Source organism: Eubalaena glacialis, chromosome 6, assembly GCF_028564815.1.
Source record: "Eubalaena glacialis isolate mEubGla1 chromosome 6, mEubGla1.1.hap2.+ XY, whole genome shotgun sequence".
NCBI lineage: Eukaryota > Metazoa > Chordata > Mammalia > Artiodactyla > Balaenidae > Eubalaena > Eubalaena glacialis.
The window spans coordinates 81,227,226-81,299,314 of record NC_083721.1 but is presented as its reverse complement, the minus strand read 5'-3'; the positions used below and the strand labels follow the sequence as shown (position 1 = coordinate 81,299,314).

The 72,089-nt window shown below is 43.1% G+C and overlaps 2 protein-coding genes and 1 non-coding gene across 3 annotated transcripts; 1 reads left to right on the top strand and 2 right to left on the bottom strand.

The window, feature by feature from the left end:
- Window positions 1-45,446: 45,446 nt before the first annotated feature.
- Window positions 45,447-46,642, bottom strand: SST (somatostatin). The gene is made up of 2 exons (XM_061193288.1): window positions 46,505-46,642; window positions 45,447-45,659 (listed from the first exon to the last, which is right to left on the bottom strand). The coding sequence occupies exons 1-2, from the start codon at window positions 46,640-46,642 to the stop codon at window positions 45,447-45,449; spliced, it is 351 nt and encodes a 116-aa protein (XP_061049271.1).
- Window positions 46,643-48,975: 2,333 nt separating this feature from the next.
- On the top strand, window positions 48,976-49,082 carry LOC133094200 (U6 spliceosomal RNA). The gene has a single exon (XR_009701413.1). It is a non-coding gene; the product is annotated as a U6 spliceosomal RNA (small nuclear RNA).
- A 12,637-nt stretch (window positions 49,083-61,719) lies between these two features.
- On the bottom strand, window positions 61,720-65,240 carry RTP2 (receptor transporter protein 2). The gene is made up of 2 exons (XM_061193287.1): window positions 65,077-65,240; window positions 61,720-62,227 (listed from the first exon to the last, which is right to left on the bottom strand). The coding sequence occupies exons 1-2, from the start codon at window positions 65,238-65,240 to the stop codon at window positions 61,720-61,722; spliced, it is 672 nt and encodes a 223-aa protein (XP_061049270.1).
- Window positions 65,241-72,089: the final 6,849 nt, after the last annotated feature.

The window sequence follows — 72,089 nt, the reverse complement described above, 5'->3', positions numbered from 1 at the left end:
CATTTTCTGTCCTCTTTTGAGACATTTAGTTCTTCTGCCTTGTTAAAAGTTGTTGGTCTATTCCTGACCTCAGACACCACTCCAACATACAGAATTAACTTTGCTCTCTTGGGTACCAAGGCAGCCCCTTCTACATGCTTCTCCTGGAACATTTACCTCATTTCCTCGTGGTTATTTGCTTAGGTCAGTCCCCCACTCCCCACTCCCATCACCATTCCTGAGTTCCATTAGAACAGAGAAGGTATTTTTTCCTCCTTTTATCCCCAATGCCTCATACAGTGTTAGTAATTGTGAACTGAATTCCGTGGGATCAGATTGAGATTTAGTCATCACAAAATGTGCCCGGCACATAGGAACTTGCTTATTACTTGTTAATTGAATGGAAATTCTGAACTAGTGGCTATTTCCAAGGAAGCAAATCTTCATTGTTTTTCAAGTTTACATTACAAACTTAGATAGTAATGGGCATCAAGGAAAACCATGTATGAGTGGGAAGAATGGTTCTGGGAAAAGGTTTGATTCATGATAATCATGTTTTACGAAAACCCATTAGCTTTGCAAATGACTAGTCTTTGAAGTTCATAAATTATAGACTGGGAAGTGGTCTTAGAGCAATGCATCTAGTTCAACTCATATCTGATAGCTGAACATCCAACCTACGTGTGAGCACCTGCAGAGATAAGAAGACACTAGTTCTTTTTTTTTTTTAACATCTTTATTGGAGTATAATTGCTGTACATTGTTGTGTTAGTTTCTGCTGTATAACAAAGTGAATCAGCTATATGTATACATATATCCCCATATCCCCTCTCTCCTGTGTCTCCCTCCCACCCTCCTTATCCCACCCCTCTAAGTGGTCACAAAGCACCGAGCTGATCTCCCTGTGCTATGGGGCTGCTTCCCACAAGCTATCTATTTTATATTTGGTAGTGAAAACACTAGTTCTTTAAGCAACAGATTCAACTTTTAGGCTGCTGTGCTAGAACGTGCCTCCTATATTAGTCAGTCATTATGAACAATGACGAGGAGGATTCTGTGGCCCAAAGGAACATGTTGTATATAAGGGCAAATAAACAAAAGGAAAGCAAGGTACAAAAGCCTACATAGGCATCATGAACATACCCATGAAAAATATGCATGGCAGGGGAAAAGGTGGAAGAAAATATATCAAAATTATAATTTATTCACTCCCTTACCAAACAGCATTAAGGCTCTACTCTGTGCTAGGCACTGTTCTAGGTCCTATGGGTATTATATGAACAAGATAGATAAGCCCTCATGGCTAAGTCATGGTGATGAAATTGAGCTGAATTTTGTTTATTTTCTCTATATTCCACATTATCTGGACTAGGCTTATATTGATCATTGAAATCCTATAAGGCTTAAGAAGTGAAAGCACATGAAAAGAATCTTTTATTTCTCTTATCTTGGAGTTCTTAGAAAAGGTATCATATTAATAGTTCTTCTCATGAAGAAGATGCTGAGCTTCTATTGAGGAAGAGATTATCAATTGTGCCAAGGTGAGTGTGACATGTCTGCAAGGAACTTACCAGCTAGGCAATACTTTCCACGAATCTAAAAGAATAGAACAACCACACAATTCTCAAGTTGGAGAGGACCTTCCAATTTATTTATTCAGATTACCTCGATTAAGAGCAGAGTTAGACCAAGAAATCACAGGCTAATGTTTTAATAAGACCTTATGGAGGGACACTTACAGTTGGGTTTCCAGCCAGCATCCCTAGGTGTTCATTCAACATCAGATTGAAGTCCTCTGAAAACAAACCACTTCAGATATTTGAAATTCAGAAATCATTGCAAGAGAAAAGTTTTGTTCATCCAAAGCTTCATGAATAGCCCATGGTGGGGAGTTCTACACTTCAAATGGCTATTCCTTCAGTGTTTGGTTGTCTTCTAAGGGAACTGGGCTGGAAGGTGCATGAGCACCTGCTCCAATCAATTATGTGAAATGGTCCCCATGCATTACCACAGATTTATGTCCTCCCGGCAATATGGCTGTGAGTGATAAGCAGCATCTCCTTCAGGAAATACCTAGAAGACAAAACTGCCAATCAAGCCAGGGTTATTTTACCTAGGATCACAGCACTGAGTTTGGGGAGGAAGTCTGATGATACAGACCAAAGCTGCCTCAGTTGAAACTCCCTGGAAGTCAGTAAAAATATTACCCAAATTCTAAATTCACCAATAATGGAGTTCAACCAAATATCCTTATTGGCCCATGCCAACAACTTCAAAACTGAATTTTTCTTGTGCTTGCTGGAGGGAATAACACCTCCCAAGGTAGCTAGCTGCTTTAGTAAGCTTTGCAACCTATGTTCTCACAGGAGCTGGATGCAAAACCAGTAGTGTCCTTTGGCAGAGAGAACTTTGATATAAACAACATAAGTTGTCTAGGGAGAGGCATGTTTTGCCCCAGTCTGATGAGATTAGTAACAGTATCTTCATTTCCACAGGCTTATTTACTGGCAACCAGAATCTGCCTCAGAATCTTGCTCTAAACATTACAAAATTCCTGCCCCTCCAGGTTCACTCCTCTTCTTTCTATTTCAGGACAAGATGTGGAGGTGGCTGCATGACGTCACAGGGCTTCTTAGCAAATATTTATCCTTGTCACACAGGGAGCCCCAAAACTCAAAGGCTCATTTGTTAAGATCTGTTTGAAGTGTCCTTTTTTCCAATAAGAAGTATTTTAGATTTGGGTTTTTTGAATTTTTTTTTTTTTTATCCTTTGGCAGTTTCCTGCCTCAATTTTTTTATTACAGAATGATCAATATAATAATTTACTCATACTTGCATAGGAAAAGTCTTCGCCTGCTTGTAAATTAAATAATTATTTTCTATTGAAGGCATTTCCTTTGAAACGAAAGTTCCCGAAATGGATGTTCCTGGGAGGGTTCTAACTCATAAAAGTTGAGAGTATTAATTGCTCTTTTGCTATTTCTAATAACAGTATCACTAAGACTGAATGAGTCATCCATTAAAGTAATGAGGAATGTTGACTTTAAAAAATGCACAACATGAGAGTTGCGAGTTAAGTTTTATTTGGGGCAGAATGAGGACTGCAGCCCGCAGACAGCGTTTCAGATAACTCTGAGAAACTGCTCCGGGGAGGCGAGGGGAGGAGCCAGGATACAGAGCAGTTTTGCAGCAAAGGACAGGTAGTCGGGACGTCAAAAGATTATTGTTAATTAAAGAACACGAGACATCTCAAGTTAAGGAATTTAGCACTTTTCTATATATGGGAAGATGCAAGAGTCTGGGCTCACTGAAATCATTCCTTTGATATGCACCTCAGCTCTCTGGGGCCGGTGTCTTGTGTTTTCACATCCTGAGTTTCCTCAGGGCTCACTGCAGGAAGTGGCTGCAGTCTGATGGCTGCTAGATGGCAGGTATTCTTTTCAGCCCTGAGTTTCCTCAGGGCTCACCGGCTCACGTTGGAGGGCTGCAATCCTTGATGACTGTGACATCCTTTGTTTATTGATATGGCAGGAAATATTCCATTTATAAATATTCCATTTATCAGGAACAATCGTAAATGGTGCCCACTCTGTGAGGAAGGTCTAGAGAGAAGCAAGTTGCAAAAAATCAAATCTATTTCACAGAAGCCAGGATGGATGCTCTTTTTGCTAAGATTCTCTTAGAAATTGATTTGCCCTGTGAAAACAGCAGAACACCTGACACCAGAAATAAATCTATTATTAAGCCAAATTGTTTTGTTGGCTGTTCTTGTACCAAGTTTTTAGCCTCTTGCTTGCTTTCCTAGATTCAAAGGTAAGAGAATCTCTTTCTTCCAACCCAGGAACCAGTGAATACTATGTAAGAGAGAAAATGTGCTGGTTCAATTCTCAGCCACGATGCAGGCTAGTTAGGACATGTAACCTAACCAGCCTCTGTGCCTCAATTTCCCCAGCTGTGAAATGGGATTCTCATTCCCAGCATCCTTATCCTATTGTGTTATTGTGAGGATCAAATAAAATAAAAAAATAAGAAAAAGTGACATGAACTAGAAGTGCTCTGCTCTCTTGTCACTGAAATTATATCTTGATTGCATCTCTTTGTTTTGTAGGAGAGGAAAAATATTCTTCCCTCTACCCTCCTAGGCTCTAAGACTGCGGTCCTCGAATCAAAGTGATAAATATTAGCAAGAGAAAAAAACCGTTTTGATTACATATGCACCAGAGAACACAAAGAAAAATGTGGCTCCAGGAGGTGGCTGGCTAGAAGATGGATGCTTATATACCATCTTAGTTTAAACAAAGGAAGAGGGGTTGGGGACTTCTGGAGGGAGGGAACAAGCTATGGGAAGGTGAGAGGAGAAACTGTAGTAAATAAAGGTTGTCTTATTATACAGATAAGAGTCTTTCAGCTGATAAGAATTGTCTCTCAGTGTAGCTAGGGAGACATCTTTACAAATGGAAATTTCCTTTATAAATGTAAATTTCATTTACAAAAGGAGAAATTTATACTCTTATTTTTAGGCGGGGCGGGGGGGGGGGAAGGGGGAGGTGAAGAGTTTTTTTCTGCATCTGCTGACTCTCAATTGCCTTCAGCTCAAAATAATTCATATGCCAAAGAGGCATATTTTGAGGCGGCGTATTCTGGTATCCTTCAGTATCATAATTTATCTGATACATGCCTGTCTCCCTACTGCACTGTGAGGCCAGGGCTTATCAGTTTCCATGCCAAATTAACAGGGCATTCCTGTGAGTCTCTTTAAAAGGCATAGGTCTACATGGCACCAAATGATGTACAAAGAGAAAATAATCAGTTAGTTTCACATCACGGAGAACAAACATACAAATATTTTATTGCATCATTTCACTTTTTGGACAGCATACAAATATTTGTCATATAGTCACTAACTAACCTGGGAGGGATTTGTCAACCTTCACTGTGGATCTACCTGAAAGCAATGAGGAAACAGTGCACACAACATGCACAGGCACACAGCCTGCCCCAGGGTATAATGTAAAAAAGCAGCACAGAAAGAGGTGTGTGTGGACGTGTGTGTCTGAGCATATTGAAAGTTAAACAAACCAAGGGAAAAATGAGGCAGAGAGATCGACACAGTAAGAACCAGGAGAGGTTTTTTGTTTTTGTTTTTGTTTTTGTTGTTAAATCAATCAGGAAAACAGAAAGAAGGAAAAAAGGTGAGTACCACAATAAGAAATCCACAGTAGGATTAGCACCCACAAAGCATCCCCTCATGTCCTATATAGTCTGACGTGGATGCCATGGTCCTGTGCGTTAGTCCCACAGCTTTCTGACTTGCCAAGGTGCAGAGAAGAAAGCCAGAGGAACATAAGCCACAGGTACAGAATGCATGTCTAGGAGATAAAAGCACACCGGCTTTCAGAAGCAGCACAGCATATCTCAGTATTGAAACATTTTCTCCTGCGGACCCTCGTAAAGCACATGCTGCTGGGAGCAATGTCCACACACTTCCAGTAAATAAAATGCTTTGACTGTACCATGCCAATGTCAGGAAAAATGATTCCATGAGTGGTGGAAAGCATGCTTTAAACCAGAAGCTCTGTACCCCTGGGGTCTGACTGACTCTCCAAAGCTCTTACCAGCTGTGAGTCCTTGGACATATTGCATGAGCTTTTTTTTTTTTTGAGTTTTCACATCTGAGAAAGAGGAATGATATTCTTGGGGGAAAACTTCAAAAACGAAGCACCTAGCAAATAGTAGGTTCTCAATATATGTAGGCTCACTTCTCCCTGTGTGAAGCCCAGAAAATCCCATGTAGCTCTGGTCCTAAATGAGAAGCTACAGTAGAGAATAACTTGCTCTGACCCAAACCCTGAGTGCAGAGTGGACAGATCATATATGAATCAAGCCCTTAATCCAAAATTAGATTTCCTGCACACATCCTTCAGACCCAACATCTCTTTAATGAGCCCATTACATTAAGAGTTAATTTATAACAAGTAGCTTAGTAGCCCAGCTCTCTGCTCTACCCTCTTTTCATCTGCTCAGCAAGACCACAGGCATTAACTACAAGAATGTATTCTGCATTTTGAAAGGAAAAAAAAAAAAAAAAAAACCCAAACCTGCCACCCCTGGATACTTATCCCTTCAAGGAAGCCCTAGACCTCAGCAACAACAAAGCGCTGGTGTGTGGGACCCCTTAGGGTTCATGAATTTCAGAAGCTTGTAAAAAATTATCTGTTTTGCTGGACCCTTGCTGGGATCAATCAGCCCCTCAGTGGTTGGTGCCAATTAAGAGCTAGTGTGATGCAAAGAGGATATTTTAAACACTGTTTGACATCAAGTACTTCTCCATTCTCTTCCCACCTCCCTCCCTCCCTCTCCTCTAACTCTCCCACCAACCACATTTTCAGTCGTTCCCTTCCTCCCCCATGACTCTGCTCTGAAAGTCATGGCAGGTAATGAAAGTAATGGCGCCTGTCTTCTTTCTGAAGAAAGACATTGCTTACCAAGTGATCTCCCATCCTCTCACATGATCTCCAACAGCCCTGATTAGGACGACAGGCAGAGTTTATCACCGCCTCTGCCTCCTGTCTCCCTTTGTCTTTCCCTGGGTCTGAATGGATTTCCCTGAATGGATTCCCTGAGTCTTAATCCATTCTCCACAAAGCGGCCAAAGTTACCTTCTGAACATCAAGTTGAGTCTGTCATTCTGCTTAAAATAAATCCCTGGCTCCTTCGCATCATCCAGAGGATAAAGCCCTCCAAGGGCTGATCCCCTTCCTCCTCATCAGCCTCACCTCTCACCACTCCTCCTGTCCCACTCATTCTGGCAATTCCCTGAGTACATTAAGCTACTTCTTCTTCCTGTTCTTCCCTGTCCCTAAACTGCCCACACCACCCTGACCATCCCAGTAGCTAACTCATGTACATCCTTTAAGATTCAGCTGTAGCATCTCCCCCTCCAAGAAGCCTCAGCCAGCTGCCTCAAGACGACTTCAGTGTCCCCGTGCTATATTCCCTGGTACTAATGCTTGCTTCTAGGATAGCATTTCTCAGACTGCGGAATACTAGCCAGTTAGCTTGTGTGTCCAAGCTCCCATCTCCAACTAAGCTGGGAGTTCCTTGAGAGCAAGGGTAGGCATTATGTATCTCTGCCTTCTTGTGTCTTGTGTAGTATCTCATACACAGTAAGCCGTGAGTTCTCAACCTGGCCACTTGTCACAGTCACCTGGGTGAGTTTGTTCCCAATGCAGATGCTCCAGCCTTACTTTAGACCTATTAAATCAGCGTGTCTATCAGGGGTGGAGCCTGTTTCTGTGTTTTGTTAAAGTGCCATTGATGATGTGCAGAACTTGTTAAAATAATGTAGTAAGGGTAGGTGTTAATATATTTAATGAGGAGTGCATGAATGAATATATGAATGTCTCCATTTTAGAAATGAGCCTGAAGAGTTGAAAATTTGGCCCAAATTGTACACAGAAGACTTTTGAGGAGATAGTAACACAAAGGGTTATAGGATAGAGCTTTTCCTGGCCTAGAGTTATTCATTTACATGTTGATCACCTCAGTTATTCTCTAAGCTTTAGTGGGCAGAGATAGGTCTTGTTTACTGTTGGAACCTGATAAAGTCTGAGCCAGTGTCTAACAGGTAATTTGTCCTCAATATCTGTTGAGGTAAAACAGTATGGTGTGAATCAAAGAGCACTGTATTTGGAGTTAGAAATCTTGAGTTCCAGGCCTGGCTATGACATTAACTATTACTTAGTCTAAGGCAGGAATTCCCTTAGGCCTTAGATTCCCCATCTATACAATCAAAGAGGTAGACCAGATGATCAAATGTTGCTTCCAGCTCTGACATTTTTAATCCAAAGAGTGCATAAGAGCTGGAGTCTGAATCTTGGCCTATTGCTGAATAAAAGGCCATTATTGTGATTAGGCAAGATGGTGGCTGAGGCCCAGAGGGAAAAGTGACTTGACTATACTTTATTTTTAATTCGTCATGAGTATGGCCAGAATGGAGTACTGCCTTTTGTTCTGTGAAAGACAAGTAATTATTCAGCCCTAAGCACCCACAGGGCTTGTCTGAGATGCTCATCTTGGCAATCAGACACCAGCAAAAATCTCCCTCTCTTGATCACAGGGAGCTCCAACACAAGGACTGAGTCCCTGGAGGAGCAGGGCAGGTTAGGAGATGTGGTGGGAAGGCATGTGCTCTCTGACACACACAGCATAGCCAGAACCTCACATGCCCGAAGAGTGACAGTACAAATCACAGATCAATTATTTCAACTGATTTTCACAACCTTACAAAAGAACACAAAAAAACAAAAACAAATGAACAAAAAAACAAGTATTACCAACTCTACCTTACAAGTTGGGAAATTAAGGGTCAGAGAGCTTGAAGGATTTCTGTATATAAACACACGGTGATTAAATGATAGCAACCTGAAGTTTTCTGGTCCCAAACGTAAAGTTCCTATGGCTATATCATGTTGCTTCTTTTTCTTACTTTCTTTGTTGGATCCTAACAAAAATCCTGACCAGGAAAAAGGTCAAGTATTTCCATTTCTATTTCATAGAGCAGGAAATTGAAGCTCAAAGAGACTTTTCAGTCTCACAGTAAATAGCAGTGATTTCCAGTGCACTTTTGACTACATCACTACTGCTTTTTTTAATTGTTTAATTGTATCTTGTTATGTAACCTTACTGCTACCCCGTCAGAGAGGCAGAGCAGGCTGGTATTACAATCCCCAATTATATAATAAGGAAAAACTGAGGTCCAGAGAAGTAATATTGGAGGAATTTATTCAAGAGGAATTTATGAGTTTGGGTTGGCATAAGAATGACCTTTCCAACTCCCTCCCCCATCACAGGACCAGAGGATCTCTCAGAGGTATGGTACAGGGGTCTATGAAAGGGAGAAGAATTGGCTCAGATATCCATTAAGCTTTTTCCTGGCCCCAGGCATCCATGATTTTACACCTTACCCCAAGCCCAACAGCCAGGATGTGGTCAGTCAGAAGGTGAACCTGTGTCCTCCAACTCCTACTTTCTCCTGTATCTCTTTCACCCATCCCACCAACTTCGATTGACCTGCTTCTTCAAAGATTTCAGAATCCAATTGTCCTAGGTGTAGGTATAGCTATCATTTGAATATTAGTCAGAGGGCCAAGATCTCTCTACAGGCTTCCTGGGTAACATTGATGAACTGGCCATTCAGTGAATCACAAGTACTGAACATGAGGTAGGCTTCTTGAGCAGCATAAATGATAGAAAAAGTCCCTAACATGAGCCATAGTCCTGACTTTTCCACCAAATCCCTGAGGGTTGTAGGCAAAGTCACTTTCCCTCTCATGGCAGTGAGCATCCTACCTTGTATAATGTAACTGTTGGGCCAGAGGTTCTTTCAAGCTCAGTAGCAAAAGGCTATAGGACAAGTTTATCTTTGCTACCAGCCACAGAAAAGCAGGAAGAAAAAGAGCTGAGAGTAATCAGCTCATCCTGGGGCTCAGCAGAGAATGCCAGGCTTAACAATATTGGCTGACATTCTTTACCAGCCCTAAATTCATTTGAGGTTGTAAAGTAAGAACTAACATAGAAATAATAAAATCAGAAAATCCTTGTGGTCTCTTAAGTCCTAAATGATGATGTGTCTGAGCTCTGTCCCCCAGTCTCAGGTAGGCACTGTCTTATGTCAGTAGCTGAAGTATTTTTCCCTACCACGGCCCATCTGTTTCTCGTTTCTAACCCCACCCTCCCTCTCCCCATACAATCTCCCTGCTGACACTCCTGCCATTTCTTGACTGACAACCAATTTTCCTACCTGTCATTATCAATTCCACTCATTAACTCTCCCACCTGCCTCAGCTGAGGCCTCCCGACACTAAAAAGCATCTCTAAAAAACGATTTTCCCAAGCAGAATAATTGAAACCTCTTGCACATCTAGAGAACCTTTTGTCTGAAGCTCTCAGATCCATTTCTAAATGTCAGTAGAAAACATACACTTTATACCACGGAGGCAGACTTTGCCATTCCACCACAACTAAATGTGAAAAATAAAAACAGTCCGTAACTAGTTTTTTCTTTTTTTCTTTGCAAAATGCAAAATTGATCTGACTTTTTAAAAAAATTTTTATTGTCTTGTTAGTTGCTCGTAGCTCTTTTAGACATGATCTCAGAAACGGTTAATAACAGGAAAAATGATATACAGATAAAAACCATAGGGAGACCCCTTGTGCCTTTCTCCAAGCAGTTCCATGAATTGCTGAGGTGCTAAGACTTGCTATGAACTTACAGAGAGGTTTGTGTAGCACTGAGGCAGGAATACACTTGGGGAAGAGTTCCATCTCTGCTATCAGACTAACTGAATTTAAGAGTTGTAGCGACATAGATCAAGAAAATCCTTCACTATTTATAAAGTATTTTCACACATTATCTCACTTTGCAGTTGCTCTTTCCTCTATTGGGAACACTCTTCCCTCAGCTGTTTACTTGACTTGCCCCTTACCTCCGTCAGGCTTTTGTTCAAATGTCACCTTTCCTAGTGACATAGGTGCCCTCACTCCACCTGGCACTCCCATGATATACTTTTCCTCCATGGCCCTCCTCACCAACTGACTTACTATACATTTTATGTACAGAATGTAAGCTCCCTGGGGGCGGGGATCTTTGTTATTTTCACTGCTGTATTCCCAAGCCCTAACACAGTGTCTGAAACAGACTAGTTGCTTAGTTAACACATGTTGAAAGACTCTAGGAATAAATGAGTGTATTTGATTCTCCCAACAGCCTTGGGGAACAGACAAAGTTATCATCGATATTTTGCAGACGAGGTGACAGGAGGCTCAGAGAGGTCAACTGGCCAGGCCAAGTGGCTGAGGGGGCAGACCCGGCTCTCCTCACGCTGCCTCGCTCTGTGCTCTCCAGAGACATGTTTCAGAAACAGACACAGTAATGAGTGAACCTTCCCATTCAGGAAGGAGTGCTAAGAGCCTTAATGCTCAGCATTGTGTCCTCACCCCTGCATTAGGTTCCTCTTGGCATGTCACTTCACCTGCCCTCCAGGGAGGCCGAGTTCCCAGGTACCCATGGCATTTGATGACTGCCTGCAGGCCTAATCACCCCATTAAGCTGAGAGCAAACAAAGGGACAGATGAAATAATTGCCAAGTCAACAACCTGAACGGCTGGCCAGAATAAGGTCAACACAATAATTGCTCTGCTCCAAAAAAGAAAAACATGAGGAGTAAGTATTTCCACCAGGTCTTCTCTCTTTAATGGAAGTCTCCTTGCCTGGTTAGCTGCAGAGACGATCACTTGGGCTGGCGGCTTTCCCATCCCCACCTCCTGCCTTGTTGCCTCTTGACAGAAGTGAGCCATTACTCTTCACTAAAATTCATTGTCCGCACACTCGACACTTGACAACACTCTGGAAATTGATCTGCTCAAATATTTTTGGAGCTAAGTTAAGGCAATTTGTCCTTACCCTGCTCCACCCCAGCATCTCAAGAGACAGAATCATTGGTAAGAGGATGATTATGATTTCCCGAGAAGGGAGGGAAGTCTGATGGGAGGCAGGCAATCCAAAATCTTGGTAGTTTTGGTTATAAAACAATCTTAAAAAATGAAATACCATTTGTGCTGCTCTACTGCTTACAAAGAACACTCACATACATTATCTGTAGGATGAAGCCTCACACAACCTATGAAGAAGTTGAAAAACACCTGGCTCTCCATTTTAGAGAAGACAGAACTAAGAGGCACGTGACTGGCCCAAGGTCGCACCCCAGTAAGTGAAAGAGCAAATACTTGAATCCTGGCTTAATGACTCTAAATGAAATGCTTTGTGCCACTGATACGGTGTGTGTTTGTGTGTGTGTGTGTGTGTGTGTGTGTGCAGGTCGATGTGTGGGGAGAAAGAGATATTGACCCTTTTCCCCCCACTAACTCCACACCTTCCAAACTGTTTTTCCCTTGCACTCTTCACCTAGCTCCGAAGTCCCCAGCTGGTGCTCTCACACGTCAGGGAGCAAGCACTCTGGCAGGCCCCAGACTGGCTGTCTCCAGCGAGGCATTCAGAGGTAAGACTTTTTAATTACACAAGTATTTGACTTGCCTCAAGAACGTGGACTTTGGGGTCAGATTCCAGCAGCGATTGATTGCTCTGAGCCTCAGGGTGCTTACCTGCCCCACAGGTTGTGGACAGAATTATGTAAAAAGACAAGTACGGTATCCATCACAGTGGATGTGATGGCACACAGTAAATGCTCAGTTCACATGAGCAGTTATTATTGATTACCCTGTTCACTCCTGTGTCACATCCAGGAAGCGCATGTTCAGGCTGAGTTATCTGGCCTAACGTTGTCCTGACACCTTCATCAGAGTAACTCTCTGGGCATGAAGATGCAGGGGAGCCATGCCGTCCCCTCCTCTGAGAGTTTCCAGCTGCTGAACGATAGCAGTGACAATAATAGCAGTCACTCCCATTTCCTGAATATTTATTTTTGCCTGGAATCATTCTAAGTGTTCTCAATGGATGGATGCCATTGATTCTGTCAACAGCCCTCTCACAAAGAGCTACCATTATCCCCATTTCAGATGCAGTAATGCTGTTGATCGTGCCATCATTCCCCTTTTACAGGTGAGAAGACTGAGGCAATGAGAGATTCAGTAACTCCACCGAGGATACAGACTTAGGGAGTCCACCTGGCAGAGCACAGGCTCTTGACCACCACACTGTGCCACCTAAACAGTGAAAAGGTCCCTTTGGGAAGACCCATCATCTCTTGCAGCAAGGTCGACTCACTCCAGGTGCCCTCTCTCACCTGGCAACTCCACCCTGGTTTGTCTGTGAGACAAGCCCCACCTGGAATCGCAGAATGTTAACATGGGACGAGCCCAGAGAATTTGTCTCACTTAACTCAGTCGTTTTTCAGATGAAGCCAAAGGGGAGGCCAGCTACCTGAGCCTTGCAGCCAGACCCTGCCATGAGACTCAAGACTGCACGTCACTGTGGACCACGAATCTCTTAGGATGCCCTTCGTGCCCTGGCTGCCTGGCGGCTCAGCTGTGCCCCTCAATTATCTCCTCTGACACAGTGCACAGCTCCCCAGCATCCCACCAACGCAGTCCTGGTACCAAGTGGCTCATCTTAATTTTCATTTAAATTGTTTGACTTGTTTAAATCACATCTGTGCTTTTTAACATAGGCAACCACAAATCCTTCGGTGGAATATAAGAAATAAATAAATGCATAAATAAGTAGATAACTACCAATTTCACACTGTTTCCACTGATGTTTGCTTTTCTTCTTACAAATTCCAAAGAATCTAAGTGAAAGGGAGGGAGGCAAATCTAGTGATGAGTATGGCCCGTAGATTCCTTTTTCAAGGGGAGGAAAGAATAATAAAAACCTTGGGGCTATTCCTTCTCAGTGTAGAATGAAAGGATGTCAAAATAGTACGGCCTGCCCAGTATGGAAAAGAATAAGCGCTAAGCCACTAAGCTAGAATGGCAGTGCATTAAAAGTGGGTTGCCTCCTTTACTTAAGTACTTAGAAACCCCAGGCACTGTCCCCCTCTGCTTTCCCCCACATTTGCCCTCTTTCTGGTGCTCTATCTTGACAAGCTAAGATGGTTGCATGAGCACTTTTCCCAGGACCTTAGCCCTAGCCGTTCTGTCTGCTGGCTGGCTTGCTCTGGTCACCCATAGCTCAGCTTAGATTCTACCTGCTCGGAGGGAGGCCTTCCCTGACCACCCAACCAACTCCCTCCTACCACACCAGCAAGTCACCTTGCATTATTTTCATCAAATACTTACTATCTTGTTTCTTCCAGAGTTGTTTATTTGTTAATTGTCTCTTCCTCACTAAAATACAAGCTCATAAGAACAGAGACCTTGTCTATTATCTTTACCACTATTTTCCCAGGGCCTAGAACTGGGCCTAGCACACAACAGGTACACAGGAAATAATTGTCTAATGCAAATATGATCGATGGGTACCTCATATTCTAAATCAAGAGTCTAATTCACAGAAACTGAACCCATCAAGATTTAGTTGGCATTCAGTGGACGCTGGGCTCATTTTGTGAACTGGAGATTGGGATGTGGCTACAGAGATGAATATGGTGAGTCCCTAACCTCAAGAAGTTTATATATACCCTGATGATGGACTTAAGACATGCGCATCTGAAAGTATAACTGAAACAATGCAGCCAATGCTCAAGGGCAAATAAGGGCTCAGAAGGTAGAGGTGTTGAAGGCTGAACACACAGAGGGGGAAGGAAGATATGAAGGAAGTTTCACAGAAGGCGCCGCATCTCTCAAATATCCAGAGCACATGAGTGGCAGAGAGAGGGGACCACAGCCTCACAATGTCCCCGGCCAGGGCACCTCAACTACACTGCAGGCTTTCCTAGAGCCTCTGTGACTCCAAGAGACTTGGAGTTGGAGAGCTTGACTCAGAAGCTGGCTCTTGGAGAAGAGCCCACATTAGTCAAGTGTCTTTCTGTGAAGGGTGCTGTGCTAGTTTACACGGGCCATCTCAGTTATCCTCACTGCAACCCTGCCACGGAGGTATTATAATTCTCATTTTAGATCTATGAAAATTGAGACTCTGGGATGGGAACTCTTTCACCCAAAGTGACACAGCCAACAGAGCCTGGTGTCTCAACCTCTATAGCCTCCTACACTCTTCCCAGTTCACACACCTGCTCCCTTTTGCAGGCTGGCAACTTGTTCAAGTTCACACAACAACTAGGAATTCATCTCCTGGTCTATCTGACTACAAAGTAGGTGCTCTTCTAAAACCTGGCAGAGATGAACAGGGGCAAAACCCACCATTGCTCCTTTTGCCCCAGTGCAGAAAATGAGCCCTTCAGAAGGTTCAAATGTTTAGGTAAAAGCAAGAAGAATGGTTGTTAAAATGCAAAATTGTACTTCCCTGGAATTCATTTGGTTCTCCCACCCTTACTCCTGATGAAATGATTCCCTGGTGACAAGCTATTTAAAGAATTTTCTCTCCACTTCTTTCTGCAGTTTGGAGTAATTGTATGTCATCATAAGCCTAGGAATAGTCAAGATTGCAAAATTCTTGCTGTGCTCTTGGCAAAATCGTTACTCACCAGCCAATGTTTAGAAATCAAAATGCTTCCCCTAAGTGCCATTAAACACAAATATTTATCAGCGCTGTACTAGAACGTTAGGCTGATGAAGGTTGGGTGTTTGTGGGTGTGCATGTGTATACATAATTAGATTCAGATTTTCAGTGAGTACAAGATGGCTTACTTCTCAGAGAAATGTTCAAAATCTTAGAAGTATTGCCCAGAGATAGCCAGGAAATTTTTGTTTCTTAGCTCTTTGCAGACATTGTGAAAAGTGCTGCTTATAATAAAATAAATGACAAGACTAGTAGAAGAGACAAAAATGGGCAGTTCAGGATAGCAAATGCTGATGGATAAGTCATTGTTATAAAGTCCTACTAGAATTTGAAGAAAATGTGGCTTTCAATCTCTGTCTCCAATTTGCCCTACACACTGCTGAGAGAGTTAACATCTCCTAAGGCAGGATAGCATATGTCTTACTGAGGTCATCTTCTCTAGAAGCTGAGCCTGAGGCTGGGATTCTTGTTCCAGTGATTTACTGGGGGAAGTGCTCTCTGGGTAAAGGGAGTGAGAAAAGCAGGATAAGGCAGGGGAAAAACTCAGATTATCCAATCCCACAGGAGCACAAATCACCCAGAGTTAGTCCCCCCGAATCCAATCCTGAGGCAAGGGAACTAGCCCTCTGCCCTCTGTGTCAACTAGTCAGGGCTAAGGTCTGTCCCTGGAAAGGTTCTCCTTCTTCTGCAATGTGACGCAGCTGTGAATATTATGACCAACACACAGCACTGGGGATGCATGCCTGGGTTGCAAAGGCATCTGGGTGGGGCACCAAAGCAGCCACTGTAGTCCTTGTTATGCTCCTTCTTATGAAGCTTTTCTTTCATTCTGCAGAATAAGGTACAAACTTTTCAACATGGATTTGAAACCTTCTGTGTTCTGGCTTCAACCTCAGAGCTCTGAAATAGATTTTCTAAAAATCTCAGTCTACTATATTTGTCCAAATGTCTATGTGTATGTTGAACGTACCAGCCAGGGTAGTCGTGGGATCCCCCCTTACACATGGCCGTCAGCTCCTCCCTGCTTTAGAAAGGAAGTGGATTTCCTAGACGGGCCTTCTATGGGTCCCAGCCTGGCCCTCCAGCCTTACCTCCTATCACCTCTTTTCCACAGCCCAACATTGACAGTGCAGTAGACTGTTTTTGTTTGTTTGTTTCTTCTTTTTTAAATTTATCGATTGATTGATTGATTGATTTTTTTGGCTGCGTTGGGTCTTTGTTGCTGTGCCCAGGCTTTCTCTAGTTGCAGCGAGCAGGGGCTACTCTTTGTTGTGGTACACAGGGTTCTCATTGCGGTGGCTTCTCGTTGCTGAGCACAGGCTCTAGGCACACGGGCTTCAGTAGTTGTGGCTCATGGGCTCTAGAGCGCAGCCTCAGTAGTTGTGGCACACGGTCTTAATTGTTCCGAGGCATGTGGGATCTTCCCAGACCAGGGCTCGAACCCATGTCCCCTGCATGGGCAGGTGGACTCTTAACCACTGCGTCACCAGGGAAGTCCCGACAGTGCAGTAGACTGTTAGTCATTTCCCAAAGACACTGTGTTCTTTCACCTCTCCCTGCCTTTGTGACACTTACAATCAATAAGGATAGGATAGTACAGAGAACAGGAACCCATTTCACCCCATCCCTCAATGTTACTGACATTATTGTCTGAAAGCACAGTTTTAATCCTCTAGGGCCCTTCTTAAAAACTTCCCATGGTGTCTGTCCTGAAGAACCAAGTCCTAAATCCTAAGCATAGAATGTCCTTTGCCTGCTTTTGTCTTTGTTCTCCAGTTCTGCCATCCTGCCCCAGTGCACGTGCCACCTCTGTTGTGAGGACTTCCCTGCCCCACCCAAGCCTTCCTATCCCTGCACAGCACTGTGCTGATGCCTTTTCTTAGCACTGACTTTATTCTGCTGTGGGCAATGGTCTGTCGTGTAGGTGCCTGCCTCCATCATCAGGTTGTGAGTTTCCTAAAAACAACGTCCTCCACAGCACCTGACACCTTGCTGGGTACCAAGCCTGTGTCAGTGCAGCTGTGTTGAATGGAAGAAGAGAATGTTTCTCTAGAGAATGGGCCCCTGGGAGAGGTGTCACACACATGGGGAGACTTCCACAGGGAACTCTTAGTGTTTGAAAGGACGTTGAGACTGACGTAATAACAGCAACAGCAAAAACCAACACTAAGATTTGTTGAACACATTATATCAGAATCTGTGTTTAACATTCTGCATGAATTCACTGATCTAACCTTATTAGGCAGGTACCATTTTTATTGCCCTTTTGCAGATGAGAAGACCTTGTCTTGGAGATCATGTGACCTGTTCAAGATCACACAGCTAGTAAGTGCTAGAGCCAGGGTGTCAGGGCCAGAATCATCAGTGCGGGGAAGATTGCTAAGAGCCTCATACTTTGAGGTTATCCACCCAGGGGGCAGGCGGCATGATAAAAACCACAGTCACAGCACTTTTTGTCAGCCACAGTGAAAAGCCCTCTGGCGGGTTCCTCTCCTTTCCTCAAAGGGAAATGTCTGGAATGAGAAAAAAGAAAGCAGGTTCTTGAAGTGTATTTTATGTTTACATATTTACATGTTTTGTTTTATTTTTTTGTCAGGAAGGCTCTGACGTGGAGTGATAAGAGTGCTTCTGTGGGTCTCTGTTTCCTCATGAGTAAGAAGGGTTTTTGCCCGTCCTATTTATCTCAGAACTTCTCACGGGTTCCCCCATCAGTTATAATCTCCACAAAAGACTCTAACACGGCACCAGGCGCATAATAGGCCTCAATAAATGTTCCTTGACTGCATGAATGGTAGACCAGGCTGGTGGGGTAATGCAGCATTTCTTAAAGTATGGTTCTGGGACTCCCTGCTCCAAGATCGGATCATGTGGGGAGCTTGCTTAAATGCAGATTCCTGGGCTCAAAGGGACTTCTCTACTCATCCATATTTGAGAACCGCTGAGGTCATTGTTCTGCAAGGGTCTGCAAATTCTATTCAAATTTAACAACTTAACTTCAGGTGAAGTTCTAAAAAGAAGAACAGAGAGGAAATCCTCCTGTTTCTCCCCACTTTCCCTAATTTAATCACCTCCTCACTCCTCTCTACCTCCTCTCCCTTTCTTCTCTGGTTATTTACAGTTGCTGGCCCAGGGCAAGCCCTGCGAGAGCAGACAGAAACGAAATCCTGTCCTCTGCTCCCAAGGATCTCACTGTCCAACAGGAGAGAGGAAACAGTAATTTACATTTGAAGGTAATAGGCTCTAAATTAGAAGTAAGATAGGATGTCACCTCCCCAACTTACGGGGTAAAGAAAGTGGTTGCTGCTTTGTGTTGGGCTTCTTGCCCTTAAGCGCCCTTAAGTACCATCCTGCAAGTGTTGACAATCAAAGGAACTATGGTGAAGAGCCTTGTTATACTTTTTTTAGCTTTATTGAGGTATAATTGACAAATAAAATTGTAAGATATTTAAAGTGTATATCGTGATGATTTGATATGCTTATACATTGTGAAAGAATTCCCATCTAGTTATTTAACGCATACATTTTTTTTTTAAATAAATTTATTTACTTATTTATTTATTTTTGGCTGCGTTGGGTCTCCGTTGCTGCACGCGGGCTTTCTCTAGTTGCGGTGAGCGGGGTCCACTCTTAATTGCGGTGCGCGGGCGTCTCATTGCGGTGGCCTCTCCTGTTGCGGAGCACGGGCTCCAGGCACACACGCCTCACCAGCTGTGGCATGCGGGCTCAGTAGTTGTGGCTCACAGGCTCCAGAGCACAGGCTCAGCAGTTGTGGAACACAGCCCGTGGCAGTTGTGGCACACAGTTGCTCCACGACATGTGGGATCTTCCCGGACCAGGGCTCGAACCCGTGTCCCCTGCACTGGCAGGCGGATTCCCAACCACTGGGCCACCAGGGAAGCCCCTAACACATACATTTTGGTGAGAGCATTTAAGCTCTATTTTCTTAGCAAATTTCAATTATACAATACAATGCTATCAACTATAGTCACCATGTTTTACATTAGATTCTCAGACCTTATTCATATTATAACTGAAAGTTTGTACCCTTTTACCAACCTCTCCCTGTTTCCCCCACCCTACAGCCCCCGGCAACCACTTTTCTACTCTCTGTTTCTCTGAGTTTGACTTTTTTTTTTTTTTTAGATTCCACATATAAGTGATACCAAGCAGTATTTGTCTTTCTCTGTTTGGCTTAAGTTTTGTTATATTTTTCATCTTAAAGGCTTGTTTACTCTTTTCTTTAATCATTTCCTTCCAATCCATATGCACTTTGTTTTTTTCACCTTAGAAATCGACTTCCCTTCTATCCCAGAACCTGCTTTTCTGGGTCAATATTTCTTCCTTCCAGACTCTTTCAATTTTATGTATTTGTTTTTTTTTTTTATTTGTACCCAGCTTAGGCACGTGATAGGTTAGTAAATAATGGTGGATTGACATCTTTTAGATTGTAGTAAATAGTAATGATCAAGAATATCCCCTGAAAATTCATCTTCTACATGATGCTTTTCTTGCCTTTGTTCTCATTGTGGGTGGATTTTTATTATCTTAATTTCAGGTTCACAGACAACATCTGATTTTTTTTCTGTAGACTAAATGCTGATTACTGGAACATTTACTGTTTAGAAAAGTTAGGCACTAAGGTTTTTTAGTTTAGCTCGTGTCATGAGCTAAGCACATTTTATTTATTGTTCAATTCAATTTCACAACATACTTCCCAGGAGATATTATTATCCCCATTAACAGAAGAGGAACCTGAAGTTCAGTTCCACAGCCAGTTAATGTGAATGGTACCCAGGCTTTTTTGGCTACAATGACCAAACACTTTTTCTCTCTAACACTCTGTCTCCCACAAATATACAGTCTGCTGAGGGAAGGTATGACACTTGTGCAATTAGCTATTGTATCATTACAGTCTTCTCTCTTGACATTTTGTCTGCCTCTCTCTTTAACACTCATCACCATACCCCTGCACAAGGGCCAACACAGGGCTATAAATATAGTAGCTTTGGGGAAAATAGAATGGCTGATTAAATAAATGAATAAAAAGAAGCCAATAACCTGAGTGCAAATTACTGGCTTTGAGAGCACTGAGAGCATCATTTTAATTGGAGAAGTGATCTGAGAAGGTTCAAGGAGGATGCAGCCTTCGGTGAGGGAGATTATCATAGGTAGCCAGTGTTGCCAAGGGGCTTTCCAGGCAGAGAAGCATGAGAGAAAGGCAAAGAGGTAAAAATGAGACTGAGAGTATGTGAAGCTTAAGGCTTACTGAGGACACGGATGCGAGATGCAGCAGGAGAAAGATCGAGCTCAGAAAGTGCAGGCCTTGACATTGGGACCCCACCTTGGAAACAATGAAGAATCACAGGTTGTGCTTGAGGGGATGAGCTATGACCCAGACGGTGCAGGAAGGACAGGCAGCAATGTCAGATCTCTACAAATGAATCTCAGAATTCATCCGGACACTAACATACAGCCCCAAATTCTAGCAGTCATCTCTTAGTTTCAGCTGAAAAAAATGACCAGAGTTACACAATTCAATGTACAATATAATATTTTCCAAAAAGTCATCACATTCCTCTCCCCGCAGTTGAACAAAGCCCTGTGCATTTTTGCTCACAGCCTGGAGAGCTCTGGAGGGCCTGTCAGGAAGGTGCTGTGTAAACCTCACCTCAGGGATATATGCTTGAGCACTTGTTTACAAGACAGAAACATCACCTGGTAGAACTTCATTGTTCCAACAGGCTTCAAGGAGCTGAAAGTCAATACAACCATCAGTACTCACTGCCTCTATCCCTGGCCAGGTGCTTGACAGCGTGTGAGCCTGAGATTGTCAGGACCCTCAGAGCACTCCGGGAACACCATCTGGGGCTGGAAGATGACAGGGCGGCAGAAGGGATCTGTCTCCAGGGAACATTCACAGTGCCACGCTTCCTGAGACCTCAGCCCTTCCCTTGGGCAGCAGGCACAGGCTACGCCAGACTTTTTAAACCCACTAGGATGTGGTCTGACACTGTCCTTCCTGAGGAGGACAGAAGGAATGCTACAAGTTCCTCCTTACCAGTCAGAGATCCTTGTAAACGTGAGTTGGGTATGACTATGATTCCTACTTTACAGATGTGGAAAATGAGTTTGAGAAAGGCAAGAGGCTTGTCTACGAATCTCATGGTCATTAAGGTAAAGCTGAGATTCAAACCAAAGCCAAATCTTTTGCACTGACTTTTTTTTCTAGATAGTCCCTGGGTTTGAACCATACTGTGCAACACACCATCCCTCAAATGTGCACAACGTGTTTTTCACCTACTTGATGCCTGGCACCTTCCCCTGGCATCCCTCTCCTTACTCTCTACCTGTCTGGATCTCTCATCCTTCGAGGCCTAACCCCAGTGTGACTTCTTTCAGGAAACTGCTCTTGCTGACCTCAAAGGACTCAGCCTCTCCTGCTTCCTTGGTTCCTTGTGCCTGTTGACGAGGTATTCTAAGTCAGCCTGGACACTCCACTAGGTGGCAAGCCCTCAGAGGACAGGGACAAGTCTTACCTGGCCTTTACCTCCTAGAGCGCACAGGAGCGCATCCTGCACTCACACTCCCTTACACCAGGGTACCAGGCACCAGTAGATTTCAAATCCCTCGCTCTCGCTGACATGCCTTGTAATCTTCCCAGCCAGAGCAAGGGCCAGCCCACCCCACTGTACAGATGAGGGCTCTAAAGCCCATAGGGAGAACACATTTGCTCACAGGTACCAGCCAGCGAGGTAAGTGCAGAGACAAGGCAGATGACAAAAATTCCCATTCCTGGCCCCCTGATCTTTCTTCTCCACCACTTGGCCCCAACCTCTTCCATGCACACAGTGAGTACTGACGTTTCTCAGAAACCGCATAATGCAGTGCAAAGAGTTAAGTAATACCGATAGCTAACATTTGCTGAGCCTGTACATGGGCCAGGCACTATTCTGAATGTTTCACAGGCATATCATTTAGTCCAAGCAGCAAGCCTGTGAAGTGAGGTCCATTTTTATGGTCACCCCCATTTTATACATGAAAAAAACGCGTCATAGAGAGGTTCAGTAACTTGCCTGAGGTCACACAGTCAGAAAGTAGTGGAGCCAGGATTTAAATCCACAGAGTCTGACTCAGACCCGTGCATGTAGACACCCTGCTCTGCTGGCTCAGAAGGCAATAGGCCCACTTGCTGATTCCTGTGTGTCCACAGCTGGGTCCCACACACCTCATCCGTGATTCATGGGGTGGTGGTGAAGATTCACGGGGTAAATGATGCGGGGCATGCCTTGCAAGGCCCTGCACATAGTAGGCCCTCAGTAAATCATAGCTCTGAATGTTGCTGTGAAGCATCTCTCAATGACAGAGCCCAGACTGGCAAAAGCTTTTCATGGTAATGAAAGAATTTGGCAAATGGAAACGCATAATTAGCTGTTTATTTTCAGTTCACCTCCGCTGAGTTGAGATAAAACATTAAGTGCCTCACTCCAGTTATGAGAAAGAGATAGGCGAGAGTCAAGGTTTGACACTGGGCTCTAAAAGCTCTTAAATAATTACTGCGTTCAGGGTAAACAAGGCCTTCATGCTTCATTAGGCAATGTGTGTTACGGCTCCATTAACATACTGGGGCGCTTTTCCATTTCCCATTTTTGGAAACACGCTGAGAGAGGAGCTGAAGTCATCAGTGTTAATTGATAGCTAACAGAAAGAAACTTCCTAAAAGGGGAATGATTTTTAGGTCCTAATTTGATTAATTATTAAAGCTCCTAGAATCTATCTTGATGGGGTAACAGGAAAACCAGATAATGTTAATATTTATTCATGTGAAAACACAGCTCGGTTATAGCTTGCATGTACCTGTACCTTTCAGTATTTGTTCTTGATTCTCCCAAGGTAAATAGAAAGTCCAGGAGCATTTAAAGGTAATTAAAAACAAAGTACTGTTTTCACTTTCACTCCCTAGAAAATCCAGGATATATCTTAGTTGAGATGATTTGGAGAGAAAGACTGTGCTTTTGCCCCTGGACTATTCTCTCTCAGCCTGCTCTGATGCTTCAACAACCCACAATACTCACTGCTTTGGTTCATAATAAAAGTGCGAGCTTTAAATGATTAAGATGAGTGGTTATCTGAGTGAATGCCATTCATTAACACCTTTAGAGTTATAGATGTATTTGTAGGCATAGCTGTACATAGGGAGATAGATAGACAGACACAGATATAGACACAGTTGTAGATATAGGTGTATAGATATTTCAACAAACATACGTAGGCTATTCTGTGTAGTGACTAAGGGTTGGCCTCTGGAGCTAGATTTCCTGGTTCAGATTCTGGGATTAATTAGTAAGTAGATTACTTACTACTGGGAAACTTTGAACAATATAGCCAAGCCTTCTATGCTTCAGTTTCCTCATCTGTAAAGTAGGGATTTAAAAAATGACCTCATGTAGTTGTTGTGAGGTTAAATGATTGAATAAATGTAAAATGGTTTAAACAGTTTCTGCATTTGCTTGTTTTCTCCGTGTGCCAGGCCTCTCTATGGGGAATATAGGGGTGATTCAGATTTGGGCCTTGTTCTCAGGAAATTCATCAACCATGTGCATTAAGACATTTGCACAAATAACTAATACAATTTAGAAAATAGTAAGAGTCTTAGAGAGAAACATAAGAAAAGCTGTAAAGTATCAGAGGGAATGAGAACACTTTCCAGTGGGGAAAATGAGGGATGTTTTCCAGATTGGGAAGACATTCTATGTGGAGGGAAGGGTGTGAACCAGTGCCTAGAAGAAGGAAAGTGTAGAAGACTTCCACCAAGAGAAGTAATGCAAAATGCTAGTCAATTAATTTTTAACATCAAGCAGGGAGACAGAAGTGAATTTGGGGGGATGAGAGTGGGTGAATGATAAAATTTGAATGGGCCTTCTTAAGTTCACAATAACGGGTGGTGCCAGGAAGCACTCTCCAAGACCAGAAAGGGTAGGGAAGCCATGGGCAACCACCAGAAGATAGAATATGTCATCAGTAGAAAGAACGCACCAACCTGACAGCAAAAGGAAATGAGATCTCCTCCCCGCTCTTCTTTCACTAGTCCTGGTGAGACCCTTCACAATTCCCTGTCCTCTCAACCTATTTGCCTCAACTATAAAATAAGAGATTGGGGGTAGATAATCCCCCAAAACCCTTCCAGCTTTGGCATTCTGGGAGTCTAAGACTTTGCCAAGAGCTGGGATATCTCCCTCTCTGAACCACCAACCCCGCCAACTGCCTATTCACACACTTTTCTAACCCCTTCTACTCCTTCATTTATACACAAGCAGATAGGATTCAAATAACAAAATGACAAGAGATAATCCCAAAGTGAAAATATTAGTAAAGGGTTAAAAGTATAAAAAGCAGAGGAGGAGATTGAGGTCGGAGGCCAGGCATTTCTGCAGACAGGATGGGAACAATTTAATGGCAAGGCCACCTTTTCAGGGCCTTCATGACTTGATAGTGAAGCTATTACATAGCTCAAACCACTCCTTTTTAATGAAGTGGTTCATTGGGACAAACACTTCAAGCTAAGAGGCAATGTTGCTACAGCTAGAGATGAAGTGTTTTGCAAAGCATTAACACAGTCTCTCACTGTCCTTTATCCTCCCCACGCCATGTGGAGTTGAGCTATCTGAATTAGTGTTCAGCCAATACCATTTCGAGGCCTTCTGTTTCCCAAGTTTCTCAAGATTCTACTATGTCACTTCTATAGAAATGATTAACTACTCATTAACTTTAATGGAAGCTGTGGGCATGAAGTCCATTTTGTTCTCCGGGACTTTTGCTTCTCGTTTGGTGACTTTAGGAGCTTAATTTGACTCATCATTACAAGTATACATTGGGTAATGACTACTAAGGAACAGTGGTTCCTGAACAAAATGAAACTTCCCCATCCAATTAATTTAATAAACCAATAGATGTTCAAGATTAGAAGAATCACAAAGGTCATTGAGTCCTGCCATCATTTGAACCTCCTTTTAACATCCCTACCAATTAAAATCTGGCCTCGGCTTGAGCAGATCCAAAGGCTGGGAGCCAACATCTTTCAAGTGCACATCATGTGACAAATATCCAAAACATGTCACCATTCTGCTTACCCTCCTTTGGGTGTAGTCTTATTTGTATTCATAGTTCCTATTTACCCATGAACAATGAATTTTCTATGACCCATCTTAAGGTTGTCATCAACCTGCTAGGTCAAGTCCCGTGTCAGAGAGCCAGATCTCGGAAAGTACACCTACAACATGGTTAGAAACATTATACAACTGAGGACTGGCCCTTAGTCTTTTGGTAAAATGTAAAATAGTAGTCGTGGTTGGCAGAATAGCAGCTCTCCCCAAATAAATGTATGTCCTAATTCCTGAACCTATGAATGTGTTACCTTATGTGGCAAAAGGGGCTTTGCAGATGTGACTGCGTTAAGGATCTTGTAGTGAGGAGATTATCCTGGATTATCCAGATGGACCCAAAGACAAAGGTCCTTATAAGAAGGAGGCAGGAAGGTCAGAGTCAGAGAAGCACAAGGAGATGTGACAATGGATGTGAAAGTTGAAGTGACATAGGGCCATGAACCAAGGAATGTGACAAGTCTCTAAAAGCTGAAAAAAGTCAAGGAAGTCGATTCTCCCCTAGAGCTTCTAAAAGGAACATAGCCCTGTGGACACCATGAGACTGATTTCAGGCTTCTGACCTCCAGAACTGTAAGATAATAAATTTTAGCCGAGATAATACTTTTAACCAATGCATTGTGCTAATTTGTTACAGAAGCAATAGGAAGCTAAGACACTATCAATAGTAATAATAAAATAAATGTATGCCTGAATTGAATTGGATGAGTTCACCTAGGGATGGGGACTGACTCAAGCTACCCAAATTCACAAGAGTCCAAGAACCCAAATTGACACTAATTTTATTAATTATTAACATTATTTCATCCAGGGCACCCCATTTCAAGGATCAGGTTACCAGAGGATGGAACTGATTATCAGATGTTTGCTTAGTAGTAGAAAAATCAGAGCAGAGGAACTTATACTATCTTTTCAGGTATTTTTCCTAGTACGGTAAAACCTAATAAATTATCCCTGGCCTGCTATTGGATGTCCCTGCTACTCATCTGAGGTATAGATTCTCTCACGCTAGAAAGGGCTATAATCATTAGGCAATTTTCCCTCTCTGGTTTTCTTTTATTATTTGCCCAATCAGTCACAAAAACACCTTTCCTCTTGTATCAGTCAGGGGCACACCTAAGCACATTTTCTTGATAGGAGCAATTAAGAGCATCAGAACTACCACACATCTTGTATTAATTACATCTGAAGTTGATATCATTGACATACCTTGGAGGGATTTAGAAAAAAGAGCTATAGTTTCACTAACAACATTCAGAAGTCATCTCCAAGTGAGTTATTTCCTGGAAACATTCCACACTTGATGAATGTCATACATTTCTGTTAAATTCCATTCCCGAGAACAGTATTTTCTGACATCCTCTTCAAATCCTTGAGCTATGCCCTACTTGGTTCCTGTGGACTCCTTGTCTTAGTACGATTTTGAGATGGAAAAGAAGTCTGTACGTGTTCACTTTTTTCAGTGACAAATCAAAGAGTCACTCAACTCATTACTCTCTTTAAGGTCTTATGTCTAATTGGTCATCAAATTCTGTCATGTTTTTTTCTTCCAAAATGTCTCTGGATTTATTCCCTTACTGGGTCAGGCCTCCAACTCTCACACAATCCAGCAATCATATTGGGTCTCCCTGACACCAGGTCACCTTGAATTCAAACAGTGAATGCCGAGGTGGGCTTTGGAAGTGGCCCCTCTGTCTATTGACCTTTGCCTGGCCCCAGACCTAGGCACTCACTCCTCTATGCATGACCCTTGAAGAGTTGACACTGATTTCCATACCAAGTCCAACGTATCCAACTAGCTTACAATCTGTTCTTTCTTTTCCACTATTTACTTAATAATTATGCTGACTGGATTGATCTCCTACAGATCCTATTCAACAAGACCTCCCAAAAGTGGGCCTGTACAGGATCTCACTCCTAAACCCACCCAAGTCTAACAGGAGGAGATGCCCGAGGGTTATGACTCTTATCTAATGTGGAGAACCGCAGCTAGGTTCTAGGCCAGCTCTGCCACCGCCTCCCTAAGCCTTCCTGTAAAGTAGGGACAACAGTAACACTTATTTCACTGGGCTGGAAGGGTTAAATGAGAGAATGGGGGTGTGGTCATCATTTAAAGTTCAATGCTCTCTTAACTATGTCATGTGCATTCTCAAACAGAAAAACAAACGACAGCAAAACCTCTCAAAATTGTGAAATTTACCCAAGCAACTGAGGCAAAGGACCTCTCAGACTCAGGAAATATTAATTCCTTACTGATTACCCCAGAGTCAACGAGAAGATGTCTTATTCTGCCACCCATACGGTGCTAGAGTAAATAGGATCCAAGGGTGGGTGGTTATCCTGTGAGCTGAATGAGAACAAAGCAGGGCAGCCAGTGATGTCCACAAGTCACTTCAGTGATTATCTCTGCCCTGGGTCACCACATAGTGCAAAAGAAAGATCATCTTATACTAAAATCTGAGTAGTTGACTCTGTCACTAACTGAGTTTTGACCTCAGTTTCAAGATCTGTATGTAAAGGATAGGAGACAAGGCCCTCCATCCAATGCTTTCTTCTATTTCATCCTCTTCAGGTTTCCAATGCTGCAAAGAACTATGAGAGAGAAAAAGGATAGGAACAAGGAGGGAGAGGGAAAAAGGGAAGGGAGAAAGAGAGAGTTTGGCTTAGAGTTGAAAACTGTACAAAATCGAATTGAAGGATAAAGCTTATTTAATTAGGTAAGAATAGTAAAAATAGTAACTGACTTATGTGTAAAACAATCGTCCTGGTCATCTTAGAGCTGCTCTAAGTCAAGACTATCAACCATGACCTCTGTCTCCCAGGACCAGCAACCTCATAGAATTCAGAAGCCACGCACTCAGGGGTTGCCTCATGAAAGGGACTAGCTCTGGAAAACTACAAGCTCTAGGATGCTTTTCAAATGCCAAGACATCAAGCTCCAGGCAGGTTCCCTAGCTCACTCCAACTTTGGGCCAGTCTGCCTACTTGAATTAAAAGTCTGTAAGCCAATGCTTCCCAGGATTCCTAGAGGCTGGAAAAAGGAGGCTTGTGTTCTCCTGACTCAGAAACACCTAAGGGAGGCCAAGGTCTCTGCTCCCAGAAACAGCCTGAAGTAGCCAGAGAGTTTTAGCCTAGTTTTGCCAGGACCATTTCCCACCAAGTCACAGGGAACACTCAGGTTGAAGCCTTGCTTCCTGTCTGGATCGTGTTCTTCGCTTCAGTATCTACCTTCTTTCCTAGATGACAAGATGTGCCTGATGACATAAGAATCCTTGAAACCCATCCTTTAAAGTCTAAGCTAGAATCTAGTCCCTAGTGTTCAGACCTGGAACCTTCCTGACCTCCAGAACTGAGGTCCTCCCAACAGAAGACAGCTGATAGCCCATGTGAGCTTGGAGAATGCAAGCAATGGGCAGGAAGAAGGGTGGGTTCGTGCACCTGTGGCCATCTGTCCCCACACCTGGTCCTCCTCCAGTGAAGCCTAAGGATTTAAGAGACCTTGTGATCAACTCAGGATATTTATGTCCCACAAAAGTAGAGCTCAGTACAGTCCCTAACGTCCCTGCAAGGTGCCACTTTTTCAGGTTTTTTTCCTGCTTTTCCCTCATACCCATCCAGGAAGAATGAAAAGGGTAGCCTGTCACTCAGGTTTTTCTCTTTAACGTTGTCTTCGAGGCTAATGAAAAGCATCAGGATATTATTACAGCGAAGTTCATCCCAAATCAAACTGGTATGGATGTCAGGGAACATGGTGACCTGTATTTAAGCAAGGAGAAACCATGTGCTTGGTATAGGTTATGATAGAAACATAAACCAAGAGAATCGAACCCATGCCTAACTCCCAGGGCTGAAAAGATTTTTTTTTTTTTTTTCTGTCCATCCTTTGTCCTAAAAAAATGCCAAGTGTGGCAGGAGTGCCCTGTATTAGTTTCCTGGGCCTGCTGTACCAAATTACCACAAACTTGGAGTTTTAAAACAACACACATTTATTCTCTCACAGTTCTGGAGCTAAGAAGTCCAAAATCAGTTTCACTGGGTCAGGGTCAAGATCTCAGAAAGGTAGTACTCTCTCCAGAGGCTCTAGGAGAGAATCTTTTTCCTGGCCTTTTCCAGCTTCTAGAGCTGCATTCCTTGGCTATGTCTCCTTCCTCCATCTTCAAAGCCAGCAGCCAGTGTCTTGCTTAGTACCTTACCTTCTTCTGTCTCACATCTTCCTCTGCCTCCCTCTTATAAGGATTCTTGCGCTTACATTTAGGGTCCACCCAGACCATTCAGGATAATTTTTCCATCTCAAGATCCTTAACTTAATCACATCTGCAAAGTCCCCTTTGCCATACAAGGTAACTTTCACAGATTCCAAGATGAGGATGTGGGTCTCTTTGGGAGGCATCATTCAAGCCAGCACAAGTGCCCTTGACTTCGTCAGATGTGGAAGTGGGTGGAGGATCCCAGGAAGCAAGAAAAAGTGATGAATCTGACACCTTCCAAAGTAAAATTAACCTGAGGGCTCAGCAGTGTGACTCAAGGTCAGGAAGTCAGAAGACACCCTCTATCATAGCGTCTCCAAAGGTTATTCCAGCAGGAGTGAGACTTGAATGGAGACCCAGAATGGCCCGTTGGCAGACAGACACATTCCTCGGGCCATGGCCTCAGCGAGTGGTGGTACCCTGAAGGTCTGTGCACTAGGGCCGCTCACACTCATTTTCTAAGGGTTTATGACCTTCCTGGAAGACCCAGGCTTGGCTTTTAAGCCCCCTCCTAAACGTATTGACAGTTTCTGGTCTTTCCTGCTTCTACACCTACCCTGGAGAGAGTGGGAAAGAGCAAGCTTTGTGTATCACATGCTGGACCCTCTACTCCTGTGCCCAGTTTTGAGCCATTGTCCCAGGAACAACCAAGGGCAGATACCAGAGTGACAGGGGGATTCCAGAGACCCCATGAGATCCTGAAACAGGTGGGCACTGTCTCAGTGCTGGAGCCCTGAAGATGACTTTCTGGAAAACATGTTTGGTGATCCTGTGCTTTCTAGGGTAACTTCAGACCCTGTCTGTACTGGAAGGGCCTGAATCTGGGATCCTGGAGCCTACAGCACACACAGAACCGTTTGTCTGAGCTAGTGCACCTTCCAATAGAAAGCCTTAGTCACAAGACCCCGGGGCCCACTCCCAGAGTCAGACAAAACAGAAACAAAAAGAGGCAAACCTCTAAGTCTTATCTCCCAGGCTAAGATGTCTTCCTCTCACATAACAGGTCCCATCCCAGTGTATCCTCACATTTGAGATCTATACCCTCTGCATGCACCCTGCCCAATACCCAGTTCCCTTCTAAGGTTCAGGAAGTCTTAGAACTACCAGAGTCCATGGGTTGCCTATGTCCATTCTTCCTCTATACAAAGAAAGAAGACCTGGTCACCAGTGAGCCATGGTCCCCTTTCCACTCCTAAAGGCATTCTTTTAACTCCCTTTATCCTTCCCAGTTGAATCCCCTCACTCCTGACTTTCCAATATTCTGGGTCCTGGACTTGCATTTAAATCAAGTCGTCTGACTATCTTATTGGGTCCAGCATTTTAATTGCTCTCCTTTTCTATTATTTGATGTCTTCTTTTTATTTAATGACTTCCAAGGGCTCCCATGGCACCCTGATTATATAAGTGCCAGGGCTAGGATAAATGATGCCAGCAGCTTTACAGCCTGGAAGGAAAACATTTAAAGCGAATTTAATTTCATTCTCCTTTCCTTCCAGCATGCAAAGACTAAAGGAAAATGATGTGAAAGTTTTCTGTTTTTCTCTTTCTGCAACAAGGGGAAAATTTACAAGAGGTAAAGCTTTTTGCTAATAACAGTTTATTATTATTTTTTAAAGGCATTCCGAATATGGAGTGAATCAGCATAGCCATTTCTTTGGTGTTCTTAATTTGAACAATCTAGTGTGATTGCCTTTAAACGCATCTCTGGGACTTCAGCTATTTTTAATTAGTGTGGCTTCATTTTTTTTTTTTTTTTTTTTTTTTTTTTTTTACTGTTATCACTGTAGTTGATTTGTTTTCAATCTTCACACTCCACCAGTCCCTGCCTCCTCACCTAACTCTTCTGTCTCCCCCATCATATTCACACAGGGTGTTATAGAAGCTGGTAAATTTCTGAATTATGTGTGTCTATAAAGATAAAGCTCTGTGGTTCTTCCTCAGTGCCTCCCATCGCCCTCTCACCCTCATGCTTGGAAACAGAATTGAAAGTTTATAAGGATATGTTCCCTCTGTAGTGAGGAAAAACCCAATAAGCCGTATCATAAAAAAGAATAATACGTCTGTGTCTTAGGACACGAGCAGGGGGAAGGGTAAGCTGGGACAACATGAGAGAGTGGCATGGACATATATACACTACCAGATGTAAAAAAGATAGCTAGTGGGAAGCAGCTGCATGGCACAGGGAGATCAGCTCGGTGCTTTGTGACCACCTAGAGGGGTGGGATAGGGAGGGTGGGAGGGAGACGCAAGAGGGAGGAGATATGAGGATATATGTATATGTATAGCTGATTCACTTTGTTATACAGCAGAAACTAACACACCATTGTAAAGCAATTATACTCCAATAAAGATGTTTAAAAAAAAAAAGAATAAAATTCAAGGTGGGAGATTGTACATTTTAATGTCTCTCCAATTTTATGGGGGAGGAAACTGAGGCCCAGCCTGGCTAAAGTCACAGGCCCAGTTAAAGGCTGAGCTGGCCTCCAGGCTGGTGCTTCCACCGGGCCACCCACTGGGTCTGAGCTGGCCTCTGAAGGATGCAACGTAGCAACATATACCGGACCCGTTCTTCAGCTCCATCACTTCTCCCACTCCCGTCCCTTCTCCTCAGGAGAGCTGGGTGGTGTTCCAGCATTTCTCTGCGATCGTGTTCTGGAGTTGAAAGAACCCAGGGCTGAAAGTCAAAACACCCCAGTTCTAGTCACCTTTGAAACTAATCAGCCCTACATAATTGAATAAGAGATTTAAGTCTCCAAATTTCCATTTTCTCCCCATGAAATGGAAATAATATCTACCTGAGCTACAGCACAGGACGGTGATTAACAACTTTCCCATCTCTTGAAATTCTGCATCGTTGGCTTTCAGGACACCCTTCTTTTCTGGTCCATTCCTTTCAACCTCCTCTCTGAGGTCATTCTCTTCCACCACCTCCTACTGCGGACTCCCCTCAGGGCTCCATCCTCCCTCCATTTCTCTACTGACTCTGTACACTACTCCTGGAAAATTTCACCCCTCAGCTTCAGTTACCATCCATGAATTATGATTCCCAAATCTCATCTCCAACCCAGACCTCACTCCTGAGGGGAGCGTCTCTCTTCACCGTTCCCCTTGGGTGGTCCTCAGTACCTTGACTCAACATACCGACCACATACCTGTTTTGCTTCCCCTAGGCCTTCTCTTCCTCTGTTGTCTTGGTGAATGGCACCCCATGCTACTCTGTTGCTTACATGTAAAAATTGGAAACTAAATAACAAGGACCTACTTATAGCACAAGGAACTATATTCAATATCTTGCAATAACCTATAATGGAAAAGAATCTGAAAAAGAATGCATATAAATATATCTGAATCCCTTTGCTGTACACCTGAAACACTGTAAATCAGTTATACTTAAATTTTTTTTAAAAAGTGGGAACCATGGTAGTTTCCTCCTAAATCCCCTGTCATACTGAATAGGCCACAATGTTCAGTCATGTCTTTCTCCTGAATCTTTTTTTCCATTTCACCCCATTTTACCCATCCTCATTGTCTAGTTAAGGCTCTATTTGTCTCTTACCTAGACTATTTCAACTACCCCTAACTTATCTTCTCTTTTTTCAGTTTATCTCTTTCCAATTTATTTTCCACACCACCTCATAGTTATCCACCCAAAACACAATTTTGATCATTTTACTCTCAGCATGTTTAAAAGTCCCTCATCATCTAAAAAACAAGAGTAAAACTCTCTCACAATGTCCTTCATGTGAATCCTCCAATCTCACCTAGCTGCTTCTTTCCATTAGGGTGCACACACACAAACACACACACACACCACCACTACCACCACTCCACCCTTTGACACTACCACAAATTTTAATTCTTATTAAAGGCCTCAGATCTGCTTATAGCAGATAACTTTTGGATTATCTTTGCAGGCTTCCAGCTCCCTTCTTTGAAGCTTTCATCCATAGTGGAGAGCTTTGGAAACCATGTTTGTACCACATGATCTTCCCACTCTTGTCATGTTGGTGGGGCTGGAGCAGATTCTGGACCCAAGCTGGGCCAAGTACCAAAAATTTAAGTATTTAGACTGAGAGCTATAAATTAGACACTTATAGTTCTGGGGATCCCTTTTCTGTTCTGGTTCAGCCCCATCATGTGGCTTGGCAACACCTTGTCCTTGGGATCTATGGGATGCCCACGGTTCCCAATCATACATTTCTATTCTTGTTTAAGCAAGTATGAAATTGGTTTCTTATACTTGCCTCTAAATGAGTCTAAGTCACTCATCAACGTGTTTAGCATCTGCTTTTCCTCTGAATCTATCTTCCAACTCTTTGAATCTTACTAATTTCTAGTCATCCTCAAGACCAAGCATGGCCTCCTTTGCAGTTTTCAATACTCCCACTCCCACAGACACATTTATTTACTCCTGCCTATGAGCTGCAACTATATTTGCTATCATACTTAGTCATAACTTTGTTTACCAAAGACAGATTTTCCCATAAGACCGTGAGCTCCTTGATGGCAGGAATGATGCCATATTCATATTTATAGCTCCAGCACTAGAGGAGAGCTTCATACATAGGAGACACTCAGTACATTTATCTTGAGTGAGTGAATTGATACTTGTAAAAGTGCTCTGAAAACTATTAAGGGCTACACACTATTAGATGGAATTTTTTAAAGAAGCTATATTCTTCATGTATAAAATAAAGTTCTTATTCTCTAGATGATCCCCTCCCTCCTAATTTCTGATTAGTGGTTTGTCCTGAATGTAAATGTATTGTGGATACTATCAAGTTATAAACTTTCCATAAAAATTAAGACAAACACAAGAGAAAAAACAGATACTGAAATAGCTAGCAATTTAGAGAAATAAAAGGCTATATGCTAATGGATCAGCTTTTCAAATGGCTCTCTGTCTTTTACTTAAAGTCACTTTAAGGTTGAATTGTCAAAAAAATCATCTTGACAATCTACTTTAACATTTTGTTTTTGTTCCGGAGCTGCAGGGTATAACAACACCTCTTTGTTTTGACCCCCACAAATGCTTTTCAGTTTCTGAAAGACAATGAAAAATGCTCATACACCATCTTAAAAGAGAATTCATTCATCCCCAATCCATCTCAGGGAAAGACTTTTCTCCCTGCATCAACCATGAACAAGCAACAGCTGAAATTGTTCTTTGAGGTCCAAGGAAAAGTCTAGATCAGAGTACTATACCTTAAAGCTGATTCATCATTCTTGAAACACTCCCTGCATTTTCCCACCTCTGTATTTTTGCCTCTATCCCCTCAACTTGGAGTAGCAGTCACATGTGTCAGCTCTCCACCAACTGTAAATGCTCAGCTCCTCCAGTTTCCCTGAATGGGAACGCCTTTTCTCTTGGCTGCACTCCTGTAGCAACTGCTTCACACCTCACCTGTAGAACTTCCTACATTCAGCCACGAGCATGTCAACCTTCCCCTCTACATTGGGCTCCTCAAGGTCAAGATCTGAGTCTCTGAATATCCATAGCACCTTGTTGGTGCCTCAGCACTCAACAGTATTTCTTGTCATTAAATAGATACAAAGAAAATGTTATTCACCAGTCCTTCTTGAAGACTATATGACACTGCACTAGGTTTAAAACTAAGCCCAGGGACTTCCCTGGTGACGCAGTGGTTAAGAATCCACCTGCCAATGCAGGGGACACGGGTTCAAGCCCTGGGCCAGGAAGATCCCACATGCCACGGAGCAACTAAGCCCCTGCGCCACAACTACTGAGCCTGCACTCTAGAGCCCATGAGCCACAACTACTGAAGTCCGCGTGCCTCTGAGCCCGTGCTCCACAGCAAAGAGTAGCCCCCGCTCACCACAACTAGAGAAAGCCTGTGCGTAGCAACAAAGACCCAATGCAGCCAAAAAACAAACAAACAAACAAAAAAACTAAGCCCAGCTAGAATTAGGAAACCCAGCTACTCAGCTCTACTCATTGTATCTTAGTTTAGCAGAAGTTGACAACACGACCTTCCTAACCCTACCTCCCCAAAGCACCAAATTGTCTTAAATTCTACAATTAACTTATGTCTGACTGATACCTACAAGTGTCTTTGGGAAGATGGTGTAGGGAGCACTAGCAAGAAAATCAGGAGAACTAAGTTTTAACCCTGAATGTAACACTGAATATGATACTTTTCCTCCCTAAACCTCACTCTTGTCATCTATAAAAAAATGAGTTCTCGGTATTTGAGAAAATGTCTTCCCATGGTTTGGTGACAGTAATGAAACCAAAAAGCCAGCACAAATTAGCTTTCATTTCAACTAATACGTAATCAATGTAGCCAAGGTACCATGAGGCAGAGTCCACCCAAAAAGAAAAATTGATGGATTTAACCCGAGAGTTAAAATCCTTCTTTCTTAGACCTTTAGAGTGTTTTTTTTTTTTTACTCTCAGAAAACAAAAACAAAAGATAGACTACATACTCAAGTGTGTGTAGAGATGGGTGAAAGAATTGGAATACACGTCATACGAAAAATAATAGAAAGAATTGGGGATGGCTAGGAGGGGGAAGAGAGCATGTGGGTGCAGCCAGGGGCCAAAGCATGGGCTCTCTCTGCAAATATTTGGAGGGCTTTCTCTGAAGGAGTGATTAAACTTTGTCTAGCCCCAAAGTACCTCAGGAGGGAATGACTCCTCCATCACTAGAGGAGTTTAAACAGAGTCTGGATGACACCTGGATAAGGATATGGTAGAGCAAGTCCAGGTATTGAATGATGGATTAGCACACAGCCTCAAGGACAGGCTCAAGTTCTGAGTAATAGGTTAGCACATAGCCAAGAAATGCTTTGATTCTCTCTCTTAGGTCCAACCACATGTTGCTCAGGCCTGGATCAGAAAGGTATTGGTGAACCCCTGGGGTGGGGGGGTGGACAGGACTGTTACAATAATGAAATTCACCAGATATAAATTTACCAGATTCCTAAAGAGGCCTATAGCAGGTTAAACAGCTTCGGGCGTAATGGTCTGTGGCTCTGTCCCAGTGAACAATTGATTTTTTTTGTGGTTTGATCCACCCAGGCAGACAAAGCCTTTGCTACTTAACCCCCAGTTTAGCCTTGATTCAGCTCCTTCCAGATGGAGATTGAAATAGCACATTTCAGTTTTTTAAACTAGTGTCTGATTGGTTCAGCTCTTTGTCTCCCTTGGAATTATATGATGGGAATTTACACTAACTGGAATAAAGGGTGTTTAGAAATACCTGCTGAGATTCAGAGTATTCTCTTTATAGACAATTTCCAAAGAAGCGATTTCAGTGAGGCCAAATCTTGATGGGATGAATAAGAACAGAGAAGCAAGAAGTAGATGGACTTAATTATACATATGTAATAGATTTTCAAGTGTAGCAAGTTATAATGCAAAAGTTGCCTGGAAGCATGGAATGAATTCTTGTGGCTGAATGAAAGGGACTATGAGACCAGCAGAATTATTTCGATTTTAACTTTTTTCTTTGGTAAAGGCAGATCATCCTGTCTCATAGTGCTGAGAAATATCTAAAGACACCAACAGCTTCTCTCCTGAACACATCTGAAAAAACCAAATGTTTATCAATAGAGAAAAGCATAAATAATTCTGATATATTTGTACAATGAAATATAATGCAGAAATTAAAATGACTGAAAAATATAAAAGGAGAGATTTCAAAAGTTATAACTAAGCTATGATGTATAAAGGCTATTAAAGCACAAAGCAATACAAAATATTGTTTGTGATCATGTATGTATATAATAAAATTATAAAACCATGGGCAGGAAGAATACACACTGAATTCATAAGAGTGCTTGCCTCTAAAAGTAGAGAGAAGAATAAGAACATACCTGGGGATGAGATAAAAAAAGACTTCCACTTTCTTTGTGAATTTGTTTGATAAAAATTTTGGAATGAAATATAAAAAATTTAAAAATTAAATATCATATTCACCATGGTGACTTTCCTATTTACACCCAAGCCTCATATTTTTCCTTATTGTCTTAAAATAGTGATTCTCAAAATGTAGTATGCATCAGAATCTCTTGGAGGACTTGTTAAAACACAGGTTTCTGGACCCACTTCCCAAATTTCTGATTCAGTAGATCTGAGGTTGGGCCCAAGAAGTTGCTTTTCTAACAAGTTACCAGGTGATTCTAATGTTATTGGTCCAGGGCCACAATTTGAGAACAAGTGTATTATAATACAGTTACCTACTAGTGAACATTCATTCAGATTTTGAACTGCCTAAGCATAGAGACTTTAACTTATTAATCTTTGTAGCTTCCACCTAGCAGATAAACCATCAATAAATGTTTATGAATTGAAAGAAAAAAAAATCTGTGCATGCACACACACACACACACACACACACACACATATTCAGCAGTATGAGAGCCACTCAACGGCAAGCAAAATAAATGATGCATTAATGATAATAATTTGACACTTTTAGAAAAGCAAATAAAATGTTATCCAGGAAGACAGACTTTCCTCAGGGAAGGCCTCAGTGTATGACAACAGTGTCTCATCTCCAGCAGGATGTAACTCTCAAGTCAGGGGCTTGAGGAAGAGTACATAGGGAAGCCCAAAGTCAAGACACTAGATAAAAACAAGGACACCTTTTCTTTTTACATTTTACACTTTTGCATGATCACATAATACCTACTTGTTCACCTCCTACCAATGCTCAGTGAAATGATCCAGAGACACTCTTTTCACCAAGGCTTGTGGATGGGAAGCCTGGCAAAGAGCTCTGTGAAGCTCATACAGCGTCTTCTCTGTAGGCCAGGAGTGACAAACAGTGAGAATTTTTGCCATAAAAACAGGCTCCCTGAACTCAGTGGGTACCATGGGATCCTGGGATGTCAGAGGCCAAATGGTGGGGCTTCATTACCAGAAATGAGGAGGCTGTGCTTACCATAACAAGCAGCAGAGGGAAAGCAGAAACCAAAGGGTCTGACCTACAGAGACCTTTGGCATCGTCTAATCGATCGCGGTGTCCCTACAACTGAAATGGATGGGCAACTTGACTTGATTCTTCAGAAGAGCTGGTCTTAATTTTGAGCTCTGCCACAAAAGCTATTTGTGACTTTGGGCAAGTTACTTACATGCCTTGAACATCAGTTTCTACATTTGTAAAAAATAGAGGTATAAATTCCTGTCCTGATGCCTAATTTATAAATTATAAAATGTGTGACAATTCCATGAGATAACAGTTGTAGAGCACATTAATAAATTGGAAAGTATTAAATAAATGTCAGCAATTCTCCTGTTCTTTATTATCAACAGTGTTTGTAAAGAAGCTAGAATAGGCCTGTCAAATAATGGGATTTCAAAAAGATATAAAATCTAGTACAGTCTAATCTTTTTCCTCTCAAAACTTTCATCTTAATTGGGAAGTTATGACAAGCATAAATATATAATAGCTAGAGATATATAAACAAAAACATACCCATAGTATCATACATGCATGCATATGTACACGTACACACACACACACACACACATACACTACTAACAATACAAGGTACCACTAAGTGTGTGTATAAGAAAGTTTCTGGTTAAAATAAAGGAAAACCAAACTACTCATAAAATATAGAGAATTAGATAATACATATGAAGTGTACAGAGATAAAAATCGTGTTGTTGCTGTTGTTTGTGATAAGCTTAATATTGTATTTCAATGAGGCCACCAAAGACCCAGTTTTCTTACATCTCATCACTCTGCCTTCTACAGCACAAGCCTTCAGATTACACTGGCAGCCTCAATACAGTGGACAAAAATGTTCATGCTTCCTCATCCACAATCAGCGAGATAGAAATGTCCCAGATGAGCCCATAAAAGTCTTAAGTTTCACTGTGATTGGTCATGTGCCCAAGCCATGAACCAATCCTTATGAACAGGGTTGATATATTCTGAGTGGCTTAATCCATTCTGGTATCCATCCTGGACTGCAGGTGGAGTCATTCCCATTCCAACCGCACGGTTGAGCACGCACAGTGGGGTGGATCACAAAAAGTAATTCAGGATGCTGCTCTCAAAGAGAGGAGTGAATATTAGAGAAGAACTGGGAGGAGGAAGAGGAGAAAGAAGGAGAAAGGCAGCAGCAACAACATCAGAAATCTGTCCACTGCAGTGATCCACAATAGGTGATCCATGCATAAGCGTTTTCATAAATCACATGAGAAAAAGAGTGTGAGAGCTAGGAGTTTCCAGGTTTCTTGAAGGCCATAGAACTTGAGGGCTCTTAGTCATGAATATATCATGCTAACCCATGTATAATAACAAATAAAAAGGAGGACGAAGAAGATGATAAGTCTGCTAAAATCATTGCCTTTCATCCTTGTGTTTGGGCAGTGAGTGGGAGAATATAGATGGGAAAATGAAGAAGAAAGAGCTATGTCCTAGTTAAATTTGTAATCTTGACTTTCATGATGTGCCTTTGGTAGTCAAATAAATCATTACCCAGGGACAGCAATTCTAGGGTAGCTTAATGTTTCTTTCATAAGATGTGCCATTTGACCCTAATGTAGCATTGGAATGGAAAATGTACTTTTATATATTTTTTTATACAGGAAAGATAGAATTAAATAGCCATTAATTGGGAACACATTATCTTTCTTAACTATTTGAACCCTACTTTAAAAGCCTGAATTTCTTTGAAATATTATTTATTTTAATGAGCTGTTTAATCTCTAGATAACAATTTCACCATCTTAATGGACCATATTCCAGAGACATGTGAAGCTAATAGGAATGAGGTGGCCACTTACATGACCTAGAATATTTATCTGAGATCTTGACGGGTGTATCAACTTCAGCGGTATAAAAGCCTACTTTGTAAAAGTTCATCTCATTTATAAGTTTCAATGAAAAGTCTCAGGTCTTCAAATCCCAGCCTCAAGCCAGCTTTCCACAGGATATACCTACAAGGCCAGAGGGAGGAATATATGACCACTACCCAGGCATAAGGGAGGCAGATGCCATGACCTGTAGACTAAATGCGGACTGATAGATTTGTAACTACTTCATGCGAAAAATGCCCACAGCCCGGGTTGTACTAAAACCTGTGTGTGTGAGATTGAGTGGGAAAAGATGTGCTTAAAGGTTGTTAATTTTATTTATTTGTTTGTTTGTTTGTTTATTCCTTCCTTTAGCAAAACTAAAACTATGATATGAAACGTGTGGAAAGACAGATTAAAAAGAGTTCCTTGGAAATAATGCTCCTAATGTAGTAACAGAACGAAACCCCAATCCCAGAGCCTAAATCCATTTCTCCTCTGACAGCAAGAGTAGTAATACCCTTTTGTATTATGTATAGAAGAGCAAACTTAAGACGATCCGAAGCTGATCTGCTCTTAATTTGCCCAGCAAGTTAAGTTTCCCTTTAATTCACCTCTTTCCCCTAAAATACAGTGGGAAGAGCACTGGATTGGAAATCAGACAACCTGGTTCCAGCTCCACCACTCACCAGCTGGTGACATCTTGGGTGAGTTATTTAATCTCTCTCATTCTCAGCCTCTTCATATACAAAAGAGGAATATAAACACTTTTCAAGCTAACCTAGATTAAGTTGTAAATGTGTATATTATATCATTATATACCTATAATTTATTCATCCCATCAAGGGTAAAATCACTTAGACTTTCAAACCATAATTTAAAAACTAATAAGGAGAATAATTTAGAGAAAAAAGCAAGGGAGCTACTGGCACCTCTTTTTATCCCTAACACTCTAGACAAATCTCCGTTGTAGCATTTGCTCATTTTAAAGGAATATGTCTTACCTCCTAGACTGGGTTCCCTGAAAGCAAAGACCCTACCATACAAATTTTGTTTCCAGTGTCCAGCAAGTCCTCAACACGGAGGCACATTCTAGGTAATAAGAAAGTGAACACCTGAAATTAAGGCACTCATTCTCACTTACTGAAGAAGCAGAGGTGGTCATTGAGGTGTTTCCTCCCGGGGCCTGTGGATGTGGATCATGACTTCACTGAAGACCAGCCCCACAGGCACAAGCCTGTCTCCTTGGTGTGAGTTCATCCACTTGCTGGGGAAGCCCCTCCGTCTCCACTCCAAGACAGGCTAATTCCTTGCTTCTTGGTCTAAGACTGTCAAAGACTGTCTCCCTTGAGTTTCTTTTCCTCTTCATCAGTATCTCTACCATTTCTTCCTAATGTCTTTTCTATTACCACAGGAAGCTATTTTGTATCAACTGTCTTATTCTCCCTCAGATGCAGACCAGTTGTTTGGTGGAAGGTGAAGAAGTTCCAGGGAAAAAATTGGCATTCACTTCAGACTAATGAAACACACCAATTATCCAGAAGGTCAGATTCCTTGAGGGGGCAGTGTAGTAAGATCATCAAAATAACCCTGAGGTAGAAGAGGGGGAACTTTGGCTTTGTCCAGACTCTACATCAACTTACTGACTATCTTGTAGTGCAGGTAACCTCTCCATATGTCAGCTTCCAGTAAAATGAGTGGTGAGGATGAGATGATCTCGGAGCCCTCTTTCATGTCTAATATTCAGAATTAAAGGTGTATTTTGTGTCACCATAAAACAGAATTGTTTGTATGTTGAGAATAGTTTGAGCCAAGGCCAAAAAACTGGTCTTGCATTAGGGCCAAGAGTGAATCTGTATGATCTTAAAATAAACAAATGTGGTTAAAGTGTTAGTGAATCTGATTCTCTACAACTGTGAGTTCACAGTTGGTGGACAGTTAAGCAGGCCCCACTGAGGAACTTTGTAAAATGGTTAAAGAAAACTGGACTGATTGCAGCTTCCAAAATGAGTGGGTCTGCTAATCACACGCTTCAGTGGTTTTTAAAATTATAACCATGTGCTATGTCTTTCTTGTATCACACCAGCATCACATAGAATAGGCACTATTGTCATTTTCCTGTGCTATTCTTAAGAAAAAAAATGTTGTTGCCTAGTAATAGAGATTTGTTTCGCTTGAGACTGCAAGCACATGGATCATTCATTCATTCTTCAGTGAACACTGAGAACCTGCTATGTGCATTGCTTGAGGTACTGATTGCACCTTATATGTGAATCTGACATATACTTATTCATTGGAAGTTCATACACAAATACTCACCCTCTTACATACACTCATACAACTATTATAAATGGCAGGAAGTGATAAGTAAACCTCTTGGAAGAGATACAGATTAATAGAGAAGGGAGATATCCCAGTTGAGGGCTCAAAGCAAGAATTTTATGGAACAAGAAGCTTATAAAACAAATCTTGAAGGCTGGCTTAGACTTGGACCTGTAGAAATGATAAGAAAGAGCAAAAGCAAAGAAAGAGAGTCTAGAAAGCACAGCACATGTGAGAAAAAAAATAACACCAGTTATAGCATCTAACTTACCAACTGTTTACCATGTGCTAAGAACTCTAAACACATGATCTTGGTGAATCCTTGTAATTCTAAGGGATTGGTTTTATTAGTATGCCTATTTTCAGATAGAGAAACCAAGGCCCAGAAAAGAAGAGTACCTTGCCCAAGCTATCCCATTAAAAGAAAGAACAGGTAGTTCAGGACTACTGAAGTCTGTGGTTGTATTAAAGAGGAAGGAAAATATAATCTGAAAAGTTCGTTGTGGCTAGGTGGTAAACAGGCTAGAATACTAGACTCTTGCAGTGAATCAAACTTAAGAAAAACAAATAGTGAAACAAATAGCGTATAATATCACTTATATGCGGAATCTAGAAAAATGGTACAGATGAACTTATTTGCAAAGCAGAAATAGAGACACAGATGTAGAGAACAAATGTATGGATACCAAGGGGGGAAGGGGGTGGGATGAATTGGGAGATTGGGATTGACATATATACACTACTATGTATGAAATAGATAACTAGTAAGAACCTGCTGTATAAAAAAATAAAATAAAATAAAATAAAATTCAAAAATAAATAAATAAACAAATAAAAAATAAAAACAAACAAAAAGAGGAACACAAATGAACTGGGAAGTAAAAAGTGAAACCTTCTATATATATCTTTTAAAAAACTCTGCTCCATATCTTAATTAAAATGACCAAAATCAGTACTCCTTTAACACTTTTGTCAATGTTGAAGCACAAAACGGCAGTCACATCTGGAAGGGACATCGGTACCCTTGCCAGGACAGCCTTCTACTTTTGAAGGTGGCAAAAATGAGGCTGAAATGTAACTAACTGTGATTAAATGTTCCATTCAACTTAATCTTTAAATGAAGAATATATATATATGTATATATATATATATATATATATATATATATATATAGGCACATGACTATATAATTCTTGCCAATTATTTCCATACTACTGTTGGGAACTGACAACTAAAGATGATACTAAAAACTTAAAATCCCCTGGCATTCATACAATCTATGCACTTCTCGGAAAACTATTAAGTTGTGTTCTCTCCTGTGCTTTAATCATAATAATGTGATTCTATTACTCCATTGAGTTGGTTGGTAACCAGAAGTACATAAGGCATTTAACAGAGACAGATCCCCTAAGTGGACACATTAATTCCCTCCTAAATGCCTTGTAAATAAAAGATGCACCAGTACCTCAAAGGATGTTCTGTTTTCACAGAGCTTAGTAAAGTGGCTTAGATTTTCTCTTGTTTGATCAGCTGTTCAGGAATTAACTTCCACTAAGCACGTTTATATTAAAAATGTGTATTATCTAACATAAATATTTTCTGTAAAATAAGAAATTCCTCTTAGATGTTTATATGCTCCCATCAGAAAGTTCATACTATGGGGATTTACACTGAGTTTCTGTGTTTATATTTGGTTTCTTATTCTAGCAGTTATTCAGAAATACAGTTGATAGTTAAAACACACATCCCCAAAGGGACACCTTTTTAAGGTCTCTGTGAATTAAATCAGCAATGTTTTTATCTCTGTCTTGAGCAGTACCACTTAGTATGTTATTATAGTACTAATAATAATAGCTAACAGGTACTGACTATTTTTATTATTGTTTGCATTTTTATTTGACTCTCACTTTGATAAAATCAAAAGAAGGCTTGAGATATCTCCTTCCGTTATTCTGCAATTATGATATTGTACTCCATACCTTCAATAGTGTTGCATTCACTGAGGTGACCCAACACACATGTTTCTTGCAACCCATAGCTCTCATGTTGGAATCTTATCATTAAATTGGTATTTCCCCCTGAGGAAAAAAATTTAGGAGCTTACTTTTAAAACAGAAGCAGTCATTTAACCTTGTTCAGTTACAGAGAGGATTGTCAAAGAAGATATTAAAGCAATGTTCTTCTCTAGATAAATGTTCACAAACTATAAACACATTTTAAAAGCTGAGAACTTTATTTTAGCTATTTAAGCCAGCTTCTTTCCTCCAACTTCTAAGTGATTTTTCCCTTCTATTTTTTATATATCATTTATTTTACATATCAGCCTGGTGGTTAGTTGGACATTTCAGCCTGCCTACCCATTAATACTAATACTCATTTCAACATATAATTTTAAGGGTATTTAAAATGTAATTGATGTTTGTGGCAGCCCCTTCCAATAACTACCGCTGGATTAAAACTAGAATTCATAGAGTTAATTGAGATTATTTATGTTTAAAATAACCCAAACTATCTAGGTTGCCATTTAAAACATAACTTTTATTACCACAGGGAATTTTAAACAGTATGTCTGTGAGATTTGGAGTGCGTATCTCAAAGAACTTGACTGAAATCACAAACGAAGTTAATCATATAGTATTGAACAGAAAGGTTTAACTCAATAAGAAACCAAAATCCTTTTTTTCATAATTTCACCATAATTTTATTTTGTATTTACAGTCTTCAATTCCTAATGCAAGGGTCTTACTGAGGATTGGGGGGATTAGGGAGGAGAGACGGGGTTTGGAGGAGAGGAATCAGAGGTCTTATACGGACAACAATAATTAATAAAGTTAACAGGATGTGAAAGTCTTCCAGAAGAAATTCTTGCAGCCAGCTTTGCGTTCTCGGGGTGCCATGGCAGGGTTTGAGTTAGCGGATCTCTGCAGCTCCAGCCTCATTTCATCCTGTTCAGCAGCCTGGGACAAATCTTCAGGCTCCAGGGCATCGTTCTCTGTCTGGTTGGGTTCAGAGAGCAGTTCTGCCAAGAAGTACTTGGCCAATTCCTGTATGGGGTGGAAGGAAGAGCGAAAGAGAGAGAGAGAGAGGATAAGAATGAGGATGGTGGAGAAGGAGAAATGGAAAAGCCTGCTTGAAAAACAGATTTAACCACACCCAAACCCCAATTTTCACAGCTGTGCACTTTTTGTCACACTTAAAATTGGTTAAGGATATAAAAACAAGGGCTGTTGTTATAATCACCAAGTACCCAAAGAAGCTTTAAAAACGCAAACGTTTCTGCAAGTTTTCTGCTTCTGTAGGTTTAAAATACACACATAGAAAGAAATAGATCGTTAGTTTTTCAACATGAGCCAACAGTTTCTTTAACTCAATTTCCATATCATGAGCGGCAAACTAGAATTGTTCTTACCATTTTTACTAAGTCAGCTGTGGAGACCGAGATCTTTCACAATCGTAAACATATTGTGTTCTGGCTGTAGAGCGCCAGTTAGCCCCCAATCCCGCTGCATGGGAGGGAGGTGGTGCTTAGGACAGTAGCAGCTTCAGAGGTCCGTGCTTTCAGCACCTGGGTCAGCACCTCCCGCGGTCAGCACCGGGGATAAATGTCACCATCCCTTCGAGCTCAGTTACCAAGGTCTTGGAATTTTCTTGAATGCTAAAGAACTCACCTGAACAGTGACCTACTGCGCTGATCAGGAGAAACAAAGAGGTAAAAAGGGATTCTGTACTTTGAAAGTTTTCCTGTGAGCTTTGGTAGCTAAGGGACCCAGAAAAGCACCGGCACTCTTTGGGAGCACCTCTTAAATTCACCCAAGGGATCAGAGGCAAGGCTAGGGAAGGTTGGGAGGTTCTGGAGAGGGGAAAGAAGACGTCGAGGGAGTCTCCTTACCTGCTTCCCAGCGGCAGCAGCCAGGGATTTCTGCAGAAACTGACGGAGTCGGGGATCTGAGGGCGCGCCGGTGACACCGCCCAGAGCCAGAACGATGGAGAGCGCGGCCAGCGCGCACTGGAGACGGCAGGACAGCATCTCGGCGGCGCCGGAGAAGCCGAGCTAGAGTGCGGTTGGTCAAACTCTAGGAGCTGATCGCAGGCAGCAGCAACGGCTCTGAACCTCGCGACTCCTGAAGCGGCTTGTATGCTCTCCTCCGTCTCCCCCTTTTTAAACTCTCTCTCTGACGTCAGACTAGGAGGCGCCCCCAGATCTCACCAGCGCTTTTACGCACCATTACCCTCGTGAAATCAATCACAGAGGTGAGAGGAGGCTACACAATCAGAAGTGGCTTATTAAAAAAAATTAAATCCTGCACAGGCACAGGCCCACACGATTCCACACGTCACACCATCTACACAATCTTTTTATATTCACTCAGTGCTACGCACATACACACTCCATAATTTCACTCACACATGTGCACACTTAATTACACACACTCAAACACTCAGCCCCTGGAGAAGCAAATGCACTATCACACTCAGCCGCACACACATAAGTGTATCCAGACAATTCTATCCATCAGCATGCTCAAACATTTTAGGAGAACCAAATGCAAAAGTATATGAGTGTGACAAGTGGAGACGGTTACAAGAGATTGTGACAGTGAATGTCATAAGCATTCCTCTAAGAACAGATTTGAAAATGGAATGTGGATTTTAGAAGGACTAAGTCACCTTTCTCCATTAACTCTGTAAAGAGTCTTGTAGATTAAGATGTAATGGGGCTTGAAAAGAACTTCACTTTTCCTTATAATGGAAGAGTACCTTAAACTCACCCTCCATCCCTCTTTCTCAGCAGCAGAGACACTTCTAGTCTGCTTGCCATTCCACTGTGACAAAAAATGCTGAAGGAAAAAAAAGTGAGATTGACTTCATTTTGGTCCTAGAAACTTGGAGCTAGAAAGAAATCTCAGAAAACATCTACTAAACCTCAGAGTTTGCGTCACTGAGCCTAGAAATAGGCAGTGAAATTCTCTGGCTCACATAGTACACAGCTGGAGCAAGGACCAGACCTCCACATTCCAAGGCTAGGATTCTTTTCACTCAACTCTGAGTTTTCTAATGGATTCCTGGCTAGTAGTAGCAGTTTTAGGTCAGGGACTCCCAGTCTGGACATACAGAAGTCCAGGAACCCCCTGAATGTAAGTGACCATTATTGTAAGTCTCTGTGTGAGAAAAGCATCAACAGTGCTCCCCTGCTCCCCACACAAATAAAAAGGAAGTTTGAGAAATGCTGTTCTGGAATTCTGGTTGTGGTCTAGTTAGATGTTTGCTGTCCTGATCAGAGTTCTGGTAGCTTTTTCTTTTCTTTTTTTCCCCCAGAATAATTCCTTATCAAGGAATGGCCAGCTAATATCCTGGCATGGACCAGATGATCCCTGCAGGCTCTTCAAGGGCTGACATTTTATAAACTTCAAGTTCATAAGAGCTGAAAAAAATTCCTGTATCTCCAGAAACCAAGTGAAGCAGAGAACTTGACTAATCCTGTCACCAGCCAGGCATCACATATGTATTCTCAATACTTAGACCAAGACCACAGTGTTGAGAGGCAGGAGGGGTTGGGAGGTGTCCTGAATGGCTTGAATAATTGTCACCTTTTCTTTTTGTGTCTGTAAGCTAAAGCAATAAGAGAAGGCACAGCAAGGAGTGCTAAAGCTTCCAGGGCTTGGTGAGTCCAGACAAGGCTTAGCACAAGTAAGGCATTAAAAAGTCACTCACATGTGTTGGAATAGTCTGGGAGAGCAATGGATCTCAGACTGCAGAACACAATGCATGTTATTTTCTCTAGATATCCTGGAACCTTCCTAGGCCTATAGCTGGGGGTTCAGAGTCTAGTTATGTCAACCCAACTGTCCCAAGGCACCCTCAAATGATCTCACATCTCTTCCACTCAAGACTTGCCCTTGGCAGCCCCATTGAGTAGAGACTAATTTTCCTAAAACAGGAGCCAGCCAAAGAACAAATAGCAGCCCCTCCATCTTGCTCTATGCTCTCTTCTACTTCCCTCCCCAGACTCCTGCCCCTCTCCTTCCACATCCTTATCCTCCTTTTTCCTCTTTCTCCTTTCCCAAACCTTTCTCTGAATTTATCTTTCCAAATCTTCCTTATTCAATCCCCCCTTTTACTTTCTTTCCCCACTCCCTATCCTCATTCCTCTCTGTTGTACTTCCCTCTCCCCAGTCATTTTCTGACTTTGGTCTGGTTCTATCTGGCTTCCTTCTGCCTTCTCTGCACGTCTCCCTCCCTTCCCATTCTGCCTACACAATATCTATCCCAGTCTCTGCCTCTAGTCTCTTCCTCTCTTAAGCCCCTCCTTCCATTTCTTCCTCTTTCCTTCTCAGCTGTTTCTCATAAAAAATACTCATGGTGCTCGCTTCAGCAGCACATATACTAAAATTGGAACGACACAGAGAAGATTAGCATGGCCCCTGAGCAAGGATGACACGCAAATTCTTGAAGCGTTCCATATTTTTCAGGAACAAAGAAAATGCAACATACAATACAATATCAGAACTTAAAAGGAAAACATTTCAGTTCAGTCAGTCTATTTCAATCTAATTTATATCCAGTAAAATGCAAAGGTCTTAAGTGTACAGTTCAGTGAGCTTTGACACCCCTATAAACCTATGAAGCCAACGTGGGAATGAAGATATAGAATATTTCTTCACCTTCAAAGTTTCTGAGTGCCCCGTTTCAGTCCATTGCTCCCCAAGAGGCAAGTACTCTTCTGATGTCTCTCATTAGAAGTTAGTTGTGACTGTTTTTGAACTTTATGTAAATGGAATGATTTGGTATTAAAAAAAAAAAAATACTCATGATCTTTAGCTGTTTAAGTACCTATTTGGGAATAGTAAGTCTGGATGGCTTCCCTCATACCTTTGCTGAAGTGCTGAAGCTGTGGATGAGATGACTTCCAGGCTTTTTGTTTTGTTTAGTTTTATAATCCTCAAATTGTTAGGAGTCTAGGAGCCACTTAAGAAAGAAAGAAGAACAAAAGGGGACACAAATTCTTCCTTAAGCCCCCTCACCATGGCCAAGTTTTGCGTAAAGTTTGATTTAGCACAAAGACACTTGAAACTTCCCCAACCTGAGCCCTTTGCAGCCGACCCCCAGGGTCTTGCTCCCAAGTCCCAAAGGCTGGAGGGGGGCGGGGGGTGCTGTCTGTGGTTGTACTGGGGACCCTATTTCCCAGACCTTGGTCACTAAGAATGATACACCCCATCCTTGTGCAGCCCTCTGTGGTCCACAAAGTATTTTCTCATCCAGTATGACAGGGCATGCTAGCCCCATCTCACAGAGGAGGAAATTGAGTCCCTGAGAGCACAGCTGCCTCTGCCTCGCACAAGGGCACGCAGGCAGGAAGTGGCAAGGTTGAGGGAGGTTTCTGATCAGTTTAGCAACTTTCCTCCTCCCCTGACTCAGGGATGCCAGAGACACCTCCTGGCTGAGCAGTCTGCAGCCAGGATGCAAGGGCTTCGAGGGGGCATCTAGGCCTCTTTCATGTGCTGCTCTCCAACTGGGATATGATTTCCCACCTCCCTGTGAAATGTACATTTGGGCGTGACTACCTGCCAATATGATGAGCAAAAACTCATTTTAATAAGAGACAATAAAATCTATGAGTAATCAGGTGTTCAATATTAAGCAGTGCAGGGAAGCAGAAAGTAACTGTATTTGGAGTCCAGAGACCTGGGTTCTAGTTCTGGTTCTGCCACAGTCCAGCTGGGGGCTTCCTCTCTGGGCCTTAGTTTCTTCATCTGCAAAATAGAAGCCTTGGTAGGCAACCTTTGTGGTTCTTTCCAGCCCTGATCATCAACAAGCTTGAGTTTGAGAAAATAAAGGGGCAAACTAGAGCACACTGCGATGTTAAAATGCTGTTTCTCAAATTGAGAACTTTATATTGGAAAAGAACCTGGCTTTTATGTAATATGAGGGAGGAAGCCGGATGCAGCGGGTATTTCACAGGCCTATTAGAAGGAAAATTTGCTCTTGCATCTTGCTTCTGGTGCTGACCTGCCCTCCCCACCTGGACCTCAGTCTCTCCATCTGTAAAATTGATTCACTCAAATCCTTTCTACAAATAAGTACTGAGAATCTGCACTGCTTGAGAGGTTCATAATATGGTAGTGAACTAGATAGACAAAGTCCTAGTGAGAAAGACAAACAATAAACACATCAATTAATTAATTATGTTCAAGTTGCTAAGAATTAACACAAGGCATAAAGCATGATGACTAGGGGAAAACCCTCCTGAGGAGGAACCATTTGAGCAGAGACCTGAAGGAGGTGAGGGAGCTAGCCATGCAAATATCTGAATAAAGATATTTCCTTGTCAGGTGGAAAGACAATCTGTTCAAAGGCCCTGAGGTAGAAGCATGCTTGGTACATTCAAACATCAGAAACAAGGCAAGGGAACTCGAACAGAGTGGGTGAATCAGAGAGGGCTGGGAGATGAGACCAGCAAGGCAGACAGGGGCCAGATCACATAGAGCCTTGAAGACTATGGTAAGAAAACCACTGGAGGATTTTGAGCAAGGGATTGACCTGATTTGATTTTTTTAAATCAATGCCTTCTGCTAAAGTGGAGAATGAACTGTAAGAGAGAAGCAGAGTCAGGAAGATAACTTAGGAGTCTAAGAACCATTTAAGAGAAAAGAGGAGCCAGGATGAAAGGGACACATTCTCCCTTAAATACCCAAGCTGGTTGGCTTGGCCTAAAGGCATTTCATACCTCCAACCCGAGACTACTGTAGCCAACTCCCAAGGCCTGTTTCCATGGAAGGGAAGGTGGTTTGTGCTTGTTTGGGGGAACTTATTCTCCCCAGATTAGTTCAGGCAAGAGAAGATGGTATTTGGGCAAGAGTGACAGCTATGAAGGAGCTGAGGACTGGTTAGGTTTGAAGTTTATTTTGAAGTACAGTTGACAAGACATGCTAATGGTTTGTTTGGATCTCAAGTTAAGGAAATGAGAAGAACAATTGGTAACAAGTGATCTAGACATTCCCTAAAATGCTTTCAAGTTCCACAAATTTCTGAGAGTGCAGGAAGTGGATTTCTGACAAAAACTTCTCTTGGACATTTTGTAAGTGAAAAACCATTTTACTTCCAAGCCAGAATAAAGTGAGAATTACAGGCGGTGGGGAAAAGCAACATGGTATAGTGTAAAAAGCCCTGGTCTAGATGTCTGAGGCCCTAGACCTAAGTCCTCAGTTCTCTCTTGCTTAAAATGGGTCTGATAATCCTTGCTTTTGCTATAATATGATTTAAGAACCAGGTCAGACAGTGTAAGTGAAAGTGCTTGGCTATCCATAAAACATGATAAAAAGATAAAGTACTGTTTTTGTTGTTGCTGCCCAGAGGGAGGCCGCCAGCCAGCGCCAAGGGGTGATATTCAATGAGCCAGCTTCTGGAAGCTGGAGTGTCCTCAATGATACCCTGACCGAAATAGTCAGACTGCCCTTCCTCTGGGTACACTGTAGGTTATGATCTGAAGATCCAGGAAGATCTCTCACAGAAATGCAGCAGACTGGTGCTGAAAAATGTTGATTTAGTGGAAGACAAATTCTTCTTCTTATATGTGAGGTCTCTGTGGATTCTGTAGGTAGAACGAACCTCAGGTGAACCTCAGGTAACTGAGGACTGTATCACTTGACCCCCAACCATAGGTAGCTGATACTTTCAGGAACACATATCCATTGATCCCTTAGTAATCTCTGAGCTTCAGCAAAGGAAAAAACCCTAAACACTGTTCTGTGTAATTGTTCCTATCTGCTAAAAACTAACTGAAGCTGTCATATGAATATGCTAATATAGTCATTGGAAAGATAAGGGACTTCACTGGAAGGCCTAGGGAGGACACATCCACCAACCAATGAGGAACACGTATGTCCCTGGCACACAATAAAAGAGAGTAGCACTGCTGACCCACCTCTGCGTAGTTTCATGTTTGATCGTGTGTTAATATCAACCAAACAAGGGAATGGAGGCCTCAGGTTACATAGTTAGTGCAGAGCTGGGCTGATGTCAGATCCCTGTCTGCCACTCCAACATTTCCTCTCTCACCAGAGAGAAGCAAGGAGACTTTGCCCCTAATTATCCTCTCAGATTCCTTTCTCTTTGTGGGTCCACTGGACTCTCCAGAAGCATCCCACTTGCTGATCTATGGCTTCTACTCAGAGCTCCCCAGTGAAATGAAATCGAGCTGTGCTCTGCCCGACTGTGCCACCCAGAGAACGTCTCCCAGTTCTCTTTACCTATTTTCCTCCTAAAAACAAGGTGTTAAGTCTCAGGTCTTGCACGAGCCTTCCCGGTGCAGTTGGCAGGGGAAGAGCTGTCTTGACCAATGGGGACTGAGAAATGAGGCCAGAGACCTACGGCCCTGTTCCTGGAATAGTACACAAGAGATGGCGAAGTTCCTCTTCAGGGTGCTCCTGAGACCCACCCCCCCCCCTTTGAAACGGCATGGTAGGGGCTATATAAACAAAGAAGTGCCCCATGGAGTGAAAGTATCCCTTTCACAGCTCCAATTTCCCACACTCAAACTATAATCTTAACCTAGACTGGTGGACCTTAACTCTGGCTTCACACCAGGATTGTCTGGGAAACATTTTAAAAGCATAGATGCCTGGAACCCATCTGCAAAGATTCTGACTTATAGGTCTATACATTTTAAGAACTGAATTATAGTCTACTACTAGAATGGGCTCCAGCTTTGTAGAAAATGATGGAGTCACAAAGCACCGCCCACCACTGTTCTTCTCTCATCTCGCTCTGCTCACTTCCTTCTCCCTTTTACCGTTCTCTTCTTTCCCATCTTTGACTCGGGGACCCCCAAGCACAATGGACTTGGCTTGGCTCCGTCAGGGCCAAAGCACCTGCTTCATTGGCTTTCCTGTTACAATACCAATTGTTGAGGGCAGAGGCAGGACTGCAGCCGGAAGTGGACCCAACCACAGACCAGGACCTTCAAAAGCATCTAGTGCCTCCCCTGTGTTTACACGTTGGAAAATTGAATTCAAGAGAAAGGAAGGGTCTCTCTCAAAACCACATAACTGGTATTAGAGTCAGATCCTCTGATTCTCTTAGTTTTATGTTATTTCTGTGAAGTTTCTTGAATCCCTTCCACCCAAGTGGTTGAAATCATGTTGTAAGATTGGCAGTTCCTGCCCTGTTATCTATGTATCTCCCCATCAGCCTGAAGCAAAACCTTAATCCCTGACAAGAGTATGATCCTAGAGAGAAAGCTGTGGGGATTAATGTGTTGAGCCTTCATTGTTTGTGTCTCCATCCTTTTCTGGTTGTGCGTTTCCTAATCCCATGAAACAACTGGACCTGCTTCTCAAGGCCACGGCTAAGCGTGGCTACCTCAGCTCACCCAGAGGAAGCTGTTGTTAAACTGAGCTCTCCTGCCCTCTGCTGGCTCAACTGGTAGAAGACAACTTCATCTAAAATTTTAGGGCGGGATAGTATTCATTCCTTCATGTATTTCCTTCGCCAACTTTTTTAAAGCACCCACTATGCGGAGAGAACTGTGCTTGGTGCTAGGGTTGTAAAGAAGTACTCAGACAAAAACCTTTTCCTTCACACATTTGATTATTGAGCACGTTGTGCCAGACACTGTGCTGGGGATTCAGAGATGACCAAAACTCAATCCTTGGCTTTGAAAAGAAGTCGCAATCTAGGAAATTATACAGATTACTATCTGAGCGGTAGAATCAAACAATTAGCACTAGAAGGAACTTCAGACACTTTGTAACCTGTGTTATAAAGGCTTCCCAGGCTTCCCAAATTAGGTCCTGGGCTCCCTGCCCACAGGCCACAGGGCCTGCAGAGGCAGGGGGAGTGGGGGTGTGGCAGGAATTCTACTTCTTTGAACAGGATTCTGCAACAAAGTTTCATAGAAACAAAGAGCTTGAAGGGGTAGCAAAGTTGGAAAACTGCATTTCTAATACAAACCATCTTCATATTTAGCCTGAATACCCTCCAACCTCATGAACCTGTACTCATAATCAATGTCACATTTCTAGCTGGTCTCAGAGTCACTGACCTAATCACCTTTTTGAACCCACATGGCAGTGAAATCTCACTCCCTTTGCAAGGTGCTTCCAAGAAGGTCTCACATGTGAGGGCTCCCTTGCCCCCAGGTCATCACCAGTGTTGAGAACCTGGGAATGTGACCTTATCTGAAAAAAAAAAAAAAGGTCTTTGCAGATATAATCAGTTCAGTATGTCAAGATGAGATCATCCTGGATTATCTGCATGGGCCCCAAATCCAAACACAAGGATACTTATTATTAAAAAATAATTATTTAAAGATCACCTAATATGCATCTAAATCTATATCAGTTATTTACTTATAACTATCTTGTTCTAGTGAATATTCAAATTAGTTTACAGGAGTAGATTTTTATAATGCAAATTAGCAACTAGTAATTTGAGGTTCAAGATGGTGAACTCAGCCTGTGCACCCACTTATTTTGCAAACCTTCCAAACTTTGCAGATTCCTCATTGGCATAATCAAATGCAAAGTAGGGAGAGAATAGGGTTTTACTTCAGGCTGATGGGGAGATACATGAAAACAGTCTAAAGAATCAGAGTAAATGCCTCTCTCTCCCCTATGGACAAAGTTACTACAAGAAACAATAAAACAAACAAGAAAAACCTTAGAAACTCTCCAGCTTATATTCTCTACAAGACTTGTGAAGTTATTGCGTCAATTTTTTAATATATTACATTAGGCAATGTAAAAGGAAAGAAACATTAGGCTGATAACGGATTTTTTTTCTACCTCAATAAATTCCAGAAGACATTGAAATAATGCCTACCAAGTTTTGAGAGAAAAAAAAAGATTGTTATGATAAAAAGTAATACGTGGCCAATCTATTTAAGGGGGATAAGAGCAAAAAAAGGCCATTCTCAGATAGGTAGACCAGTCACATACTCTCTCTCTCTCTCAAAATATTACTCACAAAGTAAGAAAAGAAGAGAATAAATCAAAATAAAGAACTCAAAAGTGGAGTCGGCTGGTATAAAGATGGTGAGAAGAAGTAAACCTATATGATTTAAGAGTTGATTCTTCAATTAATATTATGAAACATAACGCATTTGTCTAATATAATTCTTGAAAGAGAATGTATGAGCTATCAAGTATTTTATTAATTTAGTTATAAAATACTAGATTATTCTAACAAAACTGGAAATCCAAGTTGACAAGAAAGAGGGTATGTGAAATTCTTCCCCATCTACCAAAAGAATTAATAACTTGTGAAACTTTCTTGAAATAGATATAAGAATGTGAATGAAAATGTATTTTCTAAAGATGCAAAGATAACCAGTAGTAGAATAGACATTTGCTGTATAACTTTCTATGGGAAAACGATTTTTAAAAGTCTAACAATACTGCGAAATAAGTTTTTAAAGAACTAAGATGCATTAAAACAGAAATAATTTTTATGTGATGCTTTCCTCCTTAATTTCTAAATAAACTACAAATATATTTTATTTCATTTTTATCCTAAGATTTAGAAACACCCATTTTAAATTTAAACACACGTGTCACTGAACAAAGTTGGATTTTTTGACTCATTGCAAAGAGGGAGGATGCCCTTGGGAACCATGAAGCATCTCAGTAAGAGGGTTTAGAACAGGCATACTCTAGCACTGGGGCATGTGTCAGGTGAGGGAAGGTTGTAAGTGACTTTGCTCTGGATTGGATGCTGTCAGAAAGTGGAGAATATTTTATGATTGGAAATCTTAATGATTCTTATCTAGAAGGTTAGAAGACAGAGAGGAAGCAAGCTAAAGCTGTGACTCGTAAGGTAGCAGCCCCTCATAGTGGCCAGAATAGGGGTTGTAAGTCGTTTTTGTGGTTTGGACCTTGTTTGTGTTCTTATCTATATTCAGATGTGACTATGGAGTGGTCTTATGCTTGCCTTGATCTAGTATCATCCCAGAGTGGTCTGGTCTGAGGTTGCTGCTCAGTGGAATTATGTTCAACAGGAGAGCACCATGGCCTATCTGGGAGCGCCAGGCCGGCTCTCAAGGCTGCTTTTCTCTTTCTCATCTTTTATATAAACACTTTGATATATGAACACACACACACATAAGCATACACAATCAAAAGTTTTATATATTTTATTTTATTAGGGACATTTATTCTTGTTTAAAGAACTACGATATGTATATAATGAATGTGGATATACACATATTTAAATCATAAGAAAGTAATTCACTTTTATTGTAGAAATAAACGAAAAGGAATAAAAAAGCAAAACGGAAAATCAGCGGTACTCTAATTGTTCTCAACCGAATTCAGCATACCTGAACAATTAGGACCAGAAACAAATTGTCTACTTTCACTAATTATTCAATTAGTTAATTGACTTGATTTTCAGCATTGAATAAACAAATCTTTCTGTGTTGTTTGACCACAGTTGTTAGTTTTGGGACTTGCAGCCCAAATTCTCCTTACCCACAGCACGCCTGAAGAGCTCATTCATTGCTATACCTAAAGATGAGAACTGAGACTATTCTAGCTCCTTGAGTGTGAAAGAAAGATGGATGGAGAAAGACCAGAAAGAGGGGGAAACTGAATGCTTCCTTTAATACGTACGTAGTACGTATTATGTAGTAGTATAGTAGTATAAAATATGTAGGCATTCAAATGTTTGTAGAAGACACAAGGGTAGGATTGCTGTTCAGCACTACCTTTTTTTTTTTTTTTTTTTTGCTTTTAAAGACAAGTTCTAAAAATGATAATAAAATGTCTCTCATGCTCCCTCCTCACTCCTTAGTTGAGCCAAAAGAGCTGTCTTTACCTAAGTCCAGCCCACCTTGCTTTTCTGCCCTCTTTGGCCGGTGCTGCCAGATTCCTCTTGGGCTCCATCCTGCTCTCTTCTGGTACTTGGTTGCTTACTCTTCCTGAGCATGAAATAAGCTCTGTCTCTGGGTCTTCCTTTTTCTTCTCTCAGCCCGGGATGCCCTTGGCTCCCTATCAGCCCCATCCTTGACCCCCTGACCGTTTCTACAAAACATACCCCTGCATGACTGGTTTAAGAAACCATCTCTGACCCCTCATCTCCAGCTATGACAAAGTTGTTCCCTTTCCTAGCACTGACTAGCACACATTGTGAGCCCTCCAAGTCAGGGACTATGTCTAATTATCTTTGTAATCCTAGAACTTAGGACAGACCAGGAATAAAATAGACCAGAGTAGATAGATGTTGACTTTTGGATGAAAATGGAAGGATAACCGCTGTATAACCATAGGATATACTCCATGCAGTTTTTCCTGAATTGGTAATGGGTTTATATTGACTCACTCCACTGTATTGTTGGACTGGTGCCCAGATATCCTGAGTCTCAGCACAAACTCCTTTCCCTGCATCACCATCCTCTTCTTCAGGTATTCTGCAAGCAGCTGCCAACCAGCAATCAGCACAAGCCATACACGCTTACTCAGCAGTATAAAATCAGCACAAAGACACACACAAGGGTTATAGGGCACTGCCTTCTTGTAATACCTATAACACAGATGCAGTTACAGGATATGCACAGAAACAAAAGTATAAGAATAGTAAGAAAGGGCCTCTCTTGACAGGTCACCTAGGCCTCATGAGAGACGAGGAACAAATATTCACTCCACATCACAGTGACAAACGTCCACGCCCACAGGGTTAATCTCACACCAAGTATCGGCAAAAGTTCTCTCCTAAACCTCTTGTCAGCCATGCTGGCAGACAATTTTTGCACATCTTTCAGACATTTCTGTTTCCAGGTTTCTAGAAGTCCAGTTTCCCTCCCTGTCTTCAGACGCTGGCCTGAAGTCCAGCTGTCATCCAGATGTTAGTGGGTGCCTCTGCCCTCTGGCAAAGTGTTTCTTGAGTCCTTCTCAATAAATGGTATGTATTGTTAGTATCTGGAAATGAGGTGTGCCCGGCTAATGAGACTAAGTTTTATCCACTAGCAGGAAAGAGCACAAGCAGGGGAGAAAGCCAATCATATCTGATTATTAGAAAATCACCCCAGGATAGTGGTAGTGTGGAGGGTGGGCTGTAGCAAGGGAGGCTACAGGCATGACAATAATGAAGGAGGCTGCAGAGGCAAGGGACACAAATGATGAGTTTGGGCAGCAGTAAATGGGAAGGAAAGAAAGAAGATCAACCTCAGAGGTATTTGGGAAGAGCATTCAGCAGGGCATGGTGACCGATTCGTGCGGGATAGGGTAGGGTGGTGAGAGAGATCAGGAGATACCTCCCAGATTTCTGAAGTAAGAGGAGCAAACAGGATGGCAAAATGATGAGATCAGCTTTGGTCATGCTGAGGGATCTCCCAGCGGACAGGTCAATTGGTCTGTGGGTCTGGAATTCAGTAGAAATACTTAGCGGAGCTATAAGGACCGGGAGTTCATATGCAGTAGAAACCTAAGTCATGGCGGGTGTATGTAACAGAGAGCAAACCAGCAAGGTGAGAGAATCTCAGGGAACACCAGCACGTAAGGGATGCTGAGAGAAAGAATATCATCACAGCAGAGAGGAAATAGACGTGGGAGACCGAGGAGCGAGTGCTCCCTCCTTGACCCCGAATTCAAGGAGGGAGTGCAAAAGGCAGCAGCGAGACCAGGTGAGATAGAGACATGGAAATGAGACTTGCACGAATTAAGGAGTAAATAAGAAGTAGAGATAAATATAATCTACTCTTTGAGAAACTGGGCTTTGAAGGAATTAAAAAATACCTGGCAATAGTCAAAAGGGAAGTGAAGACAGTGAGGGGGGTCATTGGCGTTAAATATGAAGAGGACACAGGTATATTTATATACTGAAAAGAAATGGCTGCTGAAGGAGAAGATGTTCATCTTCCAGAATTTTTCTCAGATCTCATCTCATTTCACCTACTCTACCCCCCTCACCCCCGCTCCATTTTCAGTGGCTCTTCATCCCTCAACCCCCAGGTCCACCGCAGAGGCCTCACCTTTGCTGACCCACCTGAGGCCTGACTCTCCCCCTGACACAATCTGAGCAGTCCACCCCTAACCTTATGCCCCACAATTTCAGTAAGAGGTGCTGCTGGTGCTGCTTCATCAAGCTGGGAGAAGTTAGAGACCTCTGGAAACCTCATGATACCTGGCCTGCTGACACTCCTCTTCCCAGAAGCCACCATATGTCTGCAGTTGAACAACACCCTGTGAGGCACACGCTCTACACAGGCCCAGCTGAGTATCCTCTGTAGCTGGCAGAGGTGAACACAACCCCTCATGCCCACTGGTTCACAAACACACCAGCCTGATGCTCTTCCTGTACCTCTACTGCACCCAGTCGACGAAAGGTAGATTCTTCTAGATTGCCTAGCTCTCGGTCCCTAGAGGAATCCAGACAAGTCACCAGAAGCTCCCTGCCAAAAGCCAGAGAAGAGTAAAGCCAGCCTGCACATAAGCGGACAGGCGGGACACAGTGTCCAAAGCAGTCTGTCTCTGGAAACACATCCAGACAAACACACCACCAGACAAACGTACCATCTTCAGTTTTCAGGTCCCACTTAGGGCAGAAACTCTACAGATGAGCTATAGAAAGGTGTGAATGTCAGAGAACAATTAGGGGTGTGAATGGGACAGTTTTTTTTCCTATTCCAGATAATAATAAGCACAGGGTCATCTGATGTCAGTCCATGGATCAAATTGCCCAAGTCACAGCTATGCCTGAGGGAATAGGCACAGCAAATACGTTCCCCCTCATGGGGACTGGGCAAGGGGGAGGGGCTGGGAGACAGGTGCTGTCTCCACTGTTCATGCTTCCCCTTGGTCATCACGCCCCCTGAATGGAGACACACAGCCCGACTGTCACCTGGAGGATCCCAGATCTGCCTCATCTGCCCTTTCCCTCAGCATCCCCAGGATCTAGGACAGCTATAGAATCTTCTACAGGGTATTTTCATCTAGGAGGGCAATGTCACACTTGATACTGCATCATGTGTAAGTAGTGGTGCCACAGCTCACACATTTCTGCAGAGCACAGGAATATATTCTCCAGGCCCCAAACCAAGACACACACACACACACACACACAGCCATCCTCTTGTGGTGAATTTCTACAGCTCTTCCTTCCCAGGAAATAAATTTAGGCAACACTGGGACTCATAGATTCTAATCAACTGACAGAGCACAGAGGTTACATATTTATTTGTGTATCTGTACCCCACCCCACCTGTCCTTGCCCCCAGAAGGCTTCAGGCTGCGCCTTTAAACCTGTACCCACCTCTTATTTTATGAGACAAAATACATTGAAGTGGGAATTTCAAGTTCTAGACCAGTGCTATTCAATAGAAATTTCTGTGAATATGTTCTATATCTGCACAGTACAGTACGGTTACCAGTAGCCACTACTAGATATATGGCTTGATATATGATACTTGATATATGGCTGGTACCACTGAGGAACTGAATTTTTCATTTTATTTTAATTAATTTAAATTTAGCCACACATGGCTAATGGCTAACATATTGGACAGTGCAGCTCTAAATAATTCCAGACAAACAGATTCTAACACCAGAGTAAAAAATGAAGCTTTTCAGAATCGTGGGAGCTGGCTCTCAAGGAGAGGGACGGGTCAAGATGCACTGAGTATTGATTGAAGATGCTTTGGGGGTGGCCACTGCCTGCCCCAAAGGGAACCATGGTAGGATGCTCAAAAGCAGCTGAAGATAAGCTTGAGAATCAGGCAGGGACAAGACGGGACCTAATGGGGTCCTAATGGGGTCCTAATGGGGTATGGGATACGGAAATGAAGCGAAAGGGGGTGTAGAGATGGAGGTGGAGGAGGTGGAGGGAAGAGATACCTCCCTGTGAGATAACTACTAACACCAAACCTGGAGAGTTCTAAATCCACCTTAGACCCTTCTCCCCGTGCCCCATCACGGGGAAGGATCATTAAATTTTAATGGAAGGATCATTAAATATCTCCTAGAGCAACTCACATTCTGCAGAGTAATAAACTGAGGTCCAAAGAGGTAACTGGGCTGTCCAGCGTTATATATTGAATCTGTAGCAGAATCAGGACCAGAACCGCATCCCCACTCTCACCCCCACGCACCCTCCTCCCACCCTCAACCAGCTCCACTAAAGGAAGGTCGAGCTTCGGAAGGAGAACTGCAGGTAGACAATGAGCAGGCAGAGTGAGGCCCAGAAGAGGGCCCAGCGAAGGGAGAAGAAGCTGTAGCCCGATGCCTCCTGGGCCCGTGGCTTGGAGGCACCGGAGAAGGTCGCGTCCTCCTCCAGCAGCTTCTCGCTGGGCTTCCAGTGCAAGATGCCCTCCTGGCAGGCCTCGCAGAACTCGCTGCGGTGAGGCCCGCCATCCGGGCGGCTGGCCACGTGGATGCGGTACTGGCCGCCGCGCTCGCCGTAGCACTGCTCGCGCAGGCTGGTGATGAGGTTGTCCACCAGGCTCTCGATGTTCTCCTCCAGCATGCTCCACTCGTCCAGCCGCGCCGCGCCGCACTCGTAGCACAGCTGCTTGAAGACGCGCATGCGCACCGAGCCCGCCCGCTGGGCGCGGTCCAGGTACATGTGGAAGAGGATGACCACATGGGGCGACTGCCAGGTGTGCCAGCACCAGGTGCAGTGGAACCTGCGGGGAAGGGAGGCAGGGATGGAGAAGGTGGGCCTCCCTCCCAGCCACAGCCGGCCTGGAGGAGCCTGGAAAGGAGGAGCCCTGTGTGCCCATACGTGGAAGTTGAGGCGGAGTGTTTACCGCCCCCTGGGTACATTAGTGCCTGAGCCGGCATCTCCGCCTCCTCCTGGTGAGCTCCCCTCGGCCTGCAGCAGCATCCTCAAGAGCCAGATGCTGGAGCCACCTGGCTTCCAGCAGTGCTCTTCAGCCTGCCTCCTGCAGGCCCTCCTGTGGCCTTGGTCCCCCCAAGCCTAATGCACTCAGGACATGGGTCTGGATGCTGCACGGGGTCACTCCCCCCAATCTGGGCCTTATTTCTCATCTGTGAAATGCAGGATAATTGTGTCCAATAAGCATCCTTCTATCAGACCTCAGTCTGATAAGGGGGATGACCACACATCTCACTCATGCATCCTGTCTGTTCTGGGGCAAAGAGATGCCTCTAGCGGTCCCAAGCACAGATCACCAAGAATCCACCGTATGGAATGGTGGATGGGTGGCGCACCAGCAGGGGGAGGACTACAGACTTTGGTCCCTGCACCTTGACAAAGAACACTCTCCTGTCCCTTGACAAATCATCCCTAGATCCCACTCCAGGCCCACAGAAGAGACTGGAAAGGTGTATCCTGGTCTGCATCCCCGTCCACACACATACACACATGTACATTTATGCACACACAGGCCACTTTGTCTAACCTGGGCCCCTTCGAGTTCCAGCGTCAGGAAACACGGAGGGAAGTGGCCTGGGATGCCTATGGCCTAGACTCCATCTCAGCCCCCACCCAGAGCTGGCACCCCTTCAATGGCAGAGAACTCATTACGTCCAGTGGCAGTTCCTTCCATCCCTGAGATAAAGCTCTTCCAGACCCCTGTTACCAAGGCTTTACAAGCAGTCCAGGGTCCACTGCGTTGAGTCTGCCCTCACTGCTGACCCTCTATGGGATCCCTGTTGATGGCCCTGAAGGACCTCTGATGAGGAACTCAGTTCAGTCCAACAGACACCACCCAGCACCTACTGTATGCCAAGCACCACGCAGCGCAGCGGGGTGGAGATGAGGCCAAGCCTGGCCCTGAGCCCTGGGGCCCACAGACAACATAAGCGCAGCACAGTACCCAGTGCAGCCCAAGGCAGGATTGGCAGGCCAGAGCATCCTGATTGGTCCTGAGCCAGAAGGAGAGTGTCCCCCTCCATCCTGCCTCCCTGTGCTAGGCCAGAGCTGCAGGGCACCAGGGTTACAATGCTTACAGGTAGGGTGAGCCTCTGCACAGAATATGCACAAGGCTGATGCCTCTCCAGCCCTGCCTGAGGCCAGCTGGGAGCCACAGATCACCAGCCAGGAATAGGACCAGCTGATCCCTGAGGCAAGAGGGGCCATGAGCCTATGGAGCTCAGCCCCAAACCCCTGGACCCCTGCACCTGAGTTTCCAGCCCTTTGCACCCCTCCCACCAGCCAGCCCGGAGCGTCACGTCTTCAGTCCCCTCCTTCTGCACCTTTTTAAATCAAGCCAATCCAGAGGTGTTTCCCCTCCCTCAAGCCACACCTCAGATCTTAAATCTCAAAGCATCAGACCTAGTAGGAGGGGACCTTAGGATCATCTAGTCAAACTTTTATTTCACTGAGAGAAAGAGAGCCCTCTGCACACACAGCTAGTCAGAGACAGAGCTGAGACCCAGCCTGTAACAGGTGCCCAAAAGATGTCTCTTGAATGGATTTGAATTGAAATGAATCAACCAACCTCTGCCTCTCTGAGTTTTGTCCCAAAGGCAAGTTCACTCTAATATTTGCAGCTCTTGGGGCAGGAGTACAAGTGTAAGCTCCTCACCCACGGCCTGCCCCCTTCTGTTCCCACCCCCAGCACCACAAGGAGCTTAGCATGCAAGCATGTGTGAACAGCCCAGTCTGTGTGTCCTCACCCCCAGGATGCAGCCCCCTGTCGCCCTCCCCAGGGGCCTAGGGCTACTGTCTGTCCTTGATTCAATGGCCCCAAGGAAGAGGCCCATACAGATCCTGGAGATGAGCTTGAGGCAGCTTGGGCAGGGAATTCTGAGGCCTCAACCCCAAGCCATGCTCTAGAAGAGGGAGAGGCATGTGGGCTTCAGATGGACGTCCTGACCTCAAGACTCCTTGCTTTATGAGAGACTTGCAGCTCCTATAATGTATGTGATGCTGGGCCCTAAGGACCTACCGAACTCCTGCCCAAAGCTTTTTGTCACAGATCCATATGTAAAAGAACTGGAAGGGACTTGATTGATCACCTAAGGCCAACTCTCTGGTTTTGCAAGTGTGAAAACTGAGACCACGCAGGGAAAAGGACTTGCCCAGGTTCACAGTTAGTTAGCTGCAGAGCCAGTTTCTAGAACATGGCAGGTGGACAATAAATGTTTTTTGTGTTCAAATCTAATTGCACTGAGTTGACTGAACGGACCTAGGACCAGAGCTAAGGCTTTCCCCAGTGGACCTCATGGCCTCCTCCGCTCAGTTCCTACCAATCTTGAACAAATTATGAAAGTATGAAAACATGTAAAATGTCAGAGATTGCAGAGGCATTGAAGAATTACAGCTCTTTATTTACCATGGAAAACCCAGACCCAAAGACAGAATACAATTTGCCAGGAGCATCCAGGAGTCAGTGGTACAGCTGGGATTAGAACCAAGGCCGGTTCGACTCACCTGACAGCTCCTTCTCTGCCCCCTAGCCTGAGTTGACCCCAGGATGGGGCTCCACGTATCTCTGCCTCCCCTTGGAAGGTGCCCCCAGGGCTGTGCCGCAGGGCTCTCCACAGCCCGCCACATCCTTCCTCTTACCTGCCCGAGGCATACCGCTCCAGGTACTGCTTCCAGCCGGGGGCCAGCTCACTGGGCTTGAGGTTGGGGTCTATGATGAGCTCCCAGCTGTCGGCCGGCTTGGCCACCTCCATCTTCTCATAGAAGACTTTCTTCCACTCGCAAGTGGTCAGGCTGGTACACATGGTCCTGCTGGCAGGGCTGGAAGTTTGAGCTCAACCTGAGTGAGAACACAGAAGATGGCCAGGTAGGTGGAGAGCAGTGTAGTCCGTGAGGTCTGAAAATCCTCCTTGACAGGACCAGAAGGAAACAGGACTGAGCAACTCCCTTTGTCACCCTGGAACCTGTTACCATGGCAGCCGGAGCCGGGGCTGGGGAGGAGGGAAGTCCCAAAGGAGCGTTCCAGGGCCCCGAGCTAGGCTGGGGAAGCAGGGCTGGGCAGTGACATAAGCGCAGCAAGCAGGGCACGCTGACCCAGGCCTCCAGGAGTCTCCAGGAGGCAAGGACAATTTGCTTCACCCCTACTGTTCTTCCAGGCATTCTCCACTTCATGTGCTGTGGTGATTGTGACACCCTAGGGGACCAAGGAGAAACAAGGGTTGGGGAAATGCAGAGCCTACAGTTCCCATGCCCCCCGATGTGCTGGGACCATCATTTACTGTGTGCCAAGCACTAGCTGCTTGACCTGTGTGCTGGCCAAGGCGGGGATTATTCTCTCCTTCATCCAGATCAGGAAGCTGAGGTTTACACACCTCTAAGTGGTTCATCCATGATTCAGATTCAGGCCTTCCAAACCTAAACTCATATGTTCATTTACTGCAGTACTATCGCGCTCCTGACACATAAGGATTGAGAGAGAAGTAACATGCGGTTCCCTTGCTTGGGGAGCTCGCAGACCAGTTGGCGAGATAGAATATAACTTCATGTGCTGTGAGAAGCACAGTAATAACGATGTAGATTCATAAGGTCCTAGAACCATTAGAGCTCCTATTTGGTTCCTGGTCCCAGGCAGCTGCTGGGGAAGCAAGCTGGTGCTGTGCTGACGGCTGCTGCCTCCTCCATTGCTGCTGAAAGAGGCAGGCGATAGGGTGCCCACAGCTCCCTGATGCCCAGTTTAAATCCTTTAGGGACTGGAAGGGAACTTGGCTCCAAATTTGCATAATCCAGCTGAAGGCACAGTCCCGGCGAGAGGCAGCCTCTGCAGGGAAAAGACCAGGTGATTTGGCAGCTGCTCCTAGCTCTGCCCCGGGGTCTGTGCCATGCTCGGATCCAATCATTTCCCACAGTGGAGCTCAGTCTTCTCACCCACACAGGGGAGGCCATGCTAGGTAACATCTAAGGGCTCTCCTGGCTGTAATCATCTTATGGTTCTTCAACCTGGAAATCGGATCACAGAGTGAAGAGCATGCAGCATTAAAACGGGCTGCTGGGTAGCAGAAGGAAAGCTTTCAGTGTTGAGCTCCAGACTTGGTACTTGCCTCCGAGTGGTGTTCGCCTAGGGAGGGGCCAGGAGAAACACCATTGGAGCCTTTCTTGGAAGGGGGAAGTGTCCTCCACTAGCTGTGTGCAGAAGACCTCAGAAAGGACAAAACTCTGTCTTAGAGCCCTTGACTGAGAGCACTAGAAAAGCCATTTATTTATTTATTTATTTATTTATTTATTTATTTATTTATTTATTTATTTTTAGCACTCAGACACAGCTTTGCTTTATTTATTTATTTTTTCCCACACACGCACACTGTATTTTATTTTTACAAGAGATAAATAAACTGACACCAAGCATTGTAAATGGAGGCCATTTATTTTTAAAAATCTGATTTCCTCATTGAACTCCTCATCTCTTACCTGAAACCTCTTGACACTGAATTAAGACAGCTCAGGCCCACAAATGGGAAATTAGTTGGCCAAGGAAATTACTGGCCTCAGGACCGGGCTGCTCACTCCTTGCTCACTCCCTCTCAACAGTCAGCTACCAGCCAGGAGAGATGGGGGTTCCCTTGAGTTCCCTGGAACTGAACTAACTGAGGAGCTTATGGCCCAGTCCGGAGTGAATCTCTGGGAGACATTGTGTCATTGTTCCCAGAACAAATGACAATGAAGAAAAAACAAAAAGATAGAGGGTGGAATTGTCAGGGTTTACCTGCTTGCTTTTTCTCAAATGATGCAACCCCCTTAGGCCTAGAATCAGACTTAATTTGAATGGGCGTCGTCTCAGCAGAGACCAATATGTCATCTTTCTGTACCACCGCCCTGTTTTCTCTCAAGAAGAAACGCTTGCTATACAGTCAGTGAGCACAATTACAACCTCACTTTTCTACACATGGGTTGCTCCAGGAATCCCAGTGTAAGAGCTCACTAATGTAGAAATGCGTGTAGCTGTGGCCACATCACACACTGGCAGTTTCACTACGCATTGCTGCCATATTTTTTAATCTAGATAATATTTCAAAAAATAAAGGAATTTGTATTCCTTTATAAAATTAAATACTATGTGCCTGTATTCTGCAAACAAAATTGGCAAAGGGGTGGGGGATGAAAGAACCATTCCCCCTCTCCAATTTGGAAAGTGGGTTAATAAATACTTTTGTAAAATATTCATTATTTATATGTTACTTCTTAGAATAATAAGGAATGTCAATGGGGAACCTAAAAATAAAAGTAATGAAGAGTGAGGGAGGTGGACAGATATCCCTGGGGGCTTTGGAAAACTCTATGTACCCTTACCCCAGAGATTTCAATACATAGTCTTGAGGGGGATATACCCCCTCCACCCATTCTGGTTCTGGGAAGACCCCCTGCCATTGACAGCCATTGTTACTGGTGGGAATATGTTGTCCCACAGGCATCTTGGTGCCAAAAAAGAAAAAAAAAAATGAAGGTTGGGTAAAACTGAGATAGTGGTTCAGGATATTTCTTTACTTAGAAACAAATCCAGGGGAAATGCAAGCTGAGTCCTATCTTCTCCTCTTTCTCCACAATTCAAGGAACCAAGGAAGGTGCTACAGGGCAAAGCAAAGGTCCCAGGGGGAATCTTTTCAGTAGCGGTTAGGATGGCCTCTCCATCCCCAAGACGCAGGGCTCAGAGGCAGCATGGTCCAAGCTCCACTCTGGGCGAGAGGTGACCTCTGAGTGTCAGGGCATTCACATGGTCAGACCAGCCCACAGCTCTCAAACAGTGTGTGTAGTGAAACACCCTCTGGGGAAGATTTCACGCCGCTCTGTTATCAGTTGGCAGCAGACAGGACAACAGCAGGCAGGCAAGATTCTATTCCTGCTGGTTTTCAAAAGTCCAAATTCTATGGGCCATGCTTCCTAGGCAGCCCAAAGTCTGTATTAAGGGTGGCCATACCTACTGTCACTTTTTTTCAGGGCCTTTTTATGTTAGGCAGAGATTCGGTGAAGAATTGTCACACTATCTATGGGAAGAACATAAATAAAAAGAGGGAGGTGGAAGCAGGGGGCGCTCTACACAAGGAAAAAAAAAAAAGAGAATGGGGTTTGAATAAGTGAGTTAGTGGTTCAGGAAGGAAGACTATAGAATTCTCTGCTGAAAAGAGACAGTCAGACTCAGAAGATCTGGAGATACTTTCAGCAGGTGCAGCCAGTGCTGACTTCTGTCCAATAAGTAGAGGGCCTCCGTCAGAGTCCCCTAACTATACTGAGAACCTGTCAGTTTCTGTTGAGCTGAGGCTCAACACACACAAAGAACCATGACTCCTCTCTGGGACAGTCATGGCAGAGCAAAAAGGAAGCTTGGGAAAGCTTATGCTGGCTCTTAAAGCTCCCATTCTGAAATGACATTTTTCACTTCTCCTCACATTCCATTGGCCAGATCAAGTCATGTAGCCAAGGCTGCAATTGGGCAGGGAAATATATTTTGCCAATGGAGGGAGGGGGGCACCTTAGGGAGTGGTACCGAGCACTTTGGACAACAATAAAATCCATCACAGCATCCACCTGAATGATGGGCACCCTCCTGGAACAATGGAGCTAAACAGATTTTATGGTGCAGTGTAGTCAGAAATCCTGAATTCTACTCTCTAACTTCTCTTAGACCTTCTCTGTGACCTCAGTGAAAGGGAGACCTGTAGAGGATGGAGACCACATGTCCTGAGTTCTCCAGAAGGATCTGCATTTCAAGGCCACTGCGATGTTTCCCTAGGAGAATACGTACTTAGCAGACCATGGGGAACTGCGGTCAGTATAAGTTGTTGAACCGTACTCCAGACCCTTGAGAATCCAGCCCCAAAGTCCTAGAAAAATGGCTTTACTAAATTCCCTTGCATAGTTGGACAGAAAGACATATTTGTAAAAATGGTAATTAACAAAATAAAAGCATGCACTTAAACACCACGGATTCTAACCACCACCAAGACTGTTCCAGAGGCGATCATACCTGAGGTTGGCGGCGAGGATGCTACTCTGTCTAGTTCCAGTTCTTGGAGGACAGGATTATAAAGACCAACCTTTCTGCTGACCACAACTAAAAAATGCTGCTTAAAATATTGTTTATAAAAGCATTAATTATATAACAAGATCCTTTTGCACCATTAGGGCAAAATCTACATGAAGGCAGGAACCCAGAAAGACGAGCAGAGCGCTAAAACTGCTTTTACTCTGAAGGCACTTGTCAAATCAGATGAAATAGAGCTGCTGTATTTATCCCTTCAGAGGATCCAGGACAACAGGAGACACAGTCTAAGGTCCACCTAAGGCAGGGAGCATAATAAGAGACCCTCTGCCCAGAGGGCTGGAACCAGGAAGGGCAACACCTCCAGTGTAGCAATGAATGGGAAGCATCAGCCCCAGCCACTCCCAGAAGACTGCAAGGATAATTGCCTTGACCATGAGGAGGAAAACGTATTGTTTAGCTTCAGAATTGGATAAACACTTATAATGATATGGGGATAATTACTAAATGAATAGGAACAGAATATATCTAAACTTTCATACTAATAGAGAGAAAATAATATAATTATTAGAAAACATATAATCCAAAAGAAAACAAGAAAGAAGAGAGAGATAATCAAAATACAGTGAGACATGAATTCCTTGGCGGTCCCAGTGGTTAGGACTCCGCGCTTCCACTACAGGGGACACAGGTTCAATCCCTCGTCGGGGAACTAACATCCTGCATGCCGCACAGCGTGGCCAAAAAAAACAGTAGAAGAAGAAAAAGAAGAAGGATCTTTAAACAAAATACAGTGAGGCATAGATAACAAAAAATCAGACAATGGCAAATAGATTAGCAAATACATTAAGTATAAATAAACTGAATGTCCGGTTATAAGACAAAGATTGTCTGACTGAATTAAAAAACAAAATCAAATGACAATCCCAACAGAATATTATTAGACACCCACCTGACAGGCAAAAATGAAAATGCGTGATCAAGCTAAGGGCTGGTGATGTTAACAAGTAACAAGAACTGCAATGTGCGGTTGGTGGAAATTTATATAACCCTTTTGGGGAATTTGTCACTGCCTTGCAAGGCTGAATATTCAAGAACCCTATGATCTAGCCATTATAATCCTGGGTGCATATCCTAGAGAAACTCTTTCACATTTTCAGTAGATTACACCTATGATAATGTTCATACATCATGTTTGGAAGGATCCAAATCACATTCCAATGCATTTCATTCCACTTCTCTCTACCCTATTCCATTCCTCTACATTCAATTCTATTCCTTCCCAGTCCATTTTATTCTTTTCCATTTCCCTTTACAAATGTCCATCAACCAAAGGATGGACACACACACACTGGAACACTACAGAGTAATAAAAATTAGTTACTTCTACTCACATCAACATGATAAAATTTCATCTTACTTGTTTTTCTCCACTTCTATCATGTTGATGTGAGTAGAAGTAATTAATCTGTGATTTAATGAATTGATATATTAAATGTATATATGTTAAAATATTTAAATATATGAATAAATGTATATATAGTTATTAAAGTAACTATAAGTTTTCTCCGTGGGAAGGGAGAGGGGTGCTTGTGTTAGGGGATTATTACATACTGTGAATGAAAGAGTTTTCAGGGGGCTGGCAAAGTCTTTCTGACCTAGGTGTTTGTTATGTAAGTTTTCAGTGTATAATTATTCTTTAAATTTTATGCATTATGTCTTACGTACTCTCCTGTATATAGGATATATTTCACAATTTACAGCAAAGTGGATACCACCCCCTGTCTGGGAGAGATCCCCTTTCCCATTGCTCAGAGGGCCCCAAAGTACCAGCATCTAGCAATGGCCCTTCTGAATATTTTCATTAAGATGGTCATAGATTTTAAAACTGAAAGAGGACTAGAAAAACCATCATCCCCCTACTCTGAGAAAAGCTTGGGCAGATGAGCAAAGGAAATTCAAATAAGGAAATAATGAGACAGTGCCTGGCAAATAGTAAGCTCTTAGTAAATATTCCAGATTCTTCTTCCACAGCACCTGCCATACTATCATTGCATTTCCTCCACAAGTCCGATTATTCTTTGTTTTCTCCAATGACTAACAAAACCTTACATAGTAGGTGCTCAGTAAAATTTGTTTAATGAATGAATAGTGGTGAGACTTTACTGTGTATAACCTTTACAATTTAGATTGAATGTAAATTTTAATAACACAGGAACCATAAAAATATGTCCCTACAGATCCCATAGCATATGGATTTGCATATTATAGAAGTACAATAGGTGTTGTGAATTCCATTCACTTCACAGCAACAAAGATTCTTTTAACATCCATGACGTGCTAGGATGGAAATGAAGTGCCGTGGGGGACACATAATTACGTGATCTGCCCACATGGGCAGGAAACAGCCCTCAAATGGTGGTATTGAAGGGGCGCTCTAACACCTGTAGCTTCTTGGAATTAGGTTTACGATGCACAGGTCTGGAAGATTATTCTTCCAGGCACTGTAAGCTTAACACAGTGCCAGTTATCAGAAAGGGGGAAAGCCCTGAATCTACCGCAAACTACCCTCAAAGAGGATATCTAATTTTTAAATAGAATTTTTATTTCACTCAGACATATC

Coding starts and splice junctions, on each gene's coding strand:
- SST (XM_061193288.1), bottom strand. CDS start 46,642: ATGCTGTCCTGCCGTCTCCAGTGCGCGCTGGCCGCGCTCTCCATCGTT. Junction 45,660..46,504: donor CTGCTGCCGCTGGGAAGCAG/GTAAGGAGACTC, acceptor CACCCCATACAG/GAATTGGCCAAGTACTTCTT.
- RTP2 (XM_061193287.1), bottom strand. CDS start 65,240: ATGTGTACCAGCCTGACCACTTGCGAGTGGAAGAAAGTCTTCTATGAG. Junction 62,228..65,076: donor GAGCGGTATGCCTCGGGCAG/GTAAGAGGAAGG, acceptor CCTTCCCCGCAG/GTTCCACTGCACCTGGTGCT.